This window comes from Sarcophilus harrisii, chromosome 4 (genome assembly GCF_902635505.1).
Source record: "Sarcophilus harrisii chromosome 4, mSarHar1.11, whole genome shotgun sequence".
NCBI lineage: Eukaryota > Metazoa > Chordata > Mammalia > Dasyuromorphia > Dasyuridae > Sarcophilus > Sarcophilus harrisii.
In genome coordinates, this window is record NC_045429.1 from 375,204,273 (window position 1) to 375,276,361 (window position 72,089).

A 72,089-nucleotide genomic window follows, 5' to 3' on the forward strand; every position below is an offset into this window, starting at 1 on the left:
TCTCCTTATAACTGATCATTTCATACTTCAGTATATTTTATCCAGAGTTGAAAGAATTCAACTTTAAAAAATGGGCATTCATTGTCAACAGCCTTACAGTAAAGGTGAAACTTTTAGTAGGTTGGAGTAAGCACTAAAAGTAGAATGCTGTTAATAAGTGCTGTTAGGAGCACATTGGTTTAAATTTCACTTTGACATTCAGGAGGCTTTTGACTTAAGAGTTTCTTAACCTTAATATACTTCAGGTAATTGCTAAGCACTCCTGTAGTAAGTTTTAGAATAACTGCAATTTGCATTGGTGGGGAGAATACAAAAACATAGATCCTTGTGTGTTGCTATATCAGCTACTTAACAGCTCTGTAACTCTTGGCAAATTGCTCTCTCTGATCTTCATCTAGAAAATAAAGAGATTATGTTTGAATATAATATTCAAACATCTGTAAAATTCCTTCCCACTCTAAATATAGGATTGTATGCTTCAAAGTGATCTGTTTACCTCAACATGGTATTGTTGACCATCTTGGTTTCTTTCATTCTATTAGTCCTCCCAGATTTGAATAATGAACTTCAACTTATAGATTTAGCTCTGTCCAGGCTTTGGGTTCCATCTCTCCCCTAGGTTTGAATTCGAGACCTTTGAATTCATAGCTTCCCACTTCATAAAGTCAGTGCTTTATCAATAGCCTATATTTAATATTTGTTGAATGAAAAATGAAGCAAGTTTTAGTTCTAGGCCTATTTAAACCTTATTTTCATTACTGTTTTGTACTTTGTTCTTTGGTACTAACAACATTCTTCTCACTGTAGTTTCAGTATCTGGGTTATAGCTTATCTTTCTGTGTCTGAGTCCATCTTTAGCTTCTTCCTGGTACCCTAGATATCCTGGTCTTATCTTGTTTTTCTTCCCTCTGAGGCTTTCTAAAGACTGTCACCCCTGGTACTAAATGAGGCCATCTATCCAACTCCCTTATTTTCTAGATAAAGATACTGAAGCCCAGAGAATTCAAACATCTTGCTCAAGGTCATATAGGTAAAACAGTAGAAGTGAAATTTGAATCCAAGTCCTCTGACTGCAAATTTAATACCACCCCATCCTATTGCACAACATTGCCATTATGTTTTTTGATACCAGGTTCCATCTGTCTACTAGAATGCCTACCAATTACTCTCTCAAAAGACCTATCCACTGATAACCCTTTATGTCTCCTAGCTTCCAAAGTTTATCTGCTACCAGTGTCCCAGTAGTTTGTCTACTCTCTAGGACATATTAGTAATCCTGTCTATCACAAAACACCCACCTATCTGGATCTCTTTTCCTCATGTCTATGAGCTATGCCTCTTATTGGTCACCCATCTTGCCAATAGACTTTGTAATCATAGTCTTTGTAGTCACAATCATACCTAGTCTGACAGAGACTAAGTTGTCACCATGGGGTCACAATATCTGAAGCTTTTCTCTATGTCTCTTTGTGTCTAATTATGTTGTGATCTTTGATTCTAAAGATGAGATAGCTATTGCATCTTTGGGTTGCCCCAGCCTTTCTCCAATAATTAGGATTCACTACCTCTTCATAATCCTTATCTTCCTTCAAAACTCAAGTCAGATGTATTCTCTTTCCATAAATTGAATTGGACTATCTTATCTTCATGTACAGATAAGTGGCTCAGTGGATAGAGAACTAGGACTGGAGTCAGGAAAATCTGAGTTCAAATCTGGTCTCAGACACTTAACAACATTGTGACCTTGACCAAGTCACTTAAACAGTTTCCCTTATACCACTGGAGAAAGAAATGGCATTCCAGGATCTTTTTCAAGAAAATGTTGTAGGCAATATGATCCACAAGGTCATGAAGAATCAGAAATGACTGAACAAAAGCAGCAGGGAATTCTTTTCTGGGTACATATTTTATCTCTCTAGGAGAATGTAAATTTGATCTTTTATTTCCAGCACCAGATGAAGTGTCTTATATGTTTTTTTTTTTTTAAATTTGAATTAGATTGCATTGGTCATTTATGGGACATCTTATTTGACTCAAACATTATATATATATATATATATATATATATATATATATATATATATATATATGTGTGTGTGTGTGTGTATATATATATATAAAATTTCCTTTAAGTAGAAGAAAAGTTCTTTTGATAATAGCTAGCATTTAAAGTACTATAGCTCTTTATACCTATAAACACATTTGATTCGCAGAATAACCCTGAAAGATAAGTGTTATTATTATCACCATTTTATAAATGAGGAAAATAAAGCAATAGAGAAGTAAAGTGATTTGTCCAGGATCAAACAGGCAACATATGTTAGTGGCAGGATTTAAACATTGGTCTTCCTGACAAAAAGTCTAGCTTTCTATCTACTGTACTGTGGTGCACTATCTCATAAACTTTCTTTCTTTCATTTGAACTTATTATTCCTTCCAGTCTTCTCTAATATATATATATATATATATATATATATATATATATATATACACATACACATACATACATACATATATATACACACACACACCCAAAGTAACTATCTGATTTTTATGGTTCATTTAAATTGGCAGAAACTTACCCTTAATTAAGTCATAGAATTTTTAGTTGCTTGCTAAGTAGATTTTTTGTATATTTTTGCTCATTTGTTTTATTGAGGTTCGAATCTGGATTTTAAATTTTGTAGGTAAATTAGGAGAAAGAATACTTTATATATGCCTTCCTGGTTACAAAATGATTTCCTGAGAACCACTCCATATGATAGGCAGCACAAGTCCTTATATTAGCCTACTTTTTCAGTGATGAAACTGAGGCTAAAAGAGGTTATTTGAAAACCCATAAATATACAGAACATCAGAGGTGCTAAGGCATAATGGGGGAAATGCTGAACCTATGGTCAGAAGAATAAGAACTCAAATTCTGAGTAATTTGCCTATTGCGGGGCTGATAATAGTAGCACCTGCTTCACAAATGTATTGTGAAGAGCAAAGAGAATGTGTATAAAGTACTTTGAAGATCTTAAAGTTCCATATAAATGTGAGCTGTTATTACTGAATAGCAAAGCCAAGAGTGACACTAGATCTTTGGGTGCTTTACAAGTTGGATCTGGCCCTTAAATCATTATTGTTTTTCTTTTCATTAAGCCACCCTTTGTCATTGATAACTTAGGTTTTGGAGGCACTTGGGAAATGCCTTGATAGTTGTACAATACATTTCCCCTTTTCTAACATTAAAATATTTTGAATATATCAATTCCTCTTTCTTTTCCTACTTCAGCTGTATTTACACACACAAACTGGTCTCTGTATATAAGCCTAAATTCATTCATAGTTTTTCAACATATCATTGCTTTAGGGCTTTTATTGTTGTCTACTGGAATGGGATATAAACTGAACAGTTTGTACACAAGTGGAAATGTAAACTACCTCGCTGAATGTTATTGCTTTGAGATACTAATGTATCTCTTTTGATTTTTTCATTATGTTTTAATGTGCTAAATAGCATGTTTCCATCTTGACATTGAGATACACTTTATTCTAAATAGAAAAACAACAACACATTTTTATGAATCTAGAGAGTCATTCAGAGCTTATAGGCTATGATATTCTTTGAGAGATAGTAAAATAATTCATTTAATTAATGAACATTTATTAAGTGTCAACTCAATGCTAGGCACTGGGCTATAAAAGCAACAAAGATACAAAGACAAAAAAGAATTTATCTCCATCAACTGGGATCTTATATTCTATAGAATTAGAAATAGCAAATAGTTATTAATGCATGATAGACACTTTGCTAGGTGTTGGGGAAAAATATTAACAGAAACCATCTTTCTTGTAGCTTAAGGAAATTAACATTTAGTAGTAGGCTTTTAAAAGTCCAGTGGAGAGAAGAGGTTGTTATTGCCATGTTTTCAATATTATGCCTTTCATCATCCAAAAAAAAAAAACTAAGTAGGATTTGTAGTCTAAATAGAAAGATGTCATTTATGTGTAGTTCAAACAACAAAAAAAAATGTATGTATCATTTATAGTAAAAGAGAGGCAGCAAGATGTAATAGATAAAAAAAAATTGCCATGGAATCAGAGACTTGGGTTCAAAAATAGACTAGATACATGCTAACTTTGTAATCAGGGATAAATCACTTCATCTCTTACTGTGCCAGGCAAGTTTCTAAGACTATAAATTATAGAACTGTTGCCAAAAATTAAATAGTACGGGAAAATTCCTTACCAAGAGTTCTTTATAGCATTGGAGTTACACATCTAGACTTCTTTCTTCCCATAAAATGTAGGATAGATTTAGTAGAGGTTATTGAAATATGTAGCTTATTTCCACTAACTTTAAAATAAAACTTTAAAGGAAAAAGGAAGTTTGGGATCAGAAAGAGACATTTTTAAAATCTCTGCTTCTAATGAATTTAAATTTTTTTTCTAATCATTCTTTCTTTCAATTCCCTTTCTCTTTCCTCTCTTCTCTTTCAAACTTGATCCCATTATTTTAGGGAATTCCCTGTCTAGAAACTTTGTTTGATAATGAGCAAGTAATAGTTAATTAAGTTTGATACAATTTTCTTGGATCACTGGAAAGGTAAAGTGATTTGCACATGGTCATAAAAATAAAATGTGTAAGAAGAGAGACTTAAAAGCAATCTTTCTCACCCCTAAGTTGCTTGTCCAGTTATAATACCTTGCCAAACTTTTCATTTTAGCTAGTTATTTCATGTATAGAGATTATAACTCATCTATTAGTAATTAGGTTTTAGAAAATTTTCAGATGTTGAGAAGTTGTTTACACAGGATCACATATCTAGTGAGTATCAGAAGTGAGGTTCAAACCCATGTCTCATTGTGACCCTAAGACTAATATATCTACTATATGGACATGGCTCTCTCCTCTCTATAGGTCTGAAATTCTTAATAATTATTTTTCTCAAGTTAAAGTAAAAAAGGACTTAGCCAAATAAAACGATACCAAAATCACTCAATGAAGCCATTTTCCAATCAAACAGTATTTTCAGTAGGTACTTTAAAAAATTAATGATTGACAAGTTCATTCTTAATTGCATACTTCATTGTGTGAAAAATACAAAGAAATGATGTGTCAAAGACTGTGACAATGAATTAAATACTTCAGGTAGAATTTGACTCTAGTAATTATTTTTTGAAAACTAGAATTTACTTAAAATTTAAATTTTATTTAAAACACTTTCATTACACAAAAGGAAATAGTTCAATTAGCATCTAATAAAGAAGGAAACTATAATTTGTTTTCCTGTGAGTTACTGTAGGAAAAAAAATGTTTTAAAAATCTTTGAAAATTTTTTGATTGGTAGATGAAAGTAGCAGGAGATAGATATTTCAATTATGGTTTGGGAGGTGAATGTCAAAGGGTTAGATGACAAAAAAACCCAAAAAAACAAAAAACAAAAACCCGCCAGCACTTAGAGGACTCCTCTTGAAGTTCTTCTTTAATAAGCATTTACTTTCTATCTCAAAGGGTGGTACTGGAAAAATCAGATTTTTCATGGGTTTTAATATACTACCTACAGGGAGAAGCTCTGGCAGATTTTTCATTTCATATTTGTGAACTTTAGAACCTTGAAATCACATCTGATTTCCCTGTTGATTTCAAGCTTCTCTGTTTGGCAGGTGTGATTTTTGCTTTGTTCTCAATGTAGAGAAAATGAATGTGAGGGTCCTTTCTCTGGTCATTGCTTGCTACAGATGAGTGGCTTAAAAAGTGATCCAAGGAGTATAACCAAATATACCTCCACTGATATCTCAACATTGACATGATGGTCCTCTGTGGTTTGGTTTGGCATCTGCATTTCCATCTGCCAGGCACTCCTCTGCACTGGCTTTATTCCTTTATCTGCAGCAAAGGAAAAAACAAAACAAAACAAAAGGGCCTTGAACACAGAAGTTTCTGACTAACCACAACTTTTTTCTTCAATCAGATTATATCATTTATGATAGAGTAGCAATAGCCTTTATTATCCTCTGTTACTTTTGATACCACCATCTTTCCAGTTAATTAGGTTTATATAGTCTTTGTTCTATCTTGACAACTCTCTCTCACTCGTGTCGTGTTTAAGTTTGCTTTTTTTTTTATAAGTTCATTTTTTTCTCTCACACAGCCACTGTCATAGTTTAGGCCTTTTGTCCTGGACTAGTATCATAATGTCCTATTTGTTCCCCTGTTATATCTCTTCATGTTCAAATCATCTTTAATGTAATATTCTTATTATTTTTAAGGTATTCTTCTTAGGACCAGACTATTTTGTGACATAAGAATCTAATATTAATCCTTTCTCTATTCTTTAATTCTATTCAATGGACTCTAGGGGTTCCTATTTTTCTAGGGATCAAATGCAAACTTCTTTGGCATTTAAAGCCTAGCTCCTTCTGATTTTTATCTTTTTTTACCTATTCCACTTGTAAATACCTTGTACTTGGCAACCATATTAACTTGCTTGCTGTTTCTTATATATAACATTCTATTTCTTATCCTTATGCCTGTGAATTTACTACCCTCCATTCCTAGAAAGCTTTCCCTCCTCACTTCAACCTTTTCAGATCCTTTATTTCCTTCAAATCTTAGTTCAAGTGTCAGCTTTTCTATCTAAAGCCTTTTGTGATTCTGTACCTACCCCTAAAACTGTTATCTTCCCTCCTAAAACTTTTGTTCATGTTTCATATATTCTCTACATATTTATGTAGCCTCCATTAAAATGAAAGCCTCTTGAAGATTATTTTCAAAATTTGTTTTTGTACCTCTAACCCTTAAGTCAATACCTGGCACTTAGCATATATTTGTTTATCAATCGATTGCATAGACAGCCAAAATTTAGTAGTTTCATATGGAGATTAACTCTCATTTCCAAATTTGATCAAATACTCTTTTGAGGACTACATAGCCCCAGTGAAGTTCACCCTCAGTTAATTCCTACTTCTTTCCATCATGCTTCTGAAAGTATATTTCCACTGACATTATAAAAATAGGACATTGCTTTCATCCCTTTGCAATTTATATCTTTCAGAAAATCAGTTCTCAAGTTCCAAAGGAATGCTTACCAAATCTTCAGATAACACAAAATTTGGAGGCAAAGCTAGAATACTTAGTTATGGCAGCAGGATCCAAATAATGTTGAGGCAAATCTGAGAATGTGAAACACTAGGGATAAGGTAAAGTGTTAAACTTGAGTTAAAAGAAAAATCATCTTCACAAGAATAATGTAGAAAAATATGGCTATACAACAGTTTACCTAAAAAAAGATCTAGGATATACAATGTTACATGGCAATAAGGAAAAGTTGATGAGATTTTGGGATGATTTATGTGAGAACCAGAGATTAACTTGAGATTATCCCTAATAAATTTCCTCATTTTCTATTCAACCTAATCTTTAAGACCACCAAGATGTTTTTGGATGAAGTTCTATAATTAGTGCATTAGTTAATGATTTAACCTTCATGTCATTTGCAAATTGAAGAGCAAGCCTATGACATTTCAGTAGAAAAATCCTGCTAGAGAATCCCTTTTTGTAGTGGCAAGAAACATGAAACTGAATGAAAACCCATCAGTTGGAGAGTGGCTGAATAAATTATGGTATATGAATATTATGGAAAATTATTGTTCCATAAGAAATGATCAACAGCATGATTTCAGAGAGTTCTGAATGATGCTAAATGGAGTGAGTAGAACCAGGAGAATACTGTATATGGCAGCAACAAGATTATACAATGATCAATTATGATGGACGTGATTCTTTTCAACAGTGAGGTGAGTCAAGACAATTCCAATGGTCTTCTGATAAAGAGAGCCATCTGCACCTACAGAGAAGATTGTGGGAACTGAATGTGGATCACAACATAGTATTTTCACTTTTTTATTGTTGTTTGATTGTGCTTTGTTTTCTTTCTCATCTTTTTCCTTTCTGATCTGATTTTTATTGTGCAGCATGACAATTGTGGAAATATGTATACAAGAATTGCACATGTTTAACATATATGGATTATTTGTTGTCTAGGGGAGAGGTAAGGGGGAAGGGAGGAAAAAATTTGGGAACATAAGATTTTGCAAGGGTGAATGTTGAAATTATCTATGCATATGTTTTGAAAATAAAAAGCTTTAACTAAAAAAATAAAAATAACCCTTTAAAGCTAAAAAAAACTCTCTCTAGGTTGAGATTGCCCATTAAAGCTTACTCTTTAGGTCATTCAATTATTTTCAAATTTATCAAACTAGAAAAGCCCATATCTCTCCAACTTATCTGCAATACTATTGGGCTTTGCAAAGTGTATGTCCTGAAAAATCTAAAAATCAACAGACCAAAATTAGAATTCATTATCTTTACCTCCTATCTCTCCCAAAAATATCATTCTTCAAAACTTTTTTTTTTTTATTTCAGTCAAGGATACCATGATCTTTCCTTTTAGTCTAACAGACCTTCAGCTTCATCATCATTTAGATCCTTTATTTTTTTCATTTTCAGTTAGTTGCAAAGTCTTGTCATATTTACATCTAAGAGATGCTAATATCTTGCAACAATTCCATTCTTATTACTCATACTGCTACTACTGTAACTCAAATTGTCATCCCTTCTTTCTCATAGTCACTTCCTAATCTATCTCCCTCACTAAATCCTTCCCTGACTTCAAAGACTTTCCCTATCGTCTTCATAGCTTCCAAAGTGATTTTCCTTAATGTTAACTTTAGCCATGTCACCCCTTTATTAATTAAATTACAGTAGTTTACTATTTCTCCTAGAATAAATTTAAATTCCCTTCACAACCAGTCCCCATATATTTTTCTAGTTTCACTGAACATCCTCTTTATTCCAGCCCTAGTTTTGCTGTTCCACACATGCAATGTTCTATCTCTTATCTCCACTTTTATTCACTAGCCATGTTCTGTGCTTGATGTGCTCTGTCCTCTTCTACTCCATAATATCTTCCTTCCTTCCAAATTTACTTCAAGCACTACTTTTTATATGAAATTTTTGTATCCCCCCAGGTATTAGTGTCTTTCCTCTACAAACTACTTTGTAATTATTCTTTATATAATTGTGTACATGCTTATCCTCTGATATGCTGTTCTATTCTTGATTTTTTATCGCTAGAATCTATCACAGTTCTTAGAACATAGTAGATACTTAATAAAAGCTTGATGATAGATAGGTAGATAGATGGATAGATGAATGGATTGGAAGATAATATGATAAACTTTTTAAATGCTTTGGTGAAATTTAATATACTATGTACAGGAAAAAAAACCTCCCAATTAATCAGGTTATTTACTCTTTCAAAATCTAAATAATATTAATTTGATATTGACTAATCTTCAGCTATTTTGGTGATTTAAAAAAGAAAGAAATTTTTGATTGCATTTCTAATAGTTTCCAAACCATTTTAACTTTTCAAGTTTTCTAGAATGTTTCCTGGAATGGAAGTCAAATTGACTCTTCTATATTTAGTTCTCTTTTGATGGTCTTCTGATGACATTTACCTTTCTATCATCCGTTGGCACTTCTCTTACTCTCTAAGATTTTAAAGAAATCACTCATAGACACTTAATAATCATATCTGCCTGTTCTTTCTGTACTTTAAAACATAGGTGGATAATACTCCATCTGGGGGCTAATTACAATATTTATGAGTAAAACCTGAATAGATTAAAAGATAACTGAAAACCTGTAACAAAATAAGTAAAAATACAGTAGAACATAGACATTGTTAATATGTAGTTGTCTTAGTCTGCAGCCTGCAGAGATCCTTATGTATAGTTTAGTGGCTCCGATTTCTATTTGAGTTTTATCTTGCTGCTCTAGATGTAGTTCATTGGGACCTTATGTCAGGCTTATCAAGGATAGGGAGATGCTACTTGACTATATCATCATTTATATTACATATCTAGTCCCCTGTACTTATTTTTGTTTGATTTTTCCTAATTCAAAACTCTTTCTTTTTAGAAAAGAAACACAAAATAAGAATGAAGTAATTTAGTTTTGGCATTTATTATCATCAGCCCCTCTACTCCAAGAAGTTGATCTATTTATTGGCTTTTTTCTTGTTCCCATCTTAACTAAATGTCCCCTTTATTATCCTTAGGGTTCATATCCATTTTGAGCTCATTCTGGACTTGAAATCTCTTATTACAATTCTGACAATGATTCTTACTCTTTTGAATTCATTCTTAATTGCTTGAGGAATCTAGATTGTATAGAGAAAAAAACAGTGGAGTTAGTTCAAATCCTGTCTTTGATATGCAGTAATTGTGTGATCTTGGGAGTGTTACTTAACATCTTACCCTCAGTTTTATAATATGTACCTCAAAAGGTTTTTGTGAGGACTAAAGAATCAGATTAGATTTATACATATATATTATATATATATGTGTGTATTCATATAGATTGTATATGCAAAATGCTCTGCAAATATTAAAACAGTACATAAAATTATCTGTTTAATAGTCCTTTCTTTAATCTTTATGTTTTTATTATTTCCATGCATTATTAAATTTGTGTTTTTCAGTGAATTCTCTATAATCTGCATTAACTTTTTTAGGCTAATGCAATTTTCATATTTGTCTGTAGAAGTAGTTTTCCATAGCCTTTGAGAACATTTTAATCTCTTACACGATTTTTCTTGATTGCTATGTTTCTCCCATTTCTTTTTATTACAGATTCAAGCCCAATCTCCCTGAAAACTACATTCCACATTTGCAGGACTATTACAGTAATTATTATCTGTGCCAATATTTCAGTTTTTTGCATATGCCACTTTTGTAGTGCTAATCATTTTTTATATGTTATATCTCAACAATCAATAATAGGCCTATTGCCAGAGGCAGTATCTTATGCCATTTTATTGAAGCATCTAGAATAGTTTGTAAAAAAGCATCCAACAATTCTGTACTAATTTACACTAATATCTATTTTCACTTATTTATTAATATTTATTTGCATTCATCAAGAATCATGGGTCATAGATATAGATCCAGAGGGCAATTTAAAGGTTAAATTCAACCCATTTATTTGGGAGTCCAACCCTTTCATTTTACAAATGAGGAAAATGAGATCCCAAGAGCTTAATAAATTTGTCCAAGGTGATAGGTTATTAGAAAGTAAAGATCTCCACATATCATTTGTTATTGATTTAGCTTCTACCCAAATGGTTCAAAATTTTATAATTGACATTAATGGAATTTGTTCTTTTTAATGGACAATATACTTAACTATAGTTTGATTTACCATTAAGTGGCTTTCATATAATTTCTAATTTTAAAAAAGTCTCTCTATATTAAAATCACCCATCTGTCAGTATAAAAAACAATCAAATTTTTAAAAATCCAGATGAGTTTTATGTAGGATTTACAATTCTGAAGACTTGGCAATTACAAACAATCCTGTTTAAGTTAAATCATATACGCTCACACACTTGCTATTTTCAGAGCTGTGTTGAGTAGTACAAGCTGTTGCTAAAGTTTGTGAGTGGTTAACAATTGAAACTTATATAGCTTAACCAATGTCTGCTGTTTTACTAAAAGTAAATTAATTTCCTATGAAATAGTTAAATATAGTTTTTGCAAATCAGTTTCATTTCAGAAGCATAGGCACAATATCAAAACAAATTGTTAAAAAGTAAAAACTGCAGTCAATTGGCTGTTTCGTGTCCAAACAACAGGTTTGATGCCAAACAACTGGTTTTATTGAATATTTTCATTTAATCGACTGGTTGTTTTGGAATTTTGTCAACACAATCTTAAATCTGTTGAATATCAACCAGATTTGATGAAAGGAAGATAGAATTAGCTCTAGCACATCTTTTTTTTTACTGTTTCCTTTTTGAAAAAAAATTATATAATAATAATAATTTATATTAGCTAGCATTTTATACTGTTTACTGTCTGCCAGGCACTAATCAGCACTTAAGAAAAATTTCAATTGATCCTCACAAGATTCCCAGGAGGTAGGTGCTATTGTTATCTTCATTGTTTTAGATGAGAAAACTGAGGCAAACAGAGGTTAGGTGATTTGTCCAAGGCTTGTAAGTCTCTGAGGCTAAATTTCAACTTAAATTTTACTGACTCCAGGTCCAATACTCTATCTGCTGGGATCAGCCAGCTGCCCAAAGTTCATCTTTTATCTTATCTTTTTGTCAACTTTTATCTGCTCTTCCATCCTCATTCCTCATGTTCTCTTTTCTCTAAGTGAAAATAATCAAATCATAGTTTAAAACCTGAAAAGACCCACACAGTCATCCAATTCACCCACACACAAACACACAATTTTCATAGATGAAGAAAGTGAAAAAACTCAACATTATTAGTTATTTGCCCACATCACATGTGTAGGAAACAAAAAGGCCAAGATTTGTATCCTGGTGTTCTGATTCCCAATGTAGTGCCTATTCCACCCTTCTATGATGCTTCATAGGACTTTTTCTGGACTTCTCCTTTGTACTTATTCTAATCTTTATTTTGTATATGCTTTCTTTGTATTGCAAATCTCTCTTAATATATTCTAATACACTCCATAGCACCTGCTGATATCAGAGGCACTAATATTTGTCTAATAAACATTGAATCTGTCAACTTCTATGGGATCCATTTTCATTGCCAGGGATGGATATAGAATTGATATGATTGGTTAATATCCTTTCTTTATTATCAGAAGTCAATATTGTATGGAATAGTCTAAAATTGTATCTCTCTGTAAATTAAAAGTAAGGCAGAAGCATATGCTGGGCTATTAAAAGTATCTTATTGACATCTTTTGTATTTTAGATCATCTTGATTTCTGAATATATTATCTTCTCTATATATGAACCATTCCTCAAAACAAATTTTTTTTTTAATTTTTTTAAATTTTTAATAGCTTTTGATTTACAAGTTATATGCATGGGTAATTTTGCAGCATTGACAACTGCCAAACCTTTTGTTCCAATTTTTCCCCTCCTTCCCTCCACTCCCTCCCCCAGATGGCAGGATGACCAATACATGTTAAATATGTTAAAGTATAAATTAAATTCACAATAAGTATACATGTCCAAACCGTTACTTTGCTGTACAAAAAGAATCAGACTCTGAAATATTGTACAATTAGCCTGTGAAGGAAATCAAAAATGCAGGCGGGCAAAAATATAAGGATTGGGAATTCAATGTAATGGTTCTAAGTCATCTCCCAGAGTTCTTTCGTTGGGTTTAACTGGTTCAGTTCATTACTGCTCTATTGGAAATGATTTGGTTGATCTCATTGCTGAGGATAGCCACGTCCATCAGAATTAATCATCATATAGTATTGTTGTTGAAGTATATAATAATCTCCTGGCCCTGCTCATTTCACTCAGCATCAGTTCGTGTAAGTCTCTCCAGGCCTTTCTGAAATCATCCTGCTGGTCATTTCTTACGGAACAATAATATTCCATAATATTCATATACCACAATTTATTCAGCCATTCTCCAATTGATAGGCTTCCAATTAATTTCCAGTTTCTAGCCACTACAAACAGGGCTGCCACAAACATTTTTGCTCATACAAGTCCCTTTCCCTTCTTTAAGATCTCTTTGGGATATAAGCCCAGTAGTAACACTGCTGAATCAAAGGGTACACAGTTTGATAACTTTTTGAACATAGTTCCAAATTGCTCTTCAGAATGGTTGGATGTATTCACAATTCCACCAACAATGTATTAGTGTCCCTAAAACAAATATTTTTAAATAAAATAAAAATAAAATAAAATCAACTAAGTCTGACATCATTTACTCAGTTCTATATTCATAGATCCACAAGTTTGCAAAAAATGAAGAAACATGCATTTTCCTCATGTCTTCCAGGGGACCAATCTTGGTCTTTACCCCCTATTTTTTTGTTCTTTTTTCTACACTGGGAAATCATTGTTTATCTTGTTTCCTAGGTTTTGTTACTTGAATATATATTGGTTCATATCAGTTACAGTTGTGTGTGTGTGTGTGTGTGTGTGTGTGTGTGTGTATGATATTAACAGGAAATGGAGGTCTAAACAAAGGAGAAGAATTCTTATTTGGGTAAATGAGATGCTAAGATTTGACAAAAGATAGAAAGCAGGATTCTTTAATTATTATTTTATTTCTATTTTCCCTGGCAAAGAAAGGATCTTTGTACTAGAAATGATAGAACACAAATGACTGACATAGAGTAATTCTCCTATGTAAGTAAGGAGAAAGTATAAGAACACCTATATGTTCTTGATTGGTTCAAGCTGCATGGCCAAGGTGACACATCTGTTTCTAAAAATTTTAAATGAAAATTCTTAGGCTTTACAAATTCTAATTAGCTCTTCTTTTAGTTGCTGGTGGGTGTATAAATATACCACTTTTTGGTGAAAATTTTAATGGCTTAATACCTTGCACAAAGCAGGATTTTTATCCTTTTGTATTTCAATCTCTATGATTTCTTCTAGCCACCACAGTATAAAGACCACTTGAAATAGCATCCATGGCCTCTTTCCATACTGAAAGAAAGAGAAAAGGTGATTGCTACATCAATGATATTTGAAAGTTCATGGAAAATATTAGAGGTACCATAAGACTGGAGGACAAATGTCCCATTTTTTTTTCTCTCTCAAAAAAGGAAGACAACAACATCTATAACTAAAAGCTATTTGTGTGACTGTGACTTCTAAGAACATTCTACAATTCACAATTTTAAAAGATGGTAAGTACATTTTTAGAAAGATAAACAATTATTATAAAGAGGTAGCAGAAGCTTTATCAAGAATGGGGCATGTTAGTTTAAGCTTATTTTTCTTTTTTTATAGTTGCCTCAGTAGTAGATAAGGAAAATGTTATTTATATAATTGCTAAATGTTAACAAAACATTTGAAAAAGTATTTTATATCATTTTTGAGAAAACAAAAAGATGTGAACCAGTTGATAATACAATTTGATGAATTCAGAGCTAATTATATGTCTATACACAAAGAGCGGTCTTTAAAAGTTCAGTGTCATTATTCAAAAACTCACCAGGGGAATATCTCAAAAAATAATGGAAAATACATGGATTACAAGCTTATCAAATTTGGTCTTGAAAAGCCGGGAAGGATACTTAAAACATCGGATGTGATTTATTTATTTATTTTTTAGTTCAATAGTCTTTTATTTTTCCAAATGCATGTAAAGACAGTTTTCAACATTCATTTTTGCATGATTATGTCCAATTTTTTTTCTTTCCCTCTTCTCTCCCTCTTCCCAAGATAGCAATTAATTTAATAGAGATTAAACATATAAAATCATTTTAAATATTTTCACATTGTTGTGTTGTATAAGAAAAACCCGAATGAAAGAGAAAAAAAAAAAAAGCCAAAAAGGTAAAAATTCCATGCATCAATCTACATTTAATCTCCATAGTACTTTCTCTGAGTGAGGTTGGCATTTTCTATCCTAAATCTATTGGAATTGTCTTGGATTACTGTATTGCTTAGAAGATCAAGGTCTATCATAGTTCATTATTACATAATCTTGTTGTTATTGGGTACAATATTCTCCTGATTCTGCTCACTTCACTCAACATCAGTTCCTGTAAATCTTTCTAGGCTTTTCTGAAATCAGCCTGCTCACCATTTCTAATAGAACAATAATATTCCATTACATTCATTTACCATAATTTACTTAGCTATTATGCAATTGATGGCATTCATTCAGTTTCTAATTCCTTGCTACTTCAAAAAGGGCTGCTAAAAATATTTTTGCACATGTAGGTCCTTTTTCTTCTTTAGAGATCTCTTTGATATACAGACCCAATAGTGACACTGCTGGATCAAAGGATATACTTAGTTTTATAGCCTTTGGGCATAGTTCCAAATTGCTCTCCAAAATGGTTGGATCATTTTAAAACTCCACCAACAATGTGTTTTTGTCCCAGTTTTCCTCTATCTCCTCCCATATTTGTCATTATCTTTTTCTGTCATCTAGCCAGTCTGAGAGGTTTAAAGTAGTATGTCAGAGTTACCTTAATTTGCATTTCTATAACCAATAGTGATTTATAACATTTTTATATTACAATAAATAATTTTAATTTCTTCATCTGTTCATATCTTTTGACCTTTTGAGGAATGACTTCTTATAATTATGACTCAGTACTCTATATATTTTTAAAATGAGATCTTTATAAAAAACACTAGCTAAAAAATTTCTGCTTTAATCTTATGGCATTGGTTTTGGGATTTGTGTAAACTTTTTTTTAATTTAGTGTAATCAAATTATCCATTTTGAATTTTATACTCTTCTCTAGTCCTTCTTTGGATCCTCCTTCTCCAATGATCTGACAAGTAAAATACACCTTGTTTTCCTAATTTGCTTATAATATTACCTTTTATGTCAAAATCATAAATCCTTTTCTATTTTATTTTGGTGTAGGGTATGAGATGTTGGTCTATGCCTAGTTTCTGTCATACTATTTTCCAATTTTCCCAGCAATTTTTGTCATAGGAAATGATTTTCATAACTGCCCCTTTATAACATAGTTTAGATCTGGTACAGCTAGTCCACCTTTGCACTTTCTCCCCATTAATTTCCTTGACCATTTTTACCTTTTATTCCAGATGACTTCGTTATTTTTTCTAACTCTATAAAATATCTTTGATAGTTTGGTATGACATTGAATAAGTGGATTAATTTAGGTAGAATTGTCATTGTTATTATATTAGGTTGGTCTACCCATGAACAATTGATATTTTCCAATCGCTTAGATTCTGTGAAAAGTGTTTTGTAGTTGTGTTCAAATTGTTCTTGGGTTTGTCTTGGCAGATAGACTCAATTATTTTGTATTGTTTACGTTATTTTAAATGAAATTTCTCTTTATATCTCTTGAAGTTTGGGTTTGTTGATCATATATAGAAATATCAATGATTTATGTGGGTTTACTTATCCTGCAACTTTACTAAAGCTGTTAATTATTTCTAGCAGTTTTTTTTCATTGATTCTCTAGGATTATCGGAATATAAAATCGTATCCTTTGCAAAGAGTGAGAGTTTTGTTTCCTCACTGTAATTCCTTCAATTTCTTTTTCTTTTCTTATGGCTATAACTAATATTTCTAGTAGAACATTAAATAATAGTAGTGATAATGAGCATCCTTGTTTCATCTGATCTTATTGGGAATGCTTCTAGCTTATTCCCATCACATATAATATTAGCTGATGGATTTAGACAGATGCTACTTATTTTAAGGAAAACTCCGTTTACTCCTATTTCTCCAGTGTTTTATTAGGAATGGTTGTTGTATTTTATCAATTTTTTTGCATCTGTTCAGATAATCATATAATTTCTGTTAGTTTTATTATTGATATGGTCAATTGTGTTGGCTGTTTCTCTTATATTTAACCAGCCTTGCATTCCTGGTATAAATCTGACTTGATCATGTATATTACTCCAGATATAAATTGCTATAATCTCTCAATGTAAACTAGAATATAAAATCATTGTGATAGTCTAGGAAACTGAATTCAATCTATGATGTGACATGATAAACATTTCTTAAGTATCCCCTGTTTGCTAGGTACTGTGCTAAATCTTAGGAGTGTCAAAGGAAAAGTTCCTTCTCTTAAGGAGGTGGCAATTCAACGGGGGAAGAAAATTCAGAAAAGGAAAGTGAAAAGTGAATGTGTAGGTGGGATCACCAGAAATTACCTGATGAAGATGATGATGTATTTGAAACCAAGCAAAATAGCTGATGGCAAATAAAAAGATGACTTACAAAAAATGTTTTTTTTTTTTCTGTTTTTACTTTACAGCTTTAACAAATGCCATATTCCAAAAGCTAACTTCCAAAAACTAATTAATTCATATCAATTTATAATCTTGGTGGTGAAAGAATACTAGTAGAGACTTGTGAACTATCACATGAGAAATAGAAGGTTCTTGATAGGGACCCAGTCTTTCAGTGCTAGTAGTGTTTGAGAGAGTTGCTCCAGATCAGTGTTATTAAGAAAATGCTTCCTATCTATGAGAGCTATTGAAAATTTAAATGGTATGGTTAAGTAAATACAAGGCTCAAGTAGTCAAAAGGGGGCAAATGCTCCCTATGTAGAGAGGGCTTTGTAGGGGGATGTTTTTCTCCACTTTCTAGTCCTCAAGTCAGAGAGACAGAAACAACTGAGGATATTGATGAGTTGTGAGGAAAAAAATCTGAAGAAATCTATAATGATGAGTTTACTGGTGATGAGTTTATTCTGAGTGAGACATGATGAAGATGATGATGGAGTTGAAACTAAGCTATCTAATAAGATGGAATTCAATAGGAAGAAATGTATTAACTTTAAATTCAAAAAGTGAATTCCTGAATATAGAATGATGGGGAAGACATGTTTAGACAACAACTTGTCTAAAAACAATCTTGAAGTTTTAATGGACTCCAAACTCAACATTAGTCAATAGTATGCTATTGCTCCTTGAAAACAAGAAGGTAATAGTCCTATGTTATTTTCCCTTAACAGTGAGCTAGGACAGACTGGCTGTGATGGAGAAAAGTGGATTCATAACTTTGCAAGGAACCCAGCAGAAATTCTATACTATATAGGAAGGGAACATATATGGATCCTGGTAAAAGGACTTCCACGAGGTAGAAGTTACTCTTTTCCAAATGTGCTCCTGTAAACCTGAGTCCACAGTCTCTTGGATTAAGTACAAACTGGGACCATGTCATAGACTTTGAAGGAATGATTTTTTCCCTTTTTTTCTTTCTTTTCTGTTTTACTTTATCACCTTAGCAAATACCATATCTAAAAGCTAAACATCTTTGTTGATTAATTCATGTCAACTGATAATTATAATGGAGAAAGAATGCTGGGTGATTGCGAACTATCACATGAGAAATACAAGGTGCTTGATAGGAGCCCAGTCTGCCAATGCTGGAAGTGTTTGAGAAACTTACTATAGAGCATGTGCTACATAAGAAAATGCTTTCTAACATGAGAGTTTGAAAATTTAAATGGCATAGTTAAGTAGAAGGCTCAATTAGTCAATCAATAATCAATACCTCATGTATATGTAACTATCGTATATAATCATTAATGAATTAAACACCTCATACATTTGCTATTTTGCTAGTGACTTGAGACACAAAGACAAAAAACAATCATTCTCTTGACAAACTTACTTACTATCATTACTTTGTTTGGAGACCTCCAAATAACGGTTTAATTATATCATAGAAAGTTTTGATGTTCAGTTCAGAAGCAAACTAAATAGCTTCTAAGTTTTCATCCATCCATGTTCTTTGATTCTATGATGTTGTTTTTATGTTTATCTCAACTTAACTGTGGTCCTACCTGGGAAATAAGCTGTTTTGCAGTCCAAATGGTCATGAATTCACTCTCTGGAAATCTGAAAAATAAAAGATAGATGATCACTTGCCCACTTGTGTTATAATGGGACCTTGACTATTGAGGTCCCTTCAAACTTCGAATTCAGTGACTGTGGGATGTTTGCCTGGATTTCTCTGAATACTTAGTGCCCATAATTTATGTTGCAGAAACATTCCATTATTTTCATTTATCATAATTTCTTTAGCTGTTCCCCATTTTGCAGACCACTACTTTGTTTACAATTCTTTGCTACCACCAAAAAGAAAGCTTTGGTATTCGTTCTCCTTTTGATTTCAATGAGGCTTCTGACAACATGATATCTTAGTTAATGAAATGAGCAAAGTCTCCCCTCATCCCTCTTCAAGTTGCCTGGTGTGTTTTGCTGCTGTCTACTGAATAAATTTGTTCTTATAAATAGAGCAATTTCCTTTTGCAGCAGCTATAAAGTCAGCACTGTATCTAGTATGTGTGTATAATCAAAGACCCTTACCAGAGCATATTGTACTTAGAATATTCTTCAGTGCTCTGGGACTATTTAAACTTGACTAAACACTTGAAGGGGGCCTTCATAATGGAGAAAAAACAGCTCACCAGAATGAAATGGGAAGGAACCACATTCTTCCTATTTAATTGCTTTATTTATATTTTGCCAGGCTGACAAGGAAAGTTATGACTTCAGAGCCATCCGATTCTAATAGGAATGCTAGCATGGTTTCTAAACTTCTTCCCACTTCAGAGAAACAAGAGTTCACTGATATTCAGTGTATTAAAAATACATATTAAGAGATATGCAAGTCTGCAAAGAAATAAGCAAACAGAATAGAATGGGTGGAAGTCTCTGGCTTTATAGTATTCTGCTACTGACAAGTGCCTTCAAGTTTCCCAGTTCTGAGTCCATGATTCCCTCAGTGAAATGTAAAGGAAGGGACTAAAAAAATATCTTTAGCTGGCAGGAGCTCTAGTCATTTTAGAAACACCCCTGATGTCTTGTTTAAATCCTGTTTGAGTGGTGAATGCTATTTTACACTTTTTTCATTTAAAGGACTGACTCCTGAGAATACTCTAGTCAGCTCAAAGTTGTGGCAGCCCCTTGACTACAGAGGGCTAGAATTTCAATTTATGTCACTATATATTTTTTTAATCTCTTTTTTTCTTTTCCAGTTTACTTTAGCTCCTTGCTATTGGTTCAACACAAGGGACCTAGAGTTCTTTTCATCCTCCTGCAGAGTGTTCTGGCAACACATATGCAGACACATAAAAGAGACTCAGCAGATGTAGAACAGGCCAAAGACACAAAATAATGATAGAAATAAAGATATTTATTAGTATTAGTAATTCCAAATTGTGAATTTTAAGCTGGAAGCTATCACATCCAAACAGCAACATTATAGTTTTTTGCACTAATAACCTTTTGCAGTTCAGGAACTTTAAAGTGTGCTTTTCAGAAGCTAGTTTAATGAATTTTTTTTTAAATGTAAATTTTTTTTAAAAGAGAAAACACTCATTGCTATTTCTACATAATCAATGCTCACTTATCCAGCTAAATATTAAAGACTTCCTTGAGCCATCTAAATATGTTTCAACATTTGAACCCAGGCAAGAAAGGCTTTAATGGGAGCTAAGGGAGTACAGAGTGTATGAATATGTTGATTAGAACTTGAATGTATATATTTTTCTGTTGTGAATGATATGAAAGTAGTTTTTACATGCTAGGCACTGTGTTAAGTTCTGAAGATAAAATATATAAGTGAAACAGTACTTATCCTTCAGGAATATATATTCTTTTAGGGAAAGGTAAGTAAAGAGAATTATGCATGGACTCATAAGGAAGTTAACTGGCATTGCTTTTCCAATGGTAATGGTAATACTGATTTCTTTACTGTTGTACTTGAGAATGTTTTTTTTTTCCTATTTTCATTGTAAAACATATTCTTTGTCATTAATATTCTTTTCATGGTGAAAAACATATTGCTTTAGTGATCAGAATTCTTCATTTCATTGGTACATATCATCAACTTAGGCTAGAAATTTGTCTGAGCCATAAGAGTTCACTGCAGAGTGCCAAGATTGGAGCCAGGAAGACTCATCTTCTTGAGTTCACATCTAGACTTAGACATTTACTAGTTGTGTAGCCTTAGGCAAGTCACTCATTCCTGTTTGTCTCAGTTTCCTGATCTGTTAAATGAGTTATAGAAGGAAATGGCAAAGCCCTTTGTTATCTCTGTCCCCCTTCGTTCCCCCCCCAAAAAAAAACCAAAACCAAAAAAAAAAAAAAAAATTGAGTTAAGGAGAGTCAATCATGACTGGGAAACAATTGAACAACAAATTCTGTTTGTCAGTGATTGTACAAAACATTGTGTCAGTGATTTTCTCATGACTTGAAATATAAATGAAGGATGGTATTTTATAGTAGATATGCATTGGATTCAGAGTCATGAAGACAAGTTTGTCTCTCACTTAATACTCTTATCAGCCTTATTTTCCCCATTTGAAAAATGAAGATATTAACATTTATGACCTCTAAGAGCCCTTCCAGCTGTCAATCTACAATCCTATAAATCTTAATTCTCCTTCTAAAGCTACATTTTACTATGTTATTTTTAGTCTCAATTTTGTTTTTGAGAGCAGTGATGGCAGTATTACAATAAGGTCCAAGTGAATTTATACCATTCAGCTTTGTTGATTAGCTTTTATTTGGTAATTGCCTCATTATCACATTCTTTCTTATATCTCTACTGCTCACTATGGGGTGGTGACTATATTTCCCCTACATTGTTTAGAAGCCTCAATTATTTAAAGAAATTTTCATATTTTCTCTTTCTGCCTCAGAATTAACAATTTTTATATCTTTATTTCCAGGTTCGTTCAGCTTTTTATCAACCAGAAATACATTTATATAATTAGGGATGAAACAATATACTGTAGTAAAAGTTCTGTGAAGTTTGGGGATCAGATGGTCTAGATTCAAATTTTACCTCTTTTATTTCCTACTTGTAAGACACTGGGCAAGCATATCTAAGCCTTAGTTTCTCTTTCTGTAAAATGAAGGTTGAATGAACTCCCCTCTAATATCCCTTCCATATCTATATCTATGATCTTATGCATACATGAAATATAACTATCTGAAAAAGAAAAAAAAAGTTCAGCAGTTAAATTTATGGATTTGATGGTTGTCATAACAACCACCCCAATGGACCTAATCATCCATTTAATTTCTCTTTTGCTGAAGCTCCACTGTGTTCTTTTGCCCAGTTATCTCAGAGCTTGAGCCAAATGAGAATGCCAAAATGGTAATGAATGAACATCCCCTAAAATAACATTGGAAAACAAATTTGAATTTTTAGCTATTTAACTTAATTTTGGGGTAGCCAAGGCTCCTGCACTAGGCATTTACCTCATTATGTATCTCTAATGTGTGTGTGTGTGTGTGTGTGTGTGTGTGTGTAAGTGTTAGTGTAAGAGTAAGTGTAAAAGGAGGGAAGGGAAAAGGGAAGGAGCTTTCCTTTTACCCAGATCAGAATTTTGCTCCAACTTTAGATGATCTTGGCTAAAATCTAGTTGTAAAAACATAAAATCCCCTTCAGGATAATATGAATACTTGCATCTCAGAATTCTCTCTCTGGAGTGAAGTCACATTTCAGAAGAGGTAGACTGAGGACTTGTGATTTAATTCTATGTAATTTATACTTAGATATCTGATTGTGACCTTTTTCTTACATGAACAAATAAAAATAAAGCTGTCATTTCTCTTTTTGTGTTCTTGTATTTTTTATTAAAATTGCTTATACATATATACATATATATATTTCTTTTCTCTCCTATTAGTTTGGAAGATACATGAGGACAGTGCTACACTTTATTCTTCCTTATATTTCACACAGCATCTTATACAACATAATGCTTATAGTAGATATTCAATGATTCTTTTGAATGAATGGTTACAATTGATCAGAATTTTTCATTTTAGTTATGTTATGTTAAGCATAATCATAGAACCATTTCTTGCCCCCAAATTCATAATTATTTGATGGTATCAGCAGTCCTATTTTATATTTTAATCAATACATCAATACAACAATTAACTTCTATGCACTCAGAAATAATGAAGACAATTATATTTTATATTTTTGACTATCACAGAAATTCAGTTCCACCCCCACCAAAGTGCTTTAGACATAGAAGGGGTTTAACAGTTTTAATTGAATTGTATTTTATTCTTGTATGGAGAAGTTGTTTTCCTGGGTGAAGAAATACTAGTGGCAGTTTTGTTTAATAGATAGGCTCTTCATTTGCTATCATAGTGAATGCTTTTTTGTTTCCTTAGTAATCCTGTCTATTTTTGAGAAGGTAATTCTTGTAGTGTGATTAGAGCTGCTTCTACTGAATTTATTTTCATTGACCCATTCAAAATTTGTTTAAATGATCTTTTAAGAAAAGGACTTCTCCCTCCCTGCCTCCCTCCCTCCCTCCTGCTCTTCCTTCCTTCCTTCCTTCCTTCCTTCCTTCCTTCCTTCCTTCCTTCCTCTCCAGCAAAATCCAGTTTTCCTCAGTAAGTCATTTGAATAATTATGATTAAAGATAAAGATCAAATAATCTAAGGCTGTACCTATTAGAGAGGACTTCAAGCATCTATTGATATAAAGATATCACCATGGTGTTGCATCACATGTAAAAACATTTCAAAAGATGAAGTAGCTACTAACTTCTAAAAGTTCTAATAGCTCCCTTTTTTGGCCTAAAGGATGGAGCAAATATGCCTTAGAAATATATTTTTTTATACTAGTAATTGTTTCCTTAAGAAACTATTCCATGGAACTGACTTGAAAAAAATCTGATTGCTTCTCTAAATAATACATGGACATAACTTTATTTTGGAGCTAATATTCTCACTGAACCCAATGATGCTATAAAGAAGATGGGTAAGGTAGAAATTCAGAAGTATTATGGCAGAATTTTATTGTCAGTCATTAACTGATAGTACAACACTACAGGAGTTTTCAGTGAAATATTCATGACCAATCAGGATTCATTAAAATGGAATATAGTTACAATTTTCCTCAATATTAACATGGTGAATCATGAAAAATAATTTAACTACTTTTTCTAAGCACAAAGAGCCTGGTTTTCTCTCAAATTATCTTATAATTATAAACATTCAATCAACTTTCATTTATTGAGCATTTAACAGATTCAGGGCATTGTGCTAATTACTGTGAGAAGAGCAAAAACAACAACAAAATGTTATCTTGTCCCTCATGGAGCTTCTAGTCTATTTACAAATATGCATCCACATGTAATCAAAATTCCAGTTGTCATGATACACATAGTTTGACAAATATTTAAATTTATACAGTTGTCTGATTCACTAAGTACCAGGTATTTAAGATGCTAAACAGGTCTAAGTACAACAACAAAAAAGCAGGTATGTGGACAACATTCCATAATTCTATGTGCATTTCTTTTTCTAGTACTTAGTGTTTTGCTGTTTTCTGAATGATAAATATGCATATGGAGGGCCATAAGAGTATCCCTGAATATCTACATTAATCAAGAATAAATGGAACTTGTAGAATTGTTGTCATTCTTAAATCAAGTTCAACTCTTTCTAATCCCATTTTGGGGTTTTATTGGCAATGATACTGGAGTAGTTTTCCCCTTTCCTTCTCTAGAGTATTTTACATATGAAGAACTGAGGCAAAAAGGGCTAAGCAACTTATTTAGGATTACACTTCTAAGTATCTCAGTCCAGATTTGAAGTCAGGAAGATGAATTTTTTAATAGCTTTTTATTTACAAATATATGCATAGGTAATTTTTCAGCATTGACAGTTGCAAATCCTTTTGTTCCAACTTTTTCCCTCCTTCCCCCCACCCTTTCCCCAACATGGCAAGTTGACCAATACATGTTAAATATGTTAAAGTATAAGTTCAATAAAATATATGTATACATGTCCAAACAATTATTTTGCTGTATAAAAAGTCGGACTTTAAATAGTGTATAATTAGACTTTAAAGGAAATCAAAAATGCAGGTGGACAAAAATAGAGAGATTGGGAATCCTATATAGTGGTGATGAATCTTTGTGATTCCAAGCTCTCTCCACTTTGATTCCACCTAGATGCTCCAGAGGATCAGAAAAACCTTCTTTCATAAGATGGTCCTTGAAGTGACTCTTTAAGAATTTAGAAATTCTAAAACTCATGAGTGAGAATATATGGCATTCCAGGCAAGAAACCATTTAGTGAACATCATATAAGCAACATAATACCTGGGTCCCATACATCAGGAGTATAAGAAAAAAGCAGAGAATAAATGGATTCCTTCTAGGGAGCCAAACTGACTTCTACTATCTCATTCATGTTCATCAGCCTACTTAGCCTTTGGATTCTGGAAACTTCCTACTTAGCTTCTTTATATCAAGGTACTAGATAAATTTCCCCAAGTTCAGTTTTTAAGTTGTCTAGATGGAAAGAATAGACTCATACTTTTGGTTTGGCCAGAAGGTCACAGGATAATAGCAAATGTATTATACTGCCTCTCCCACAAAGCCAAAAATAGATGTTTAACGAGTATTTTTGTGATTAATGAATGTTTAATCATTAGATTAAAAAAATATGGAGAGAACTACTAATGATGAGCTCCATGTCTGTCTTCTTTGTGATTAGTAGTTATATAGAGATTGGCAATATAGACCAATTGTGAGGTTTCAGGTGAGAAACACAAAATTAAAATCTTTGTGGGAGAAAGTGGTTTAGGAAGATTCAAAATATATTGACTATACCATTTCCTGAACTCCATTTCCCAGAATTCTTTACCTCCACCTTTTCCATCAATGTCTCAAGAAAGTAATAAAGTTAAATAAATGGATAAACCATGTTTTGTAACTGTCAACAGGAGACAGCAGACTATTTTCTCCTGAACATCTTTATGTTTAATGTCAATGGCTAAACATTTATTAAGCTAAACATTTAGTAAGCATGATGCTTACTAAACTGACTAAACTGAGCTAAACAGCGTGGGGGGTACAAAAAGAGAGTCTCTTACCTTAAGGTATTAGCAATTTAATGCTAATCAAATATGTAGAAATAAGCTACATACAGCATAAATGGGAAATGATTTATAAAAGTAAGAACTGAGTGAAATTGGGAAAGCCTTTCTTTAGGAGCTAGAATTTTAGTTGAAGCTAGGGAAGTCATTAAGTGAAGAAGAAAACATCATAGACCTAGGGGACAGTCAAGGAAAATTCTCAGAGCTGAGAAATGGAATATCTCATTCATGGAATATCAAGAGAGCCTGTTACTAGACTAAGAATACATGGCAAGGAGTATGATGTGAGAAGAATGGAAACATAGGAGGAGGCTAAGTTACAATGGGTTTTGAAAGCCAAGCAGAGAATTTTGTATTTGATATTTGATCTTGGAGGTGATAGGGAGCCACTGGAATTTATTGAAGAGTGCATGTGTGTGTATGTGTGTGTGCACATTACACATGTGTGTACATGCTCGTGTGTGTGTGTGTGTGTGTGTGTGTGAGAGAGAGAGAGAGAGAGAAAGACAGACACAGAGAGACATATAGAGAGATTATAGGACCTGAACTTTAGGAAAATCTCTTTATTGGCTGAATGTAGGGTGAACTGGAATGGGGAGAGACTTTGTGCAAGCAGACCCACCAGGAGGACTATTTCAATAGTCCAGGTATGAGGAGATGAAGGCTTGTACTAGGTTGTTAGAAGTATTAGAGGAGAGAATGGGGAATATTGCAGAGATGTTGCAAAGTTGAAATCAATAGGCCTTAGCAACATATTGAATATTGAGGAGAGAGAATATTGAGGATGATATATGTTGTGAGTTTGGAGGACTGGTAGGATGGTGGTTATTTTGTTAATAATAGGGAAGGGGAAGACTTTGGAGAAAAAGATAATGTACTTGTTTATGGACATGTAGAGTTTAAGCTATCTACTGAATATCTAGTTTGAGACATCTGAAAGGCAGCTTAGAGATGTGAGATTGGAAGTTAACAGAGAGGTTAGGGCAGCATGGGAAGCTTTGAGAATCATTAGCAGAGATGGTAGTTAAATTCTTGGAAACTAGTGATACCAATAAGTGATGTAGTATGTAAGGAGAAGAGAAGAGGGTTCAGAACAGAATTCTGAGGGATACTTTTATTTGAAGGGAATGATCTGGATGAGGGTCTAGCCTAGGTGCCTGAGAAGGACAGGTGTGGTAAGTCAGAGGAGAACTAGGAGAAAGTGGTATGCTGAAAACTCAGGAACAGAGAGTACTGAAGAGCACAGTGTGATCAGTAATCTCAAAAATTTAGAGAGGTCAAGGGGAATGAGGACTGAACAAAAATCACTGTTATATGATTGTGTAAGAAACGATGAATGCAGTGATTTCAGGAAAACCTTGAAAGACTTATATGGGCTGATGCAAGGTGAAATGAACAGAAGTAGAAAACTTTCTACCATAACAGCCATAATTGTAATGATCATCAATTGTGAAAGACTTAGTTACTCTGATTAATACAATGATCCTTGACAAATTCAAAAGATCCATAGGTGAACCCTTTACTATCCACCTCCAAAGTGAAAAGAGATAAACAGATTGGAGTATATACATATACTCTTACCTATCAGAGGACTTCTCAATCACCTATGCTAGATTTTCATTTAGATCTGTAATGGGCTGAAGTTCGAGTTGATGCACTGAGGTCCCAAGCATATGAGGCTAAATAATAATTGGACTATACTCTATTAATATATATGCTTGGAGAAAGAATGGCCCCCACCCACTCTTTGTGCAAGTCCTAATGTGTTGTACAGGAAATGACGATTTTGGTGGGTGGAGGCAGAGGGGCAGGAAGAGAGGCAGGGAGAGACTGCTGGCTGGATTCTGGTCTGGCTGGCTTCTTGACTCAGCTGCACACAGTGCTATTACGATCTCCCCTTCACCTCCGATTCCTCTTCACCTCCAATCCTTCTTCACCTCTACTGAGAATAAAGATTGAAGATTTTCCCTTAACCTGAATTCCTGACTCTGGCTGATTTTAAAATACACGGTCATCACATAGATCATGCCTTCTTTTTTCTTTTTTTCTTTTTTAATTATAACTTTTTATTTACAAGATATATGCATGGTAATTTTTCAGCATTGACAATTGTAAAACTTTTTGTTCCAGTTTTTCCCCTCCTTCCCCCCACTCCCTCCCTCAGATGTCAGGTTGACCAAAACATGTTAAATATGTTAAAGTATATGTTAAATACAATATGTGTATATATGTCCATACAGTTATTTTGCTGTACAAAAAGAATCAGACTTTGAAATAGTGTACAATTAACCTGTGAAGGAAATAAAAAATGCAGGCAGACAAAAATAGAAGGATTGGGATAGATCATGCCTTCTAATTAAAAGTGTCCCTCAGAATTCTGTTCTGGACCCACTTCTCTTATCCTTACATAGTACTTCACTTGCTGATTGACATTGGCTTCCAAGAATTTAGTTACTATCTCTTTTAATGATTCTCAAATATATATATATATATATATATGTGTGTGTGTGTGTGTGTGTATGTGTGTGTGTATGTACATATATATATATATATATATATATATATATATAAATTTGTACTTATTTTTCTTGCTTTTTTTTTTACAACATGACTAACATGGAAAATTCTGCATGAGTTCATGTATACAAAGGGCATCATATTTTTTGCTTTCTCAAAGGTAAGGGGAAAGAGGTGTAGAAAGAATTTAAAACTGAAAACAAGTCTCTGGTAATTTTGGAGAGAAAAGTTTCATTGGAATAACAAGATCATAAGATTGTCAGGAGTTATAAATGGAGTGAGAGGAAAGAGATTTGAAACCTTTCTCTATTTTTTGTTTTGGAAATACCACTTACTTTATGCTTGTAGCTTCCTATTAGCCATGAACATGCAAGGGAATTGATTATCCCCAGGGGAGAGTTCCAAATCAATCACATTCAGTTCCAAGAACCTGAGACATGATGGAGGACTATACTGTTATTTGAATCAATACTGAGTCTTCCTAAGGTCTATGAGCTCAGATTTGAGATGTCAAGTCTTGTAAAGCTGGAGAGAAGAGTGAGGAGGTATGTGGGATGTTGTGAAGGGCAGAAATTAAAAGTTTTGTCAACTGATTGAAAATGTGGAGCAAGTATGAGAGTGGGATCTTAAGAATGACATTGACATTGCTTGTCTGGAAAGGCATAATGGAGGAGATTGGACTTTGACCTTGAAAAATATATAGAATTTACAGAACTATAGAGGAAAGGAGACATTATAAGCATAAGCAAGGTGAATAATTTGAGCAAAGATAAGAGTTACATTAGTATAATGAATACTATAATGTACTTCAAGGCTGGACCTGAGTTTGAATCCAAATGTGTGACTTTAGACCAATCACTTTATTTCTCATTGCCTTTCTCTTAATCCCTTCCATCTCTAATACTATAATTCTATCATTTCTTATCACTTCATAAGGTAAGGTCAGTGAGTGAAGAGTCAACTGGTCTGGCTATTGAAAAAGAAACTTGGCATCTGTGTAATGCAGTAGAATGCTATATCTGGGGTTAGGAAGACCTGAATTTGAATTTGAATTCTGCCTCAGACACTTAATAATTACAAGGCCCTATTTATCCTCAGTTTCCACATCTGTAAAATGACATTTTATAGACGAAAGTGGACAAATTTCATTGCCAAATGGAATGTAACACGTATCCCAAGGTTGTAGTGAGGATCTATTAAAATAATACATGTAAAGAACTCTATAATCCTTATAATGTTATATGAATGCTAGTTATTATTAAACCACTATGAATGTTTTCTGATAAAGTTAAGTAAGTAACCATACTTTATTTGAATTTCATAGACAGGTGTGTAATAGTTTCCCTAACCTACTCATTTTTTTTTTTTTTTTTTTTTTTTTTTTTTGCTGAGGCAATGGGGGTTAAGTGACTTGCCCAGGGTCACACAGATAGGAATTGTTAAGTATCTGAAACCAGATTTGAATTCAGGTCCTCCTGACTACAGGAATGGTGCTTTATCCACTGTGCCACCTCACTGCCCCAACAATTCACTTTTAAATGTGGAAATTGGCCATCTTTTCCATTATTAATTTAGTTTTATTCTGGTTTTCATGTTTTGTCTTTGTGAGCCAGATTTAGAAACTGTAGCAAAATCAAAACCAGTACCTTTCTATTCAAATGTATTCAGTAAAATAAATAATAAAATTCATATGTCTAGTAAAATAAATACAAATTAAACTACTATTGTCTTTGCAGTTGTATTGAAATTCAGATCAAATCACTACAGATTTAAAAAGTGCCTCAAACAAGAAAACCTTAGCAATTCTCTCAGCAGGAAATTTAATGGGGAAAAATTTTATTAGAATCCTGTTAGTACTTATTTTTAAGACTTATGATTTAAAATATTTCTTTGTCCATTAACAGTGCAAATCATGAATTCCTCTAAAAATTAGATTATGTGGGTAAAAGGGTACCACACTTAGAATGAATTGTCTAAAATTTGAATCCTTAGAGTATATACTTATGTGTGTGTCAATCTTGTATAAGTTATATAACCTCATTGGGTCTCAGGATTAAATTGATCCAGCAGTATTATAGAAAGTCATGCCTATGATATGAAAATACCTATACTTTCTATCTCACATTCCTGTCCTGAGAAAACTTCTTGTAAATCACAAGGATGGGACTATCATTCTTATATTAATATATCCTCCTTCCTCCCATTCTCCTCTCCTATTCCTAAAATGACTAAGAGTTTGTCAAAACAATTCCATTTGTTCCTTGACTCCCTGCTTAAAAACATTTGGTTCAAGAGTTAGTCATTCAAAATCTGATAGAAAGTAGCTACATTACTTATGATGTTATTAAATCTTTCTGGTCCTCTCATAAAATGAAGGTTTAGAATGGAGATTTCTTAGATGCTTTCCATTTTTGATAGTAGCATTTATGATCTTTAGATGTATAGTTGGAGATTTAAGGTAATTACATTATTTTACAGATGAGGAAATTGATCCACAAAAATATTAATTTAGTTGCCCAGTGTCATGTAGATAGCAACTGGAAGAATCACCAGTTCTATGGTTCCAACTTTATCACTTCTGATTTCTTTGTTTTCTGTCCTCTGGATTTTGTCTCTTAATAGAAATTTTCACATAAGGAATCCTTTCATACTAGATTAAGAGCTGTATATACAGAAGATGAAATTAAAAGTAAATGGGACCAACAGATTGAATATTTAGAGTGAAAAAGGAATTTTTACCAAAAGGAAAGATGACAGAGATTGTGTGGAGGAAAGAGAAGGAGTTCTTATTCATTAATTGGAGATATTTATTCTACAAAACTAGGAGATTTTAGACATATGGTCTAACAATGTTTAGATTTTTATGGATCAATTTTATATCCTAATCATTGTGAACAAATTTTCTCTATGAATACTCTCTTTTAGGACAGTTTATTGATTGAATTCTCAGTTGTAACTTCAGGTTTTTATTTTGTAAGTACAGATAACATGGGTGAACTCTGTAAAAATTGTGTCCCATTTAATCTGTAAAAGAAAAGAAATTCGGGGTCTCCCAGACTCCAGAGAGTCTAGGAGAAGGCATATTTTCCAGACAAACCTTTTACCTAAGACAAATTCAACTGGAAATCTCAGGCAAGTCACCCCCATTGATCTTTTGGCTAGCCGGATCCCCATTCAGGAAACTCTGAATTCTGAAAAAGCCTTCAAATTGATTTTCATTCATTTGGGAGATTCTGATCTGATAATCAACTCAAACTGCTCACCAAGATTTGCTCATAAAATATATTTCTGCTAATTCATTCTTTGCAAATTTCTTCATTTAGAGGTTTGCCCACTGAGAGCGAGAGCTTCTTAGTGAAAAATAAAACTTCCTTTCACCACAAACTTTGGCGTTCATGAATTCTTTCACATTTAGACCTGTGTCTTTGAGCAGAAGGGATCTCTCCCCCTTCCTACACAGCATCATGGAGATTTATTATCTGTTAGTTTATGAAAGATAGCTTCGGATGTGTAATTCAGAACAATGAATCTTGTTAACAAATGGTAACTTTTTTTTTTTTTTTTTTCAACGTATAGGGTTGTATTGTACAGTTGTGGCTTTTTCCTTTTATAATTTATGTTGATCTATAAGACACCCCAGAAATAATCTTTCTGAAATTTCCCTTGGCAATGACATCAACCTTGTTGACATAATTTCTAAAAACAAATCTGTATTATTAATTTGTTTGCTGTTTGTTTTTAGAAGTATTGTTGTCTAAATTCAATTGGATGTCCCCTGTGAAAGACTTATTTAGTACAATCTTGGATCTCAGTTGCTTCAAAGTTCTTGAGGGAAAGCACATTTGGTTACATTGGACAAATCCAGCAGTGTGTACTTATTGTCAACCTTTATTATTTTTCATGTAAGCAATCTCTGTTTCCCTCTAAAGCATTAACAATTTTCTTAGCCTACCATGTGCTTTGAAATAATTTGTGAATTCTATTGTTCCTTTTTTTTGGTAGACTGGAGTGGGGTATGATGGGGAATGTTCATCTTAATATAGCTGCTTTAGGATGATGGACCCTGAGTTTTTTTATGTAAGATTTTATCAGGATACTTTCCATATTTGTTATTATCTATTTTAGTGCTCTGAAAATGTATGGTAATTATGGAATTTCATAGTTTTAATTGCTTCTTTGATTTCAATATTCCAGTAAGTGCTTAGGCAGACACAATTATATCTTTTTGCAGGATAGTTTATGTTCAATTTATCTTTCCTGAAGGACACCAAGTCTAAGTGTTAAGTGTCTGAAACCAGATTTGAACTCAGGTCCTCCTGACTTCAGGGTTGGTACTCTGTCTACTGCTCCACCTAGCTGCCTCACTTACCGTATATTTCTAGTCAGATGCCATTTGCTCCCACATTGAACTACTAGAATATTAGTTTTGGCCTAATCTTGCGAGGAACTAGCATTTATCCTCATTTTACCTTTTTTCTGATCTAAGACTAGATTACATGACTGGGGTTGCATCTCCCAAAGTAAATTTTTGTCTAATCTTTCCAAAAGCCAGCAGCAACATGATGTCACTTTCTGGTCACCTGGGCATGCTGCTTCTTCCCCATTTCCCATTTTTCAGCTCTTTTACATGTTTACATGTTATCTTCTTTCACTAGAATGTAAGTTCTTTAAGGTCAAGCAATGTCATGCTTGCTTGTACCCCAAACATTTGTATGCTTGTCACATTTATGCTGGTATTGAGATGTTTTCATATTATTTGTCAGTTATTTTGGGAGAGTGCTTTTTCATTTATGATGGTTGTAGTAAATTGAGCTTTTAAAAATTATGACTTACTCTGTTTTAGTATAATCTGTTTGTAGATGTACATTGTCAAAATTACAAGGGCTTTTCAAAATGCCATTCTTAATATTTCCTAGCTCCTTTTCAAATGCTGTAAGACATTTGTATTGTTTTTGTCATTTATTTCATTATTAGGGGAAATTTTTGGAGTTTGTTTTAAGTAAAGAGTTTTTAATGTTCCCTGGTTATTTAATTTTTCTTTTTTTCAATTTTTTAGCAGCTCTTCAATTTTATCTCTTAGTTCAGTAATCTCAGTTTAGGGATGGCATTATGTTTTTTGATTGCTTTTTAATGGGGTTCAATTTATAGTTGTGTCACTTGCACCTGAGACTATTGATATAGAGCAATAGGGAAGCCTTTCCTGTTACATGATAAAAATATAATTCCAATTTTGTCATGATCCAGTACTGAAGCATAATGAACACTTCCATACCTCCATGAACTCCAGAAATGTATCACTCTTCAGAAATAAACTTTGAAATTTTTATCTCTTTAGCACCCTCTGCCCTTGGGATCTCTCTTTCCCTTTCCCTCTGTTGGAAGACTTCTTCCTTTTTTCCTTCCCTCTCTTCTTCCCTCCTTCCCTCCCTCTCTCCCTCCTTCCCTCCCTTCTTTCCTCCCTTCCTTCCTAACTCCCTTCCTCCCTGACTCCTTTCCTTCCTTCCTTCCTTCCTTCCTTCCTTCCTTCCTTCCTTCCTTCCTTCCTTCCTTCCTTCCCAATTCCACCATGTGTGCCTGGAACCTAGCCAACTTCCAGCTTGTCCAGGGTCTAAAAGCAAAAGACTTGAGCTTCTCATTGAATAGATTAAAAGGAGATAACCATCCTTGTCCAATGGCCACCAATGTTGGCTGTCTTCTACATACAGGTCAAGTTACGTCCTGCAACTTTCTGTATCTTGGGGTTCAAAGTTCATCCCTCCAGAGATCAAATGACTTCTCCAGGGTACCAGTTATGGGAACAGGGATCATATGACTCAATAATGAGAAATATTTCATACAATCAGTCCCATTCACTTTCTTCCTTCCTTCCTCCCTTCCTTTCTTCCCTTTATTCCTCCCTCCCTCCTTCGGTACTTTTCTCCCTCTGTCTACCCTTTTCAGTTTCATTTTATATGTTGTCTCCTTCATTAGGGAAGTTAAACGGCACAGTGAATAGAATGCCAGGTATAGAGGCAGGAGGACTCATCTTCCTGATCTGCTCTGACTCCTATTAGCTGTATGAACTTAAGCAAGTCACTTATTCCTATTTGCCTCAGTTTTCTGATTTATAAAATGATCTGGAGAAGAAATGACCAACCATTCCAGTCTTTGCCTAGAAAACCCCAAAAGGAGTCTTGAAGTTTCAGAGGGTACTAAAAACAATTCAGCAACTCTTCCATTAGATTATGACTTACTTCCTTGAGGGCAGGGATTGTCTTTGTGTCCCTGGCACAGTGCTTAGTACCTAATAAGTGCTTAATAAATGTTTGTCCACTGAACAGAATGTCAGCACCCTTACTATGTTCCAGGCAAGGTACTAATCACTTTATAATTATTATCTCATTTGATCTGTGACCATCTTGGGAAGTAGGTGCTATTAATAAAGTTACTTTAGATGGAAAACTAAGGTTAAACTAAGCTAAGAAGTGAGATTGAACTCATTTTATTGGCTCTATGCTCAGAATTCTAACCACTATACTACCTAACTGCCTCATTAAAAGATTACTAAAACTCTGTGAAGGAAAGAAGTCTCAGGCCTTTATCTTCTCACTGGAGCTGCTGAATGCAGCTAAGGGCAAATGGCTCTGTTGTGACTTTGAACCAAGTTGAGTCTGTTTTTTCCTGCCTTTAGGAAAGAAGATGGATGATGATAATGACCTTGTAAACCTCCAACAATTTGGAGAATGTGTCATGAGGAGTACCAAGGACAGACTCTAGGACAGGTTTTATAGCAAGCCTTAAGGGATGACATTCAGGATCACCCCAAACTTGAGTCAAATCCCTGTGGATTGAGCTAAGAGACCCAGTCTAGAATAAGACAATTCATCCAGCAACTATGCAACATCTGGGATATAAACATGGTGGAATGACTGCTTCGCATAAAATATGGTAAGTTCTAGTCTATTCTCCCCAGGATTTGAGGTAATAAAGGGGAGAATGTTTTCCCATGTTTTGGAATAAATGTTTACTTTGATGTTTTTGTTATATTTTCCAGTAAATATCCCTATAATTTCTGGTAAATATCACTCTTCAGAATGAAATAAATTTTGAAATTTTTATCTCTTTAGCACCCTCTGCCCTTGGGATCTCTCTCTCCCTTTTCCCTAATAAAACTCCTTTTTTAAGAAACAATTTTTATCATACTCACTAAGACATCAATTCAGACAGTGTTATCAACCAATAGTCCTATTGTTATTACCCCAAAGAGCCAATTTGCTGGGGAATCAGTGTTCCTACCAAATCCTGTCACAGCAGACTCCCCACATAAAAAGTCCCAGTTTCTTAATCACCCAGAACTACCCTTCTTAATTGTTCCTTCTCACTCCCAACCCACATGGTATGTACAATTGATTAGGCTTTAAGAAATATTATTGTTATACTACTATCATCTTTTACCTTTATAATTCATATTTACATAGGAACTTTAACATCTGGGTATTATAATTCAAGGTCATTATTCTTTGGAAGGTGACACAAATGCTCTTAATGAATTTGTGATTACTTTTCCATCATTTATAATTCATAGAAATCAATTTTCAGCAATGTAACAAGCATCCCCCAACAATCTGTCACAAAATCAGCTTTAATTAACCATGATAGGCACAACTAAGTTACTTTGGATTTTGCATTTCTCCCCACTTTCTCCAGATTAGCCATCCTCATCATTCCCCATGTATTTTAGACTTATCAGGGGAAAACAAAACAAAACAAATCAAAATACAATCAATTCCTAACAACTGGAACTATTCAAAAGAAAAATGATCATAGGAAATGGATTCTTCCTCATTGAAAGTCTTTAAGATTAGTGACCACTTGCTGAGTTGTTGTTGTTGTTGTTGTTGTTGTTTTTTCCTAGTGTGGATTCCTTTTGTAAACAGGTTAGATTACTTGGCCACTAAGTTCTCTTTTAATTCTCAAGTTTCATAACTCTTTGATTATGTTATTCTATGAAGTTGCTGTTCTGTATATTTAAACCTTCTTTTTCACTGCCTTATAGTCTTGATCTCACCATCTAATCCAGGGGTCCTCAAACTTTTTAAATAGGGGGCCAGTTCACTGTCCCTCAGACTGTTGGAGGGCCAGACTATAGTAAAAACAAAAACTTAGTTTTGTGGGCCTTTAAATAAAGAAACTTCAAAGCCCTGGGTGAGGGGGATAATTGTCCTCAGCTGCTGCATCTGGCCTGTGGGGCCTGAGTTTGAGGACCCCTGATATTCTAATCCTTCCTTAAGGATATGACTTCTCCCTGTGATATGGTTTCCATTTCTACCATTCTAGTAGAATTGCATTCTCCAAAGTGATTTCCCAAATACACACATCATTTTTAATTAATCCTTGTTTTTTCTTGGCTTCTATGCAATGAGTAACAAAGGTGAGGTATTTTAGATATCTATCTGGAATTGCTTGAGAAAATGTACAAGGAAAGGGATATAGGTTACAATAATGATTAGGGAGATGGAGGAGTACATACTGCCAAGGTGAGAAGTAAATATTTATTCTAGTCAAAAGGGAATAATGAATATCTTTTGAACAGAAAAATGATATGGTCAGGAGGATACCTGGGTTGTTAAATAGTCTAAACTCTTTGGTTGATTATTAAACTGGCTGGAGGTGACTTGGGATTGAAAATTTGAGTCTTCTAAGACTTGTGCTTTTAAGAAGAGTATTTTGACATCTATATAGAAGGGAAAAAAGCTGTCAGGGCAATTATAGTAATCTAGGACAGAATTAATGAGTGCCTAAAGCAAAGAGGTGAATCTGTGAGTTTCAAGTAAAGTTGCAGATATAAAAGTTATTGGGGAGTCAAAATCATTAGGCTTTGGTAATTGATTGTATATAGGAAGGGGATATGTGTGAAATGACAAAGGAGACTTCAAAGTTATAATCCGGGGTGACCTTTATATTAAAATTAATATAAAATAAATTTAATATGAAAATTAAATTAAAGTCATTTAATAATAGTGATCTTAGCAGAAATAAAGATGTTCAGAGGAGACATGCTTAAGGAAGGCAATGATAAGCACTGCTTGCACCTTCAAATGGAAACAAAGCTGTCAGTCAGATGAATGCAATTTCCATTTTCTTTCTCTCTTACCCACCACCTAATTCTACTCACTATAGGTCAAATAACTTGAGAAGCCAAACTGAAAGAAAAAAAGATTCATTAGTATGATAACGAAGACAGCTGGGGCTGGTAGCAGCTTCAGTTTGTTATAGATTTTTTTTAATAGCTTCGTAGGCTACATATACATATAGATAGATATTGTGCAGGGCCTAAGTCAGAAAAACTCCTCTTCTTGAGTTCAAATATTATCTCAAACACTTCCTAGCAATATGATCCTGGGCAAGTCATTTAACTCTATTTGCCTCAGTTTCCTCATCTATAAAATGAGCTGGAGAAGGAAATGGTAAACCATTCCAGTATTTTTGCCAAGAAAACCCCAAATGGGTTCACAAAGAATCATATATGACTGAACAACAACAGTAGAGTATACAGATAAGGAAATTTGAGGAGGTAGGTGAAAGCCTAGTGTAGAGAGCCAGAACTCTGGAGAAGTATACTTGAAACAAGGTGTTAACTCAGAGGAATTGATGAGACAATGGCCATCTAGTTTACATATACTTAGTACTTAGCATGGTGATGTAATAGTTCTCTAGTTCACACATATTCAGTATGCTGTAATGATGTAATTGTAATAGGGTATATAAGAACTGGGGACAGGAAGTCAGACAGAAGTCAGACTGACAGACTGACAGACTGACTGCTGGAGGAGACTGGGTCAGACTATGACAGACACAGACTGTGTAAGAGACAATACTTTGGACTCTTCTTGTTGTCTATCCTGCTGAGACCAAGGACTTTAGGGAGTCTCTCCAGAAAGCTAGCCCAGACATTACAGCCTAGGAACACAGGAGTTGATAAAGATCTAATGTTTTCATCATGTTAGAAATTTCATTTCTCTATACTTAGTAATTTCTAAGAGAGTAAAGACTTTCAAAGACAGAATTACTCATCCTGTTGTTGCCAGTAAGGGTGGGAATAATTTACAATTTTTTTTATTTCAGAGGTTTCTTTATCTGGAAAGAAATCTGGAGAGAGTACTCATATTCATCATCCTCTTTCTTTTCTTCCATACTGTCCTCAGCACACCATCATTATGCTTATCTAATTAATTGATAAGGATAATAAGTTCTATGCTAAGTAACCTCGTGAGAAGAGGAGAAAACATGTCATGGAAGGCCCAGTTGAAAAAACTATAGATGTTCATTTCAACCTGGAGAAAATGTAAAATGTAAATAACTAGTACAAAAAATTTAAAATATCTTAGTGTTGACCCCACCTACTCTGTACATAAAGCAATAAAACAGAAAGAAGGAACAGGAAGGTGTAGGTTGACTATAATTAAGCAGTTTATATGAAGAGCTAGAATTCAGTAACTTTCTTCTGGATTCTTTTAATAAATCATTCTTCAAGCCAGGGAAAGGAAATGACTTTAGCAGCTACAAGCCTTATATTTACTTTCCTAGAGTATATACTTTCTTTCCTCGTCTTTTGATTCTCCTGCTGTCCTTGCTGCTACTTCTCTTTTTTCCTCTCCCCCTCCTTCCTCTCTCTCCCCCCCCCCCATTTTCCTCTCTTCTCTGTACCTTTCACTCTCATTTCTCTCCCACATTCCATTCTAAAGAAACTTTTAAAACTGCTATTATACCAGAAAATTCTACCTTTCAGTTTCAATCCCACCAAAGCTTCCTCTCTTCCTGAACTGGGAAGAAATACAAATCCTGAAATAATTACAAATCTAGGCATTCTGACAAGGCAGCCAATCTAAGCCTTTACAGAAGGACAGTTTCAGTAGAACAGGGAAGCTCTTGGGTGAGAAAATCCCTTCTTGCAATATAGGTCACTCTGAAACTTACAGTCTTAGTGACTTGTACAGAGCATTGAGAAGTTAATATGACCTTTCTCAGGATCACACAGCCCTGGGCAGAATTTAAACTCAGGTCTCTCTGACTTGAGGACAGTTTTATGTTCACTACAAATAAAACTTTTATTAAACAAAATTATTTATAAATTTTCTTCCATCTACAACACAAAATTCAATATTTTATGATGCACATAGTAATACTTGTGGCATACCCTTTGAGCAAATGGACTTACATGATCTCTGAAGGCTCTTCCAAAGCTAAGATTCTGCGTTTTATTTCTCAGTTAAGTAAAGCATAACAGAAGCCAAAATAGCAGTGTAAAAGCAAATAACCATCTTCTCTAACCCACTCTGCTCCACCTCACCCACCCCTACACACATACTAACATAACACTAACATTCTCCAAGCTTGTGGCCTTTATAATTTCAGCTCTGGAAAATAAAGCATGCAGTATGGAAGGCAGCCTACTGAGGATGCAGTGCAAAAAATAAATTATGTGAGTGTGAAGGAAGAAGAAAATTAGTCATTTTCAAAATTATTGTGGGATATGAAATAAAGTCTTTGCTATAATACAATCTCTCACTGAGATCAGATTAATTTGCATTACCTGAAAAGTAAAGAACTACACATCCTAAACAGAGAATGGACAGTTGTGATGTAAGTTGTTTTTTTTTTTTTTAAGAATAAAAGGATTTTTCTAGTACTGAAATACAGTCTGTCTTTAAAATCTCTTGAGGGAAAAACCTCTATTCTTTTGGATTTAAATAACATGTATTGCAGCTGTATCCAGGTTTATAGGACTATTACTTAGAAAATTTGATTGTTTCACCTCATAAGTGCATCTCTTGTGTGAAGGAGCATCTTATCTCCCAACTCTCAGTAGAAAAAGCAAGGCACACTGTAATTTGTGTAAGACATTAATTTTTGGAAAGGCAAATTAATATTTATTTCCAAATCTTAGCCTAATTCCTTCTCATCTGAATCATAATTTGTTTTTACCATTTTCCTACATCACCTTTAATGCGAAAAAGACTATCACAATAAGTTAAGAAAGAAAGTCAGTCACTCTTCACCCCAAACTATACAGGCTGTTTTTTCTATTTCCAGAATATAGAAGTGGCCAAATCAATATTTGTGTGTGTGTGGGTGTATAGGGCAATCTTAGACAAAATTTTCTTACCTTTTTAAATAGCTTTTCTTTCTCTTTCCCTCCAGAGATTAATTTCTTCTTCATTATAGACATTGGTACCATGTTGCCTTTTAAAATGTGCTGTCAGAAAAGGATCTGTTATTGTTCATTTATACTTTAGAGTGAATTAGTCTTTGTAAAATTATTCTGAATTTAACCTAGAAGGATTTTCCTTGAGTATAACTCTGAAATGAAAGTCTTTGTTTCCTATTAAAGGAAGCTCAATCATTTTCAAGTTGGTGAATGAGGTATTTGGGGATAGAGACGACTTTCTGTAATCTTTGTACCCCACTACCAATTGACCTAAGTTTTTTCAGAAGCATTGAATATAAAAAATAGTAGAAAAAAGAAAAAGAAGTAAAATAATGATTTAAAGTATTAATAAGATTACTAAAACTGGGTCATTGTAGTCAATGCCCTAATTATTAATAGGGAATGAGCCTTATAGAAGTTTCTAATTTGATATTTGTTTAACTCATTTCAAAATTTACTACTTTTTATTGTAGAGAAACAGAGTAAGAATAAGGAGGCATGAATTCTAACCCTAACTCTTCATTAACTAGTTGTATACCTTTCATGGTCTCTTAGGAAAAAGCCTTAGTTTTTTCTATTGTAAAATCAAAGTTCTAAATTAGATAATTGCTAGTGTCTCTTCCAATTTAAATACTCTTAAGATCCTATGAAAACATTACACTTCCTAAATGGATATATTTTAGGGTTTTAGAAGTAATATACATTAGTCAATAAAAAGTACAGCTTCTTGTAATATCAAGTAAAATAAACAATCAAATAATGATATGATAGGAATTCTGGCCTTACTTAATTCTAGAATTACTAGGATCTTAAACTAAGTTTTTGGTGTGATACAGGCTACATCTCCCATTGAGCTAAGATTAATTTTCAGTACACTTCAGTGCCAAAAAGCTACAAGTGTCACTCTGGAGAGTAGGCAGTTATGATTTAATCTTTGAAGGATTGTAAGAATACAATGATCTGCCAAGTACTGTAATATGAATATTTTCAAAATTTGTGATATTGAAAAATATATCATTTAAATAATAACATAAAATAGAATTTAAAGAAAGAAATTACAAGTAGCTCTAGGTTTTATTTTGCCTATAATCCAAAGGAAATATATTTTATTCATAGGTTAAATGAACTGGAGAGAATCTGTTGAATTTATCCATAATAGTGTGACCAGAAAAGATAAAATTACCAGTTCAAAGTCAGTTCAAATCTCTTCCTTATTTTGATTGATTGAAACAGTTCCCCTTTGAGGCTACAATTTAAATGTATTAATTCAAGTTTGTAAGTTACTGTTTTCTTTGAATTTATGAGAAATTTAAATTATATGCTTTTTTTGAAAATTGCAGTTATTATTTTTAAATATAGAGAATACTTCAAACAGCCCATGTTACTCTCACCTAATAGAGGTTCCTTTGAATATAGTGACCAAATAAAACTACTTTGTAATTAGCACATCAAAACACTAGGCTAAGGAATGCTGGTCTAGATTTATAATGCTACCATCAGAGCTGGAACAAAGCATTCACAAACTCTAGAAAAGACCTACAAATTATGGCCGCCATTTGTTGCTGTCATTAATAATTTTGATCATTTATTCTAGCACATGTGATTTCACAACTAATTACAAAATAAATACATACTTGTCATGGAGAGCAGAATTTTTTCCATTAAACAGTACATTTATAAAAGGTTAAGGGTATAAAAAAATAAGTGCTCTATATTCCACTGTCCATTCACTGCTTCCTTGTTCCCTTCCATGATCCTTAGAGCCATTATCCAAGTCAAGAAGACTAACTCCAAATTCTGCTTGTAACATCCTAATTATGTGATCATGGCATGGAATAAAATCTTTACAACTCTAAGTTAAAGACAGATTGTTGATTTACATCAATTGTGGATACTTTCCACACCTGGCACCAGCTACTTAACTTTCCTACTTCTAATTTTGGCACTAGATTTTATATGCTATATTTTTATCTGTGTCTGTTATCCATTTTATATACATGATATATACAAAAACCATATACATATATACATAGAAATATAAATGTCATTTTAGAGCTTGATTTTTTAAAAAATGGGAATCTACATGGGAAAGAAGATATACATCAGGAAGTCTTGGGTCCAACTTCTCCTCATGATATATCCTAACTATGTGCCCACACCTTGGTGTAGAGTCCTTGAGACTCTAAATTAAAGACATATTGTTGATTTACTTTCATATGTTGATACTTTCCACACATGGCATCACCTACATAGATGAAAGCACAGGCATAGATCAAACTACACCAACAATAACAACAAAAACCCAACAAAATCAAGAGAGGACCCTTGGCATTCACATCTCAAATTTTTTATCTATTTCCTTAGTAGCATTGAACAAGCCAGTTCTCTGTGTGCCTCAGTTTCTTCCTCTGTAAAACAAGGTGACTAGAAGATATCTAAGTTACCTTCCAGTTTTAAATCCTATGATTTTACATACATGATCTTGCATTGGAAGGCTCTAACTTTAACTATCCTCATGCATCCTATAAAAATTTATAGCATCTTTGTATCATAGAATGCAGAATTATAAGGGACCTTAACAGCCACCTTCAAGTAAGCCTCATCTCAATTGAAATCTAACCACCTTAATTGGTCAGATATATATTTTAATTTGCTTAGAAATCCTTCACATGGAGAAAGCTATGCATCCAGAGAGAGAATTATGGAGACTAAATGAGGATTACAACATATCATTTTCATCTTTTTTGCTGTTGTTTACTTATCTTTTTTTGTTTTTTTTCCTATTGTTTTCCTTTTTGGTCTTATTTTTCTTGTGCAATATAATAATTATAGAAATATGTATAGACGAATTGCACATATTTAACATTTATTGGATTACTTGCTGTCTAAAGGATGGGAGAAGGAAGGAAGAAAAAAATTGGAACACAAGGTTTTGCAAGAGTTGAAAATTATCTGTGCATATATTTTGAAAATAAAAGGCTAAAAAAATCAAATAAAAAAAAGAAATCCATCACACACATCTCTCTTACAATTTATAACGGGACAAAGAGATGCAATTATGCATAGTGGCTAGAGAACTAATCCCCAATGGACAAGTACTCATCCTGTAAATCTAGTTACTAAAAGATTCTAATCTGCAGAGAAAGTTCAGATTTGCACTGATAGAAGAAGTTTCTCATTGAGAGCTCCCCAGAAATTATAGATGTGGTATAATATCATCACCATCACCAATTATTTTTTAGTGTATTGCCATATACTACATAATAATTATAATCATTAATTGTATAATTGTAACTATCATTATTAAACATATATTCATGATTATTTTAACAGTAATAATAATGAAAGAGCTTCCTAAAGCATCATAAATTCCGAACTAATGAACTCCCAATAATAGAACCTATTTGTGAAACTCTGCTTAAAAACCTGTACATTCTGTGCATTTCAAAATCTAAATAAACATTAGTACCAATATGTGTAATTGGCAAATGTTAAATTTCTTGAAGATTAAAATTCATCAGCTGCTGCTTTTTCTATCCTTGGTTACTAATGTGGACAGAGGAAGCTCAGGAAAGGGAAAAATAGCTGTTTTCCTTCTGCACCATTAAGCTTCTTAAGCAAATTCACACTTGGCTACAGTGAATGTCGTCCATCTGCAGGGAATGTCAATACAAATCTTCAGAATAATTTTTTTAATGCCACCTACTGCAAAATCTTGATGCTCCATATCTGTAAAAGAGCAGTTGAAGTCTTATGGTAAAACCTTGTAAATCATTACATTTTCAACTGTTCTATTTGTTTACAGAAATATATATTCTGTGTCAATATTCATTCTATTTCTTTAGGAGGATCATCTGTTATTCTCTGCTTTTTTATTAATTCATCTGTTCTTAACAAATGTGATTATGTTAATTTGAAAGGAAGACTTCATCATTCTCATCAAATTGTATCTAAAAAGTAGAACATTTTTTAATTTTTCATATATTAAATTTATCATCTTGTTTCAGATAAATAATGCTAAATTTAATTCCTGAATAAATACCAAGCTTTTAAGGCATGCTTCTGAATATTTGAACTCTAGACATTATATCTTCCAATTATTTTTAAACAAAATTAAGTTGGATAATTGAACAGCTAGATTATGTAGTAAATAGAATGTTGGGCCTGTAATCAGTAAGATCTGAGTTCAAATCCAGTCTCAGATGCTGACTAGTTGTGTAATTTTGTCAATCACCATCTTGTTACTATTTCCCTTTATGAAGTTTTTAATCTTTCCTGCCTTGCCAAAAAGTATGTCACATAATTAGAAATGGAATGATGAAATAAGGGTAGAGAAGACATGGTACAATATTCTCTTCTGCCAATATCCCTTTGTGCTCTTGAGTTTTTTACTTCTGTCTAGTCAACAAGTAGGTCATTTCCTTCTCTGCATCTTCCACTTACCAGTTTAATGTGGCTACTGCCTCCCTGCTCCTATGTCAAAAACTACACAAAGAGAAGAAGATAGAGAAATAAGCCAAGTAAAGCTCAGTGAATTTGATCTATTTGCTTATGGTCACACAGTATATTAGTGTGGCAGAGCCCAAATTAGACCTTAGTCTTGGTAATTCCAAATCTAGTACTTTTTTCATTAGGATACAATATTGGTGCAAACTAGAGGAATTTTTATTTGGGAAAACAAAAAACAAAAAACAAAAAGCACCAAAAAGCAAAATTAAATCTAGAATTCTCTTGAATTCTATCCTTTTGCTCTTTATTTTGAATGATTCTTATATTCTGAATGTGCTCTCAACTTTGATAGTTTGTATTTGAAATTTTGTTAGCTTCTTGTAAATTCATATCTGCCTCTGTTCTCTACACTCAGATAATAAATTCACTACTCTGAGAGCATATTTTGTTTACAATTATACATTTTTATAATAAATTTGGAGGATAGAATCCTCTTACAGTCACCTTAATTACAACCCCCCTTATTGCATTTGATTGGATTTGTTTTACTTGGGTAAGGTAGAGAAATTTAGGTGACTAAATCAGAATATCACTTTTCCAGTTGCAACATGTATGAGAAATCTCCAAATTTCTAAAACTCCAGTAAAAGAAAACATGATGAAAAGTATCAAGAAATAGAATAACTCCCTCCAAATTCTGAAATCTCAAATGTTCCTGACTTTTCTCTTTCCTAAAAATGAGTTACTATGGTAATGAAGACAAATTTGACATTATTCTCAAAGATAATTTTCAAATGATGAATGACCTCAACAGCAAATACATTGAGTATTTCTTCCATACTTGAAAACTACAGAACAGCTCTTTTAAGAAGATATCTGATATATTTGCTTCTAGAAAAAGACAGAATCGAAGAATTTTAGAGTCTAAAAGAGATCTTCTCCTTTTCTTCCATACATCAAAAACTCCTTCTACAACATGCCTGACAAATAAGCATCCAGCTTCTGTGTGAAGACTTCTAGTGAGGAAACCCATTACATTTCAAGACAGAACATTTCACTTTTGGACATTTCTTACTATCAGAATGCTTTTCTTAAAATTAAGCCAAAAATTGCCTCTGTAGAACTGCTCCTACTTCTGCCCTTTGAGGCCAAGCAGAATATGCCTAATTGGTATTGTATGTGACATCCCCTCAAATATGTGAACAGAGTTCATGTGTTCCCCCTGAGTCTTCTTTTCTCCAGGTTAAATAGTTTTAGTATCTTCAATTTATCCCAATCTGGCATGATCTCGAGGTCACTCACCTTGTAAAATACCTTAATTTGTATACTTCACAGATTATCAATGCCCTTTTAAAAACCCCTAAAATGGCTTCTGGGACTGAATTCTATACTCCCTATATGACCTGCCTGAGGCAGAATTTCAGAGAGTAATTATTTCCCCATTCCCAGACAGTATTCCTGTCAATGCAGTCAAGATCCCATTAACCTATTTTGAAAGACATATTGTATTACTGATTCATATTGAGTTTGCGATCCATTAAAACAACCAGATTTTTTATCTCATAAACTGCAAAATAATCACTTCTCTCCCATCATGTTGTTTTATTTTTAATGATATTTTTGCATTTACTTCTCCATCATTTCACCTGAAGTACACCATATTTTAGCAGATTAAACACTCTCTTGTGGCCAAGAAAAACAACCTAGCAAATGTATCAAGCACATTGACCATATATGATAATTTATGTATCATTTGTCCATATCATCCTTCTCTTTCTGTGATGGGGGAAACATGTTTCCTTATTTATTTTCCAACATACTCTGTTGGTCTCACTAAATTTAATTTTTTTATTTTCAAGCTAAATATTTAATAAATAGTTTATTGAATGCCTAATATGTGGCAGGAACTTTGCTAAATGCTGGTAATCTTTTAGTTTATATTATTGTAGTCATTATGCATATTATCCCTTCTACGTTCCTCACACAAATATTCCCATATTTTTCTAAGTTCCATTTATTCATCCTTTCTTACTACATAATAATATTCCACTGTATCTACACACAGTATTTTCGATCATTTCCATTTGAATTTTATTTCTTATTCTTTACAAAAGAATTGAAGATGGCTATGATTATTTTGGTGTAAATCAATATTTTCTTATTGTCTTTGATCATGTATTTATCTATCCATTTAAAATTTCTAATAATAGAATTACTTAATAAATAGTATGGATAATTAATTCCCGTTGCTTCTTTCAAAATAGAACCAGCATTCTTTCCAGTGCACCTTCTTGCCACTGCCAAAAGTAAGTCTGGCCTGCTTTTAATAAAGCCATGAAGGATATTTGTGATCATTCATTTTCTAGATGCTTACTTACCATATCTTTCATCATAACCTCTATTGATTAAATGTGTGAGTATTCTTTTTTATAGTTTCATGTACATTTTGTCATTTTTAAATAGTCAAAACTCTATGCCACAAAGAAAGAACATTTAATCAAAACAAATCAGCACAATATTTGAAACTGACCATATATACTAAATTCCACATCTATATCCCCCCATTTCTCTATTAAAAGCAAGGAGCCATGCTGCTTTTATGTTGCTTATATTAATCATTTTGAATATTGTTTTCATGGTTCTGCTGATTTTACTCTGTGTCACTTCTTACAAATATTCCCATGTTTCTCTGTATTACTGTATGTATCATTTTCAAAAAATGGGTATTATATCATAGATTTGGCTCTCAAGAAGATTTTATCATCTAATTCTCATCTAATCCTATTTTTTAACAGACAAGAAAATTTGAGGCTCAAAGCTACAAAGTAGTAGTAAAGCTAAGAGTTGAACTTGAGATCTCTGCCTCCAAATTCATCACTCTTTCCATTTCTTTTTGCACAATAATATTCCATTAAATTTATGTACTATATACTATGATTTGTTCAGCCATTCCTTGACTTATGGATGTTCATTTTGTTTCTAAATTTGCCTCTATCAAAAGTGTTATTTTTTATTTTTTTATGTTTTGGTTATTTTTTCTTTTTTTTTTTATTATAACTTTTTATTGACAGTACATGGGTAATTTTTTACACCTTTGCACACACTTCTGTTCTGACTTTTCCCTTCCCTTCCTCTAGATGGCAGGCAGTCTTATACATGTTAAATATGTTATAGTATATCTTAGATACAATATATATGTGCAGAACTGAAAAATTCTCTTGTTGCACAGGAAGAATTGGATTCAGAAGGTAAAAATAACTGGAAAGAAACAAAAATGCAAACAGTTCACACTCATTTCCCAGTGTTACTTTTCTGGGTGTAGTTGATTCTGTCCATCATTGATCAATTGGAACTGAATTAGATCTTCTCTTTGTCAAAGATATCCACTTCCATCAGAATACATCCTCATACAGTATTGTTGTCAAAGTGTATAATTAATCTGGTTCTGCCCATTTCACTCAGCATCAGTTCTTATCAGTCTTTCCAAGTCCCTCTGTATTCATCCTGCTGGTCATTTCTTACAGAACAATAATATTCCATAACATCCATATATCACAATTTACTCAACCATTCTCCAATTGATGGGCATGCATTCATTTTCCAGTTTCTAGCCACTACAAATAGGGCTGCCACAAACATTTTGGCACATACAGGTCCTTTTCCCTTCTTTAGTATCTCATTAATATGTAATCCCAGTAGTAACACTGCTGGATCAAAGGGTATGCACAGTTTGATAACTTTGGGGGCATAATTCCATTCTGCTCTCCAGAATGGTTGGATTCATTCACAACTCCACCAACAATGCATCAGTGTCCCCGCATCCCTTCCAACATTCATCATTATTTTTTCCTGTCATCTTAGCCAATCTGACAGGTGTGTAGTGGTATCTCAGAGTTGTCTTAATTTGTATTTCTCTGATCAATAGTGATTTGGAACACATTTTCGTATGGTGGAAGTACATTTCAATTTCATCATCTGAAAATTGTCTGTTCATATCCTTTGACCATTTATCAATTGGAGAATGGCTTGATTTCTTATAAATTAGTCAATTTTCTATATATTTTGGAAATGAGGCCTTTATCAGAATCTTTAACTATAAAAATGTTTTCCTAGTTTGTTGCTTCCTTTCTAATCTTGTTTGTATTTGTTTTGTTTGTACAAAGGCTTTTTAATTTAATATAATCAAACTTTTCTATTTTATGATCAAAAATGATTTCTAGTTCTTCTTTGGTCACAAATTCCTTCCTCCACAAGTCTGACAGATAAACTATCCTATGTTCTTCTAATTTATTTATAATCTCATTCTTTATGTCTAAATCATGGACCCATTTTGATCTTATCTTGGTATATGGTGTTAAGTGTGGGTCCAGGCCTAATTTCTGCCATTCTAATTTCCAGTTTTCCCAACAGTTTTGTAAAATAATGAATTCTTATCCCAAAAGTTGGAATCTTTGGGTTTGTCAAACACTAGATTGCTATAGTTTTTGACTATTTTGTCCTGTGAATGTAACTATTCCACTGATCAACTTGTCTATTTCTTAGCCAGTACCAAATGGTATTGACCACTGCTTTATAATATAGTTTTAGATCAAGTACAGCTAGGCTACCTTCATTTGATTTTTTTTTTCATTAGTTCCCTTGAAATTGTCGACCTTAAAGTATCCAAGGGCCTGGAATCTGATATTCTGAAAGGCAAAGGAACTTGGAATGCAGTCAAGAATAAATTACCCTGTTAAACTGAGCATTTTCTTCCAGGAAAGAAGATAGGCATTCAATGAAATAGGTGAATTTCATGTATTTCTGGTGAAAAGACCAGAGCTAAAGAAAAAATTTGACCTCCAAATATAGGACTCAAGAGAAGCATAAAAAGGTAAAAAGAACTCTTGAGAACTGTATTTCTATTATAGGTATACATAGAGAGGGCATATATAATTAGATTATACTGCTATAATATGTAAAAGGAACTAGAGGTAGAAAGGGGATTGCACCAGAAATAGGTAAAAGTGGAGGTAAAATGTGGGAAATTACATCTCACAAAGAGGCAAAGGAAACCTATTACATTTGAAGCAAAGAAGGGAGGTGGATGAGCATTGTGTGAATCTTACTCTCATCAGATTTGTCTCAAAAATAAAACATTAGACATATTTTGTTTACAGAGAAACTTCTCTCACCTTCTTGAAAAGAGAGAGAGGGGAAAGGCAAAAAGGGGAAAAGTAGGCTAAATTGAAGGGAAAACAGAAATAGCAGGGGAAAGGTACAAGAAAAGGGGAGGGATTGTAAAGAGGGAGGATTCTAAAGGGAGATGGCTGCTTGAGACAAGTAGTGCTCATAAGTTAAATACTGGGGAGGAAGGAAAGGAGAAAAGGAAAAAGAAAAGTATAATCTGGGGATAATAAGTTGGCATGAAATACAGAATTAATAGTTTTAACCATAAATGTGAATGGGATGAACTCTCCCATAAAGCAGAAGCAGGTAGCAGACTGAATTAAAAACCAGAATTGCACAATATGTTGTTTACAAGAAACCCACTTAAAGCAGAGTAATAATACACACAGAGTACAGGTAAAAATCTAGAGCAGAATCTCCATATGTTTCAGATGAATTAAAAAAAAAAAAAACAGGGGTAGCTATCCTGATCTCAGATCAAGCAAAAGCAAAAATTGATCTAATTAAAAGAGATAAGGAAGGGAACTATATCTTGCTAAAGGGTTTCATAGATAATGAAGCAATATCAATACTAAATACATATATGCACCAAGTGGTATAGAATGGAAATTCCTAAAAGCAAAGTTAAGAGAGCTGCAAGAAGAAACAGACAGTAAAACTAGAAGAGTAGGAAATCTCAACCTTGCTCTCTCAGAACTAGGTAAATCAAACCACAAAATAAATAAGAAAGAAGTAAAAGAGGTAAATGGAATACTAGAAAAATTAGGTATAATAGGTCTTTGGAGAAAACTGAATGGAGACAAAAAGGAGTACACTTTCTTCTTGGCAGTTCATGGAACCTATACAAAAACTGATCATATATTAGGACATAAAGACCTCAAAATCAAATGCAGAAAGGCAGAGATAGTAAATGCAATTTTTTTCAGCTCATGATGCAATACAAATCACATTCAATAAAAAGCCAGGAGAAAATAGACCAAAAAGTAATTGGAAACTAAATAATCTCATCCTAAAGAATTAATGGGTGAAACAGTAAATCATAGACACAATAATTTCATCCAAAAGAATGAAATAATGAGACAAAATACCAAAATTTGTGGGATGCAACCAAAGTGGTAATAAGGAAAAAGTTTATATCTCTAGATACTTACATAAAATAGAGAAAGAGAAGATCAGGGTTGCAACTAAAAAAGCTAGAAAAAGAACAAATTTTATAGTTATTTTATTTCTGTTTTATCAAGTTTTGGATTATTGAGTTCTATTGTTTGTGATTCTTCTTTGTTTACTCTGTTCTACTGAATTATTTCTATTTCTCTGTGTTTTCTTCACTGGATCCATGACATTTCATTTTTTTCTGAACTAACCCCAGAAATACCAATTCTCCTTCTACCCATGTAGGTCAGGTGGTTTCTCTAAGCAACAAATCCCATTGTAAAGTCCCCATCTCCCTTTTACAGAATGTTTCTTCAATCATAGGAAGGTTCATGTGTGAACCTTTTTCTTTTTAAATCCCTTTTTTTGCCTCCTCTCCTATTATTTTGTAGACATCTATTTATGAGAAACAAGAGGAACTTTTCCTTCAATAATAGCCTTTGATTTCATTAGGTATATTACATGTTCCTTTCATTTTCTTCATGCCTTTAATTTTTTATGAGCCCTCTTATTTTGTAATCTATTCCCATCAAAACTTTGTTTCATCTGTAGGTTGGATGTTGTGAGTTTTATTTAGCCCATGATGTTTCAGGACTGTTTGTCCACCATCTCTTTGACTTCTGTTTTCACCTTTGTCTACTCATATACATTTGGTTTCTGTTTTTTTAATGTTATTGATGTATTTGTTTACAACAGAAAATTATATTTTTATAGTTTGAGATGTAGGAGAATCAAATAATTACTATAGATTTAATTTTCTTTTCAAAAATAATTTGAATACCTCTTTATTAAACATGGATATCTTTATAATTTACAATAGACTTAGATATGCAGAGTGAGTTAGGCTGCATCTTGAGATCCTTTGCTCTTCAAAAACATTTCATTCCCTCATGTATTTTCTGGTTGGCATACAATGTTCTTGTATTATTTGAGTTTCTTTCCTTTATACTTGAAGTTCTTTGTTTTGGTCATTGGAAACATTTTTATGAAATTATGAAATTTAACCAGTGTGTCTTTTGGAATTGCCATCATTTAATGTAGATAATCTGTGGATTTTTTCAGTTGGTTCCTTTTTTTCCTGTGTTCAGGAGTAACAGGTAGCTTTTTTTGTACTGTATCTACCATTATAGTATCTACTTAAAAACAAAAACAAAAGCTTGTATTTTTCTTCTAGGTGTAATCCTCAAGTTGTTTCTATGTATCTTTTCTTAAATATCATTTTTAAAATTCTACAGATATAATTGTATTTTGCTTCTCTTCTTCTAGATAGTTCTTTACTGGTTCTTACTATTGCCATTCTAATCAGAGATTCTCTCTTTTGTTTCTTTGGTGGGATTTAGCACCACAAATTTACATTTTTCTATTCCACAAATTATTTCTGCAGTTCAGGCCATAAATTCTACTCTTACAAATGTTGTTGTTTTCCTAAATCCCTTAGGAATAGTGTGTTGTTATTCCATGTTCTCTTCAAAATCCACAAAGTCCTTTGCTTCATAAGAGATTGCATTTTTTACTTTGATTTGCAATTTTTATTCGTAGATATCTGAAATAGTTTACTAGATGTGGAGGTCCTTTCTTCTTCTGTTGTTGATTTCTCTGTAAGGACTTTAAATTTTTTCTTCCTGTAATTTTTGGTTATTTCAGTGTCCCCCATCCTTTATTTTCCCCTATTTCCTACTTTCTGACTTTTCCTCTCTGATAGTTTTCTTGGGAACTGGATCTCAGAAGGGTTTAGTCTCCTCTCATACTGACTAATTGATGAATCACTGGCTTATTTCTGCCTTAAGTGACTTTTTAGGGGGACAAAACAGAACCCAGCTGGATGCTTAGTGGAATGAAACAGTCCTCCTCACCCCACCCTGCCCCCAGTGTATTCATATAAAGGTGATCTTCCCCATTTTCTCTCTTCCTCAGTTTACTGTTCTAGTAGCACAAAGCACTGCTATTCCACTATCAGTCTGAGTAAATTTTTATTGTTTGTAGTGCGGATCTTCTCAGCACTTGGAAGATAAAGGGGGGTGATTATAGTATAGAGTTGAATTCTAATTGAATTCTAAACTTGAAGTCATGTTTCTTTTTCTTAGTGCTTTGCTTGGGCCATGCTCTGTTGCAGCACAGAATGTTACTGTAGGGCTGTAATTGGGCAAATTTCTGCTTCTTGGAGTTTGGATCTCTGTAGCATCAGAAGCAAGGTAAAAGGTCTTAGGTGGTTAGTTGAATTCTCTTGCCAGAGCATGATAGATAATGGTAGAGGCTGTACTCATTAGGGTTTGGTGAATAGATTTTCCCTTTTTGTCTTGTTCAAGACTGTGGAAACAGCTGAATTTGGTTTTATAAGACACATTGTTTTTTTTTGGGAGAGATTTGAGATAATAGGCAAATCGGAAAAAATGCTTCCAGTCATTTCATCATCTCATTGATCATATGACCCAAGCATGTCTAAAGGCCTTCTTAATTCACTCATTAGCAAAAGTATGTCAGATTATTCACCATTACTATATCTGGGTCAGTTAATGCTGTTTTGAGATATATTGTCCCAGTAGAATGGTGAGCATTCAAAGTAGGTTAGCTTGGGCATAAGATAGTGTCTTGCATGGATACAGGTAGACCCATTTAACAGCAAAGTTTGTAGCTTTCCTCAGAATATAGGAAAACAAAATCTCAAACTTGACAATTCTGAAAGTGCTGTCTCAAGGCTTTGCACTGGATCACAAAACATCTTTGAATAATTTTTACGTACTAGATTTTGAAATAATTAATGGGCAGAGATAATGAAGTTTATTATCTTGATAAAAAGGAATCTTTCCTTAAAAAATAAACTTTAGTTTTGCTCATTTTTTCCTCCTATTTTTTTAATACTTTGTTATAAAGAATATCTCTAAGGAAAAGAGAAAGGGGAGAAAAATCTTGGGAAATGTATCAAATATAAAAACAAATAAAAAAATATAAAAATTGATAATTGAAATTATCAATAAAGAAATATTTTTAAAAGTGAAGCTGCAATAATGTTTTTGGGAGGAGCTTAGCATTAGATAACTAGTCTATCTTTAGATCAAAATAGAGTTCTAAGGTTCTTGTGTTTCATTTTAAACCTTCTCTTCTCTGAAGAAATAAAACATCCATAGAGAAGAGAGAAATAAATAGCAGTCTTTATTAGCAGAGGGACATAAAAGCACAATTTTCTGAGCATTTTAATGTCACTTTCAAGTATATGTTCTCAAATTCATAAATGAATATACCTCTTACTAAAGATGAATCAAATTTTTTTTGTATATTTAGGATTACAAGCACCTTTAAAATGGAAACTTTTTTTCCTCATTTAATGAAAACAGCTTTGAAATGATTTGAGGGTTTGAAATTTGAACAAAACAAACAAAACAAAACAACAACAACAAAAAACAAGACAAGACTTTAGTCTAGCTTGTTTACTTTAAAAGACATTAGAAGAAATCCCCATTTTCTAATATTCATGGCCTTGCCCTATTCTTAAGTATTTGTCAAACTCTTTCTATGGAAACTTCTTCCTTGGGAATGATAAAAATTATCAAGAATTATTACTATATTTACATTCCTATCTATTCCTGAGCATAGTTATACCAGATTTCATGCTATTGATAATTTGGATTCATTTTTTAAAAATATTTTCCTTTATATAAAAGTAGTTTGTAGTTTTGAAATTTATTTCAAATTTAAATTATAGGAAACTAAAGTTTCATTTAATCATACAGTTTTTTGTTCATTAGCATATTATAACAGCAAAGAATAACATAAACATAAAGAATATTTAGTTTAATGTCAATAGTATAAATTAATTAATGTTTCATTCCAAAATCATAATGTATTTCATTACAAAAATATTTTACTTAATTTTCCCCAGAGTTTGTCATTAATCTGGTTTCTGCTACTAAAATTTAAAGTGTTTTAGTTATAATTTATCTCAAATTATCCAAGTGATTTTCTTAAAAAAAAGAGAGAGAGAGAGAGAGAGAGAGAGATACACATATTCTAACAACATAACATATACTGCAAAGATTTCCATAAATCACAAGAATGAGAGGCAGTATAATATAATGGATAGTGAGAGCAGCCTTCAAGCCAGGAAGAAGTTGTAATTCTGGTGTGATCCTGGGCAAGTCTTTAACTCTTAGTAGTCTGGACAACTGATTATAAATTGCAGAGGTGATCATCAGTAGAAGTTTCCTCTTCCAGGAGGTCCCTATACCAATGAAATCAGAAATCATCTTTTTTTTTTTTTTTTCCCCTGAGACAATTGGGGTTAAGTGACTGCCCAACTAGAATGTCTTAAATGTCTGAGATCAGATTTGAACTCAGATCCTCCTGACTTCAGAGCTGGTCCTCTATCCACTGTGCCATCTAGTTGCCACCTAGCTGCCCCCTTTATTTCTTTTTAAAGTTTCTAAAACTTTCTTCTTTGGATTTATGGTATGTCTCTTACACACTGTATCATTGGGCAATCATTTCATCTCTCTGAGCCTCTGTTTCTTCATCTAAAAATAACAAGGTTGGATTCAATGGCTTCTGGGTTCCCTTCCAGCTCTAAATTTATTTGATTTCATGAACTATACTCTCTTAGGCCTATTTCCCTTCTATATTACTATTTCTTATACTTTGTTAAACTTCACCATTCATGCAGCGATGATGGCTAATTGAATGTAACCATGAGACCTTAAGCTTGCCTAGGCAAGATTGAGATAATGGTTACGTTCTATTTTTCTCTCATAACAGAGACCAGCTACCAATGAGACTGTGTAATGAACATTTCCAGTGCTATCTACTGATGATTTTGAAAGTTCAGATGTTTCTGGCTGCCAACCAGGAGATGAGAATTGCAATAATGCAGTTTCTGGGAGGAGTATCACTACCACAGTTCTCTTTTATTGTCCTGACTCAGTTTCCCTAATTATCCTGACTCAGTTTCCCTAAATTGTTCTGCCTCAGTTTATAATTGTTCTGCTCAATCCTGCAAAACCACCCCTCCCTCTTAATCAGAATATTCGATAAGGATAAAATATCTTATATTTTAGAATATCAGAATGCCTCTCCCCATCCCCAACTATCAGAATATCAGATACCGTTTTATCAAGATGCCTCTCCCCACCTTCGGGGAGCCTCCCCTCATTATGTCATACTTACCCCATCCTGTCAGAGTCCAGTTCCTGTTCTCAGCATCCTGAGTCCGCCCCTGCCTCAGTCTACCCCCTGAGTCTGAGCCACTTGTATATATGCCATTGAGAACTCCTTGTTTGCTGGACTCTTGGAGAAGATAGTCTCATTCAGCCCTGGGACCAAACCATGGATCCATTTGGTCCCAGTAAATCTCTCCCTTTTAAATAAATTATTAAATACTCTCTAATCTCTATCTTGCCTCAATTTCTCCAGCATTACAGAAACATTGCTGGATCAAAAGGTATGCACAGTTTAATAACTTTTTGAGCATAGTTCCAGATTGCTCTTCAGAATGGTTGGATCTGTTCGCTGTTCCACCAACAATGTATCAGTGTCCCAGTTTTCCCATATCCCCTCCAACATTCATCATTATTTTTTCCTGTCATCTTAGCCAATCTGACAGGTATGTAGTGGTATCTCAGAGTTGTCTTAATTTGCATTTCTCTGATCAACAGTGATTTAGAGCATCTTTTCATATGACTACAAATAGTTTAAATTTCTTCATCTGAAAACTGTCTGTTCATATCCTTTGACCATTTATCAATTGGAGAATGGTTTGAATTCACAAAAGTTAAGTCAATTCTCTATATTTTTTTAGAAATGAGGCCTTTATCAGAACCTTTGAATGTAAAAATGTTTTCCCAGTTTATTGCTTCCCTTCTAATCTTGCCTGCATTAGTTTTGTTTGTAGTCAGGAGGTCTGAACCAATTCAGAGTCGCTTGTGGGAGGTCATACATTGCAGGATAAGAAAATAATATTTTTGCATGATCATATGCAAGGCAAATTGTGGGTTGTGAATGTATTGATAATGAGGAAATTAGGAAATAATTCACAAGGCTCCTAAACTGAGCCTTAAAGGACTAAGAGGAGAACATTAATTTCAAGGATGGGAGATTGTGCTCAGAGGAAAACATGGACTTTGAATATGGAAAACAAATGTAAATAGTCTAGTTTGCTTGGAAGATACAGGTCACAGATGGGATAATGTGAATAAAAATTTGGAAGGATAAGTTAAAGTTAAATATTGAAATCTTTTAATTGTCAAGCTGAGGAATTTATATTGTAATCTAGAGAGAACTGGGAGCCACTGATGTTTCTTGGGTTAGAAATGTGACCTGGTGAAATTTGTGATCTAGAAAGATTAGTTTCAACCATTGTGTCTAGAATGGATTTCCTGGAAGCCAGATATATAATAGGAGGCAGTGAGTATAGGTGAAGGGTAATAAATACATAAATAGGGGCTGAATAATTTAGGAAAAAATGGAAAGAGGGCAGGTATAAGAAGCAAGAAATGTGAATGAGGTAGATTTAGCAATGGATTAGAAGGGATTCTTCTCCCACCCTCATCAGTATCCCTTCTTATTTTACTATTTTAGTTTTGCTTAAGCAAAACTTTTGAATCTCATTTAATCAAAAGTATTTTATCTTCTCTGACCCTCTCTTCCTTTATTCACTGATCTGAAAAGCTGGCATCCTTTAAGAGAACAGTTTCACCAGAAAGTTGAAGTCAGAAGACAGACTGATGAGTTGTAAAGTGAGTGGGTGGATAGGAAATGAGTAGAGATTATTCTTAATAAGAATATGCAGAGAAGAAGTATATTATATTAGCTTGAAGCAATGGCTTTCTCACTCCTAAAAGAAACACCTTTATTTAGGTCTCTGGGAGCTCTCTACCACTTAGATGTTTCCTTAAGCCTTCAGAAGAAGCAATTTATGTAAAGAAATTTCTTTTCTCTCATTCCCTCCTCCCTCTTCCCCTTTCTTTTTCTGTTGATCACAACTAACTTAAAGGAAACCTTCCTCTGTGGAGGTAGCACTGAGGTATTTAACTCTTTTCTTATACAGAAAAGGGGAGAGTTTGCCCATTCCTCAATTCCCATGTAACAGTTTTTAGTTGCATCTTACTTTCTCTTTTCTAGGGTAAAATAATTCCATTTCTTCACAATTATAACTCTCAGCTATCTACAAGTCTATTATATCTTTTTAAAATTATATAACAAATTCTAAAACTCAGTAAAAACTCACTAGAGATTAATAGACTGATGGGATTATCTCATAGTTCCTCTTTGCCATATTTCTGTGAGTGGTGCCAACAGAACGTCAGCTCTCTGCAATATGGAACTGCATTGTTGAGTCATACATTCATTCTAAACATCAGAAGGGTCATTAAAAGTCTAAAGTTATAGTCAATTTAGTTGACTGTGAAACATCTTAATGACTAAGCCAAATTTGGCCAAGGTAATGAAAATTATACAGATATCCAACGTCTCCTTTCCTCCTCCATTTTATGACAGGAATTACTGAAGTTTCTAAATCAAAACTTTCTGAATGACTTTTAATAAAACAAGTTCATTTTTTTTCTAGCTTCCAGTAAGTGGAATGATCATATAATATGCAAAAGAATTCAACATTACAGATTCAATCCCTATATGGGCCAATCAGTATGTATTAAGTAATTTTAATGAACTGTGCAAGTATTGGGAATACAAATATAAATAAGAAAGTTCCTTCCTATGAGGAGGTTATATTATACAGAATGGAGGTTAACTTCACTTATTTCCAGGGACTGTATTCAAGTTCCACCATCCCTTGTCCTTTGGCTACCCCAATGGATCTGGGTGACAATATGAATGGATAGATCAGCAGATAGTCATACCTCCTAACAATTTGTATAATATACCTTAGTAATAGATGAGTAGTACCATCCTTCTACATGAAAGATTACACAAGATGAACAATCAACACACAAGATCTCTCTCCCTCACACTAATGCATTTTTGGTGGAATTGTGAAATAATCCAACCATTTTGGAGAACAATTTGGAATTATGCCAAAAGGGCTATAAAACTATATATCTTTTTGATCCAGCAGTGTAATTATTGGATCTGTATCCCAAGGAAATCATAAAGGAGGTAAAAGGACCTACATGTGCCAAAACGTTTGTAGCAGCTCTTTTTGTGGTAGCAAAGAATTGGAAAATGAGTAGATGCTCATCAATTGTGGAATGGCTGAACAAATTGTGGTATATGAACATAATGGAATATTATTGCTCTACAAAAAATGATGAACAAGCTGATTTTTAAAAAGGCCTAAAAGATTTACATGAACTGATGCTGAACAAAACAAGCAGAACCAGGAAAACATTGTACATAACAATAGCAAGAATGTGTGATAATCACTATGAAAGGCTTGATTCTTCTCAGTATTCAGTGATCCAAAGCATTTCCAATAGACTTGGACAAAAAATGTCATCTGGATCCAGAAAAAAGAACTAAGTAAATCAACACATGCTATGTACACTTCTTTTTTCTTTCTTTTTTTTAAACCGCTCACATGGCTTTTCCCTTTTGCTCTGATTTTTCTCTTCCAAAATGATTCATAAAGTAATGTTTATTAAAAATAAATACATTTACTAGGATAAAAAAAAGAAAGACAGAGAGAATGGTATCATGAATAGAGAAGTGCTTTGAAGCCATGAAAAAAAAAAGCATCCTCTCCTTCTCTCTTCACTGAAAGTTTTCTTGCATTGTAGAATACATTTAGTAGATGCTTAATCATTGCTTGTTGAACTGAATTGAATCACATATGCCTTGTATTGAAGGGCATAGAATAACAAAATTTTGGAAATGAAAGGCACCTCAGAGGTCATTAAGTTTAACCCTTATCTGAATAACGATCAATTAGGAAACATTAATTAAGCATTTATTGAGTGCCAGGCACTGTGCTAAACATTGGGGAAACAAATGCAAGCAGAAGGAAAGACAGTCTTTGCTTTCAAGGAACTTAAATTTTAATAAAGGGATACAATAGTTAAAAGGGAACTGAAAGAGGAAGAGACCCCAAGGAAGGTATTAGAATGGGACTAATTGCTATTCCAATTCACTTCAATTCTACAAGCAATCATTAAATCCCTACTATGTGATGGACACTGTAAAAATAACACATCAATTACAACAAAACAATAGCCCTGTTCTCACAGTGCTTACCTTCTCTAGGAGTAGCAATTGGAGTGGTTAGAACTCATGTCAGTCTTTCCTCACTCCCCTGTGATGAATTTCTGAGAAAGAGATAAAAATAGAGACAGGAGGTGGGAAGAGGGAAGAGACACAGAGGACAGACAGAGACAGGCAGACAAACACACATACACACGGAGAGAGATCTATAAAAAAAGAGAGATACAGAAAAAAAAAAACCTTCTGGAAAATTATTGAGTCAATATGAGGCAGCCATAGGTACAGCTTAACACAATCCTTATTACTTCTAGATATCTTTCAGTTATTTAGCCAGTCAATACATAACTATGATTTTGTGTACATGTATGCTCATATATGAGTGTTTTTCTAACAAAATTTGAAATGTATTTTAAAAGTTTGATTAATACATATTATCTCACTTGAATCATATAGCTGCCCCCACTTTCCAGATGAAGAAATTGAAGTGCAGAAAACTTAAGTGACTTGCTCTTGGTCTTATACCTAATAACTCAGGATCATTCTCATTCAAATCCAAGTGTTCTGGCTACAAATTCAGCTTTCTATCCATTAAACTGCACTTGTCTTTTCTGTATTAAATCTGTTTTTTTCCCAGGCAATTTCTCCATAGCATCAAGGTCATTTAAAATTTCTTCCATGTATTCTCTAGTATTATATTCATTCCTTACCAAATTCCATACCAGCCTAATAAATATTTCCACAATTCTATCACTCATGATAATTGCCACTCATTATATTGTAGCCTTTCTGCCCCCTCTATTTATTTACATTAATCTATTGATAACCCCTCTTTGGATGTGACCCTATATTCAGTGACATAGCAGTATGGATGATTATTAATCATAAAGAGGTTATTTTCCTTTTCTTTAATTCAGATGGTAATTCAGAAGAAAACATCTATTTATTATTACAAATATGAATAATTCATGTTTTGGAGAAGAATAATTTTCATGTTTATTAGTATGATTCATAGTGGACCCAGCCCCCTAGGACTGGCTAACAGTAAAAGTAATAAGGTCTCTCATCATTACATTACATATTTTATTAGCTGCCTGGATATCTCAGAACTCACATTTCATATTTGCACTGCAGTCAAAAATATGAAAAACTGAGTGTTCGGCATGTTTTGACTAATTAAAGTGTCTAAGTCCCTAACCTATATTTGAAGCATTAGATTTTAATAAAGGTGAGACATTTTGATTCATAACATTCCTCCCATCTAATACTGGAGAAACTAAGGACATTTACTCCCTCCACAATGCTAGAACATCTTGTCAAATTGGATTGAAGTATTTGTTTTTCTTACTTTTCCAAACCATTTAACCAAAATATGGGAGTTTAAATCAGGCCTAAACAAACAAATTATATGGATAAAGCCATTTTTTCCTTTCTATTAAATAACAAAAAAATTAAAATTAAAAAGTTGTAACAATTATGCTTTTGCCATAATTACTTAATTACATAATTGAGGATATTTTATGCAGTCCACCTACAATGTGACATATTAATGATAAATCTAGATCTGAAAAAGTTCTAATTTTTGAACAAAACAAATAACTTCTGAAAATTGTACTGTAAAACTGATTGAATTATTCTAATTGTGGCTAGAGATATTTTTGTTAATTCAGAGTAATTCATCATGCTTCACTTTAATCTCTGCCTCATCTATTTATAATCAATCATATGTTAAAATGACTAGGTTAAAAATGACTATTTTTCTTTTCGTATCTTTGTCTCACATGGCACATGTTATGGCATAGAGTTGAGCAAGCAGTAGAAAGGCCAAAAGATGAACAAAGGTATTATCTGAACTCTGCATGATACAGACAAACACACCATGCATGTATACAGACACTACTCTCTTATACTAACTCTTCTCTGCTGCTGAACTTTCCTATAACTGATGCTTTCTTTACTTATGTGGAGACTACTGGAAGATCAGAGCTATGCCTATCAGTTTTGGCTTCTGTCAAGGATTTATAACAATAGCATCTAAGTGTAGTATGTGGCGATCACTTCAACCTGTGCTCAGTGTCACAAGTGAAGGAAAGCTAGGTAAGCTTTAGATCTCAATCACATCCACATGCCCAAAGTGAAAAGAGAGCCCCCAAATAGCTTCTTCCACCAGCAAATGAACTACCAAAATATGTAGTATTCTCTGAAATTCTGTTCAATTAGTTACATAAAAAATCATTTCCTCTACTTTCAAAATAAAATTAAATTTAAAGAAAATATGTCTCCTATGCACCCAAGAAAGGAGTTTATTTCGTATCTGGAAGTTTTTCAGAGAGATGCCAGAGTCAGATGACTCCAATATTGAATCTGTGTGATCTAAATCTTCAATTTTTGTGAGCATTTCATCTCAGAAACCAGCAAATATCTATACTATAGATCAGGGCTTGATTTGTGGTTTGTTACTTGTCTAGATTTAGAAAAGTGATAGACAGTGGTCATAAAGCAGATTAAGCTTTAAAGTGTGTGATATTTACATATTTTTCAGAGAAGCCATTGTGTAACAGTTATTGGCAAATTCCTATAATACAATGTCCCTGAAGCTCTTTAGTCATGTCAAGATTAGGCCTGCATTTTAAGAAGATCAATTGGCACATTAGCAGATGGATTGGAAAGGGGAAAAATGAGATGGGAAGCTAGTAAACTTGATTTCTCAGTTGAGAAATGATAAGAACTAAAGTAGTGACCATTTGAGATTGTTTAAGATAAACAGGATTATAAAGAAAACCAATAGAGTGATAAAAACATTAAAGGATCCAAATTCATGGATTAAAAACCTGCTTTAAAAAAAAAAAGAGGATGGATATGATAAACAGTATGGACAGACAATCACTAAAGACTTAGTGATTCATTCGATTTGGGTTTTTTGAGAGAGTAAAGTGTCCAGGATCATTCTTGGGCAGCTGAGCTTGATTTTAGGTTAAAGGATGGTGTACCTAAATTAATCTATTATTCTGTGCCATATCAATCAAACTGCCAAAAAACTACTTTACAAAGCTAGAAAAATAATAACAAAGTTCATCTGGAAGAACAAAAGATCAAGAATTTCAATAGAATTAATGAAAAAAATGCAAATGAAGGTGGCCTACCTGTACCAAATTAAAACTATATTATAAAGTAGTGGCCATCAAAACCATTTAAATTGGCTAAGAAATATAATAGTGGATCTATTCTGATCTGATCTATTGATCAGTGAAATAAATTAGGTTCACAAGTCACAATAGTCAATGGCTATAGTAATCTAATGTTTAATAAAACCAAAGACCCTAGATTCTGGGATTAAAAACTCACTGACAAAAATTGCTGTGAAAAATGGAAATTAGCATGACAGAAACTAGGCATTGACCAACACCTAACATCCTATACCAAGATAAGGTCAAAAGGGGTTCTAGATTTAGACAAGGAGTGATACTATAAGCAAATTAGAAGAACAAAGGATAGTCTACCTCTCAGACCATTGGGGAAAAATTTTATGATCAAAAAAGAATTAGAGTACAGTATGAAATGCAAAATGGATAATTTTGACTATATTAAATTAAAAAGGTTTTGTCCAAACAAAACTAATACAAGGCTGAAAAGAAGGGAATCAGAAAAATAGGAAAAATCTTTAAATCCAAGAGTACTGATAAAGGTCTCATTTCTAAAATATATAGAGAATTGACTCAAATTTATAAGAATATCTAATTAATAAATGGTCAAAAGATATGAACAATTTTCAGATGATGAAGTTAAAACCATTTCTAGTTATATGAAAAAATGCTCTAAATCACCATTGATTAAAGAAATGCAAATTAAGACAACTCTGAAGTACGGCTGCACACCTGTCAGATTGATTAGGATGAAAGGAAAAGATAATGATAAATGTTGAAGGGGATGTAGGAAAACTGGGACATTAATGCATTGTTGGTGGAAATGTGAACTGATCTAATCATTCTGGAAAGTAATATGAAACTATGCCCAAAAGGTTATAAAACTATGCATACCCTTTTGACCCAGCAGTGTCGCTACTGGTTTTATATCCCAAAAAGATCATAAAAAAGGGAAAAAGACCTACATGTGCAAAAATGTTTGTAGCAACCCTTTTTGTAGGAGCAATAAAATGAAAACTGAGTGTCCATTCATCAGCTGGAGAATAGCTGAATAAGTTATGAATGTGAATGTTATTGAATATTATCATTCTATAAGAAATGATCAGCAGGATGACTTCAGAAATGCCTGGAAAGATTTACATGAAGTGATGTTAAATGAAATGAGTATAACTAAGAGAATGTTGTACACAGCAACAAGATTATATTATGATCAATTCTGAAGAAAGTAGCTCTTTTCACCAATGAGGTGATTCAGGCCAATTCGGATAGACTTGCGAGAGAGAAACATCTGCATCCAGAAAGAGAACCGTGGGGATTGAATATGGATCACAGCATAGTATTTTCACATTTTTAGTTGTTGTTTGCCTGCTTTTTGTTTCCTTTTTCATGTTTTTTTTCTTTTTTGATGTTATTTTTTTCTTGTGCAGCATGATAAATGTGGAAATATGTATAGAAGAATTGTACATGTTTAACATATATTGGACTACTACCTATTGGGGGGAGGAAGGGAGGGAGAAATTTTTGGAACATGGTTTTTGAAAGGGTGAATATTGAAAACTATCTTTGCATGTATTTTGAAAATAAAAAGCTATTTTTTTAAATAGGCAAAAAAGAGGTGGTGTGGCCCTCAAGAAAAATAAAGATGTTAAAAAGAGAAGTCTTTTGAGAAAGAAACTGACCTCCACATAGTGACTCAAAACACAGATTCTTAAGTTTCCAGTAGCCCTATTGTCAGATTTTACATGTTGCAATAAATACTGCATCTTCTTATTAAACCTTTTTCCAGGTTTCTTGACTCTTAGCCTTCTAAGACTGGGAGATATGAAATTATTTGGGACAGTGAGAAAAAGCAATATTCATAAAGACTTTTATTTTTGACAGTATTTACATGTTAGGAGTTTATGTTTTTATCTCTGGTTTGTGGTCATGTGGTTGGTGTTCTAAGATTTCTTTTCTTTGAGCCCCATGGGGATCATAAAAGTGTTAAAAGATGGAACTTAGAAATTGTAGTCCAGTTCAAAAACATTATCTGACAGATGATTTTGAATCAAAACTTATCCAGATTCCAAAGAAGATCTTTTCACTTTCTTTTCCAGGAAATGTTTCTTTAAAGATACATTTTTAAAATATTTAAAAGCTAAAAAATAGAGATAATTCATGTGTACTATACACACTACTACACACTATACATGTGTATAGGAAACACTATACATGTGTTAATAGGATATAATTTCCTCCCCAAACATTCCTGTTGAAGATTCTCCCTTAATTCAGAGGTGCTTTCTTTATGAATTCTTCCCTAAATTCCCTGACTAAAAATAGAAATGTATTTTTAAAAATTTTCTGGATTTATACCTCACATGATATTGCTTATGTATATATTATATTCTTCTACAGAATCCCAGTCTCTAAATTGTAAAATTATGATGAATGATTTGTTGGAGTATATCTTTCTACACTTACTTTCGAGCACATTTTTTTTTCACATATAAGAAGTGCTTAATATTGTTGAATTAAATATAATTAATCAACATCAGTAGCATTATCTGTGATTATGAAGAATGGAAAAATTTTTTCTTTAATTTTTATCAAATTATTTAAGTCTCATACTTTTAAACTGGCTATAAATTTGATAGTTGGCAAAGGAACAACAACATTTACTTGGCAAAGCCAATATCTCTAATAACCTTATCTGCCATTTGCAATTTATTAGATAGCATAGCTCAATTCATTAGAAGATGAGTAACGAATAAATCTACAATGTGGGAAGTAGTTTTTAAGTGTCTATATATTAGTTCTAAATGACTGTGCATTTAAGACTAAATTCAAATAAAGAATCATTAAATTTATTTGTCATATCCTGGCTTTGTAATCTATCTGAGGGTGGCTAAATGAGTCAGAATGATGATCTGGATGAATAGTTAGGGACAAACAAAGTTGGGACAAATTATGCATCAGCATTTTTTCAGCCATATAGAATTATCTTACAAAAAGTTACACCAGACAATTAGGTAATATTCTGAACCAATGGTTTGTGGTGCTTACTACAGAAATTAACTCTGGGTAACTAATTCCTAATTTTAACTAAGATTTCTAATTCTACATCAATAACCTCTGTATGATACCTAATCCTGTACTTTGATTATAAAAACACACTCTTTGCCTCTTTTCTTCTCCTTTACTTCAGATTTATTTTCCTACCACTAAAATATCCTTCCTTCCTGAATTAAAATCTTTAAATCTGAACTTTAAGGAGACTAGAATATATATGTAGAAAATGTTTGTGACATTAAATCTGCTATAGGATAGAGTTGGGATGTTTCCATACTTCTTTAAAAATAGACTTTGTACTTTTTATCTCTATAAAAATAATTTTAACTTCACAGAATTACCTTCCTCCCTTGTGAAAAAAAATGGTTAAAAATATTTAAATCATGACCCTTCCTGACATTCATTTGTTTTCTAGAATCTTCATTGTTTGTTTTTAATTGCTCTGAGTTCAGCTTCTTATTGGTGATATTTTCATTCACACACTTGTCTTCATGGTTCATACTGGTCTCTTAATTCTTATTTTGTTATTTAATCGTTCATATAAATCTTCCCATGTTTATATAATTTCCCCAATTTATAGGCATTGATTCTTTTCTTATTTCTTTACTTATACAAAGTTCTACTATAAGTATTTACTTTATATTTTTCTTCCTTGAATTGTATGACTACAAGTGGGATCCCTGGTTCTAAGATTATTTCTTTACACAATTACAAATTGATATGCAGAATGGATGGATCACTTCACAGGTGTAAGCCATGCATTAGTGAATCTTTCTTCTTTGAATCCCTCCAACATTGGTTCTCCCCCTTTTAAAAATCATCTTTACACTATTTACATGGTGTGAAGTGAAGCCTCAGTGTTACTTTAATGTGAATTTCTCAATTAATGATTGAAAGCATGTTTTCATATGGTTTAAAATTCATTTGAAAACTGTTTATATATCTTATGAGCACTATTTATGGAGAATGTTTCTTAGTCCATATATTCTTTTATATATAATGCATACATTTTAGGCAATGATTATTATATGGCTATGAAAAACAGTAATGTAAACCTATTAAAATTGAGGACCATATGTAATTTTAAAATAGATATGTTGCTAATATAGATATATTGACATATGTATTTATACAAAATTTTATAAATACACACACATATATACATATTTAAAATTTCAATGAAACTGTTGGATATTCTATACATGGGTATTTGTATTGAGAATTGACAAACTAGCAGCTAGGTGGTTTAGGATAAATTTTGTGTAGGAGATAGCATATGAATTGATTTTAAAGGAGAAGTAAAAAATAATTGATTCAGATATGGTAGACAAAACATGAAAACCAACCTTGTGCTTTCCTATTTGGAGGATATTAAAAGCTTAAATTACTGTAGTTACCAAAGCCACAAAAAGAAGGGGATGGATGTGAGAAATGTTCTGGATGTTGACTTGACAGATCATGTTAAGTGAAAGAGAATTGAGAAGCTGAAGATAACTTTAAAGTTTTGGCCCTAAGTGACTAGAAGGACAGTGATGGCCTTGAAAGAAATAGGATCTTTAGATAAGATGATTTGGGGCGAGATAAAGTATATTTGGTCTTGGACATGCTGACTTTCAGATCTTTACAAGACTTACATATGAAATTACTTTAGTATTGCTTTCAATCTTCATAAGCAATTATAATGTAAAAGATAGTAGGATTATTCTCTCATAAAATGTAAGTCTTTGGTACTTTCTTACAAAGAGATTGTTGTAAACTAATACAATATAATATCCAGTTCTATATTTTATACTGCTATCTTATTTAACGATCCCCAAAAGTTCATTATTTTTTATTTAAAATTTTGACTTGGGTTCCTAGCAAAAATCTAGGTTTTATTATTACTATTATTTTTTTATTAGTATTTTATTTTTCTAGGTATATACAAAGATAGTTTTCAACATTCATCTTTACAAAATCTTGTGTCCAAATATTTTTCTCTTCCTTCTTCCAACCCCCTCCCATAGATAGCAAGCAATTCAGTATAGGTTAAACATGCAATTCTTCTAAACATTTTTCTATATTTATCATGTTGCTCCAGAAAAATCAAATAAAAGGTAATAGGAAAAAACAAACAAACAGGAAGGAAAACAAACAAACAAACAAATAACAACAACAAAAAGGAAAAATACTAAGCTTTGATCCATATTCAGTCTTTATAGTTCTCTTTCTGGATTTGGATGACTTTTTCTATCATAAGTCTATTGGAATTCCCTTGAATCATCTCATTGTTGAAAAGAGCCAAATCCATCATAGTTAATCATCATAGAATCTTGTTGTTAGGTACAGTGTTCTCTTAGTTCTACTCACTTCATTTAGTTCAGGCAGTTTACATCAGTTCAGGCAAGATTTCCAGGTTTTTCTCAAATCAGCCTGCTCATTATTTCTTTTATTTTTTTTTTAATTTAATAGCCTTTTATTTACAGGATATATGCATGGGTAACTTTACAGCATTAACAATTGCCAAACCTCTTGTTCCAATTTTTCACCTCTTACCCCCCTCCCCCTCCCCTAGATGGCAGGATGACCAGTAGATGTTAAATATATTAAAATATAAATTAGATACACAATAAGTATACATGACCAAAACGTTATTTTGCTGTACAAAAAGAATCAGACTCTGAAATATTGTACAATTAGCTTGTGAAGGAAATCAAAAATGCAGGTGTGCATAAATATAGGGATTGGGAATTCAATGTAATGGTTTTTAGTCATCTCCCAGAGTTCTTTTTCTGGGTATAGCTAGTTCAGTTCATTACTGCTCCATTGGAAATGATTTGGTTGATCTCGTTGCTGAGGATGGCCTGGTCCATCAGAACTGGTCATCATATAGTATTGTTGTTGAAGTATATAATGATCTCCTGGTCCTGCTGATTTCACTCAGCATCAGTTCGTGTAAGTCTCTCCAGGTCTTTCTGAAATCATCCTGTTGGTCATTTCTTACAGAACAGTAATATTCTATAATATTCATATACCACAATTTATTCAACCATTCTCCAACTGATGGACATCCATTCAGTTTCCAGTTTTTAGCCACTACAAAAAGGGCTGCCACAAACATTCGTGCACATACAGGTCCCTTTCCCTTCTTTATAATCTCTTTGGGATATAATCCCAGTAGTAACACTGCTGGATCAAAGGGTATGCACAGTTTGATAACTTTTTGAGCATAGTCCCAAACTACTCTCCAAAATGGTTGGATTCGTTCACAACTCCACCAACAATGCATCAATGTCCCAGTTTTCCCGCATCCCCTCCAACAATCATCATTATTTTTTCCTGTCATCTTAGCCAATCTGATAGGTGTGTAGTGGTATCTTAGAATTGTCTTAATTTGCATTTTTCTGATTAATAATGACTTGGCTGCTCATTATTTCTTTTAAAACAAAAATATCTCATTATATTCATAAGCCATAACTTATTCAATCATTCCCAACTGATGGGCATCCACTCAATTAATTTCCAGTTCTTTGCCACTACAAAAAGGACTGCCACTAACACTTATGTATTTGTGTATGTTTTCCCCTTTTTTATTATCTTGAAATAAAGACACAGTAGAGACATTGCTAGATCAAAGGGTATGCGCAGTTTGATAGTCCTTTGGTATTAGTTCCAAATTGCTCTCTAGAATGGTTGGATTAATTCACAACTCCATTAACAATGTATTAGTATTCCAGTTTTTCCACATTACCTCCAACATTTATCATTATCTTTTCCTGTCATCTTAGTCAATGTGAGAGATATGAAATGATACCTCAGAGTTGTTTTAATTTGTATTTTTAGAATCAATAGTGAATTAGATTATCTTTTATATGACTAGAAATGACTGATTTCAAAGTTTGAAATTTATTTATTCATATCTTTTGACCATTTATCAATTAGATAGCTTATATTCTTACAAAACTGAGTCAATTCTCTATGTAATTTAGAAATGAGACCTTTATCAGAAAAAGGAAAACTCCATTTATTCCTATGTTCTCTAGTGTTTTTAATAGAAATGGGTGTTGGATTTTGTAAAATGCTTTTTATGCATCACATAATTTCTGCTAGTTTGTTTATTGAGGTCAATTATGTTGATAGTTTTCCTGATATTGAAGCAGTCCTATATTCCTGGCATAAATCCTACATGATCATGATGTATTATCCTGGAGATAAGTTGTTATGATCTCTTTGCTAACATATTATTTAGATTCTTGCATCAATATTCATTAGGGAAATTGGTACATAATTGTTTTTCTCTTTTTGATCCCTTTCTGTTTTAGGTATCAGCACCAAGTCTGTGTCATAAAAGAAATTTGATAGCATTTCTTCTTCCCTTATTTTTTCAAATAGTTTATATAGTATTGGAATTAATTGTTCTTTAAATGTTTGGTAGAATTTACTTGTAATTCTACCTGGTCCTGGATATATTTTCTTAGGGATTTTATTAATAGCTTGTTCAATTTTTCTTCTAAAATGGGAGTATTAAAGTAATTTATTTCCTCATCTGTTAACCAGAGCAATCTATAGTTTTGTAGTATTCATCTATTTCACTCTAATTGGCAAAATAGCTTCTAATTATTATTTAATTTCCTCTTTATCGGTGGTAAGTTCACACTTTTTTCATTTTTCATGTTGGTAATTTGGTTTTCTTCTTTCCTTTTTCTAATCAACTTAACCCACTTTTTAATCTATTTTTTTTTCATAAAACTTAGTTTTGTTTATTAGTTCTATAGTTTTCTTACTTTCAATTTTACTAATCTCTTCTTTGACTTTCAGGATATCAAATTTGGTATTTAATTGGGTCTTTTTAATTTGTTCTTTCTTTTTTAAGTTGCCAGCCCAATTCATTGATCTTTTGTTTCTCTATTTTAGTTA

General features: G+C 33.0%; 1 long non-coding RNA gene across 1 annotated transcript; it reads right to left on the reverse strand.

The window, feature by feature from the left end:
• Positions 1 to 5,246: 5,246 nt before the first annotated feature.
• On the reverse strand, positions 5,247 to 59,147 carry LOC116423365. The gene is made up of 3 exons (XR_004233954.1): positions 59,075 to 59,147; positions 19,310 to 19,364; positions 5,247 to 5,875 (listed from the first exon to the last, which is right to left on the reverse strand). It is a non-coding gene; the product is annotated as an uncharacterized LOC116423365 (long non-coding RNA).
• Positions 59,148 to 72,089: the final 12,942 nt, after the last annotated feature.